This window comes from Panthera onca, chromosome C2 (genome assembly GCF_046562875.1).
Source record: "Panthera onca isolate mPanOnc1 chromosome C2, mPanOnc1 haplotype 2, whole genome shotgun sequence".
Taxonomy (NCBI): Eukaryota; Metazoa; Chordata; class Mammalia; order Carnivora; family Felidae; genus Panthera; species Panthera onca.
The window spans coordinates 38891122-38963210 of NC_138347.1; the positions used below are offsets into that span (position 1 = coordinate 38891122).

At 36.6% G+C, this 72089-nt stretch overlaps 1 pseudogene; it reads right to left on the bottom strand.

Moving 5' to 3' along the window:
• Nucleotides 1-27521: 27521 nt before the first annotated feature.
• On the bottom strand, nucleotides 27522-29448 carry LOC132674663 (heat shock cognate 71 kDa protein pseudogene; annotated as a pseudogene).
• Nucleotides 29449-72089: the final 42641 nt, after the last annotated feature.

Below are 72089 nucleotides of genomic sequence, written 5' to 3' on the forward strand. Positions count from 1 at the left end.
ATTGGAGAATACAATACCTCATATTAGTGATACCTTATGAAAGCAATGAGCATTCCAATGACAGGGATGATGGACTTTAAAAATACCATGTGACTAAATAAATAGTGTAAATCTAGATTTTTTTGACCTGGATATTTGACTGATAGGCTGTAGTTTAAGTAGTATCCAAGGTTTCAGCAAATTATCCATATATAGAGAACATTTTAAAATGTCACCTTACTAGGTGATTATTTTGAAAATATATTTTTCAAATAAGCTAATCATACATGGATTAACTTTCAGTCGAGGTTTATATCTACAGAAAAATTCATATATATTGTAGATATAAAGTTAGCATTTTGGCATTTCAAAAATTGATCATTAAATACTATTTTAATAATCCTTCTATATTTAAAGGGACAAGGAATTATGAATTTCAAGTTTAAGCTTCTATTAAAAATTTGACATTACATTTCTCACTCAGATACTATTTTATTGACTATTTTTGGTGTAAAATATGAGGGTACCTTATTTTAAAAGGCAGATAAATCTGGCAAAAATGTCATTTTCAGAGGTAGTGTTAATGTTGAAGATATTTCTTTTGTCCTCTCATCAGTGAGGTGTTTGATTCTAAAGGGAGACATTTCTCCCTCATCTGAGCACTAACACTTTCATGAACCTTTTATTTAAATATATATTTCAACAGGAAACACTCTTACATAATATACATTGGTGATTTGAAAATGTACTTTCTCCCCTTAGTGCTTACTTACGTATTTTTGACACCATATAGCTAGTGTACAATGCCAGGAAATGAAGTGAATCAGTCTATGCACACTAAGGTTTTCGTGACTGGGTAAGTGAATTAATGAATGAGTGCGCATTCCACTATCAGAAAATCCAGTAACACTAGGAAGATATCATTACATTAGATAACTAAATATAATGAATGTAATGGAGAAGCTAGAAACATAGGCATTGTGAAATGGGTTTTGACACTTAACCCTCTTTGTACATGACCATACTGAGTCCAGTTCAGTACCATAGAGCTTCCATGAGCTTCCACTGTGAGAGCTGCTCCCTGCCACGGAGACAGCAGCGAAAGACTCAGAGCAATAGATGATGTTGTCTGTCGTTCCTATGGCAGCAGGCTCGGGAGCCTCCAGTAGATTTCTCCTTTCCCTAATTTTTTTTTCTTTCCTAACTTTATTATGCTTGAGATTCAAAATGGTGAAAAAGATAAATATAATAAAGGCAGGCTTGATAAGTCATTGCTCAGTTTGACTCTTTTCAGTCTGTGTACCTCTTTAACAAAAGCAGCAAATAACAATCTTCGTGTCATTAAGCAAGGGGTACAAGATTATACTGTTAGAAAGAGGACCTGGGGTTAGAACTTGTGTTTGGCTTTTAAAGTCTGTGATCTCAATTGTTCTATAATACAGATACTAGCTATCGCACCTACCCTAAGTGAAAGTGATGTGAAGGGTTATAGGCAGGGAAGAGGAAATTCCTCTCCCCCCTCCACACACCCATTCTACTGAAACCCATTAAAGTCTCCCTCATTTAACCAGCAAGAGTTTGTGGTCTGAAGCCTGTGGATTGGGAGAAGTCAGATGAGCAACTTAGGATAGCAGCACAATCTTCGGGTTTTGGAAGATGGGGATGATAACTAATCATAGAGTAAGTCTAGGAGACTGGCTGCTTCAAATGGAAGTGGGTGTTTTATAAGTAATTAGCAAGGAAACATTTAGGGGAGTCAGGGACTGCAGTTAAACTGATCACTAGAATCCAGGAAATAGGAGGTTTTCAGGTTTTCCATATAGGTCAGGTGAGGGGAGTAACCAGAATTTCTCAGTCCATGTGCTTAATGGTTTTTGTTTTAATTAACCTTCCTAATAAAACAGACAACATAGCCCATTTATTTCAGAGAGTTCTAAGGTTTCTTGGAGGGAGGACTGTAACATGGATATGACTCCACTCCACTAATTAATGGGGAATGCATGAAAGTTTGCAGGAAATATTGTACTATATAGTCAAAACAACTACTTTGTATTCATTATGAACTTGGTGAAAGATCCTATGCTGGGGGCTATGACAAGATGACACAGAAAATCTCAGTGACCTCAAGAGAGATTTAAATTTACTAGGGAGACTAAGATGTGTGTAAAAATAACAGTGATGCAAAGCATTTAAATGGGTAAATTAGATTACCATTATAGCCAGAATAAATATTTTTAGTAATAAGGGGGAAAAAAGTTAATGAAATGAAAATTCAGTTGTTCAAGGTTAGGGAAGCAAAACTGATTATTAAGGCATTTCAGCAACATTGTGATTAGTAGGATGATTCAGTTTTGCACCAAGACCAATTTGACCTTACAGAAATTAAAATCTCAGTCTCCTCACAAGACAGAAAATATCAGATGAGAAATGAGCAATTATCAGTCGATGCCCAGTCTGTGACAACTCTAATGCTTACATTAAAAGCGCATCCTCTAATGCAGTGTAGGAGCATTTTGTTAGACAATAATGCTTGGACGTATTAAAAAACACTTGCTATTTTAAAAAGTTGTGCCTTAGCAGACAGGCATCAAACTATAAATTATGGATACAAATGTCTATTGTTTGAAAATCTACTTATTAGTGTAGGGTAAAAACAGAGGCTATTTGTGACATCCTGTCTTTGGTGTATAACTCTCTAATATTTGTTTCTTTTACTACATAGATTGTGTTCATGTATATGTATGTGTGTGTATTTGTATTGTTCAAAAATGATTAAAGAAGAAAATTTAATGATACAAACTTTATTTAACAGTTCATGGGTTAAAAAACGTCCATTTGGAGAACTGCAAAATCAGGCAGAAGGCAGCTTTTATAGGATAAAAAGTAAAGAACAAGGAAGAAAAAGACAAACAATAATCTGATTAGCTGAGGCCACATAGTCAACCTTGTTTTGGGTCAGTAGGAACAAAGAAATATAGACCTCACAGCTGGCTTGGTGGTTTGAGATTGGCTGACTGGATATACTGTGTTTCTGGTCAAGCAAAGCATTTATAGGTACACAAAAGTTATCCAAGTTTCAGTCTGCTGATGTGGCATTCTGGGAATAAGTGGCTCCATCTTGGGTTTAGAAAGGTGTTTCAACAGTATATATACTATAGTAGCTTACTGTATGCTGTCTAAAGGAAATCTGTCTAAAAATAATTTTGTGTAAATTCTATAAGTACCAAAAGTCATTTCACCTTTTTCCACCTCTTAGAACACATAGTTTAAGTGTAGTTGTAATCTACAGAATGATTGAATATACAATTTTGATCTCTGGCATTTTATTCGTGTCTTATTGCTGCAAAACAGATTACCACACAGTGGCCTAAAACAACACAAATTTATTATCTCACATTTTGTAGATGGAATTTTTAGTTTCACTGGGTTGAAATGAAGGTTTTGGCCGTGCTCTGTTTCTTTTTGGAGTCTATAGAAAACACTCCATTTCGAATCTCATTGAGGTTGTTGGCAGAATTCAGTTCCATACTGTTTTAGGACTAAAGTCTCTGTTTCCTCATTGTTTGTCAGCCAGGAGTCATTATCTTCTTCTCGAGGCTGCTCACATTTCTTGGTTCAAGGCCCCTTCCCTCCATCCTCAAACTAGTAATGGCTGGTTGAGTCATTCTCTCTTCTGACTCACCTCCCCTCTGCTTCTCCTGCTACATCTCTACTTCCAGCTGAGAAATTACTTTGTTTTTATGTTTCAAGTGATTATATGGGGCCCACCTGGATAATCTAGGATGCTCTCCTTGTTTTAAAGTCAGTTGACTAGTAACCTCCTTCCATCAGCGAATCCCCTTCCTAGCAGTACTTAGATTAGTGTTTGATTGAATAACTAGAGAACAGGAATCTTGCAGGAATCTTTTTTATGATTTTTCCCTCTGCAGTCATTATCACTTATCTGGTGATTTAAAAACTAACTTTAAGGTAAAATTTACATATCACCACTTAATTCATTGTGCTGATACACGGAAAAAACAACTTCCACATAAACTGATTATGAGTATCGTTTTCCCATGAAGAACTAATCATTCCTGAGATTTATCAGTATTTGAAAATCATGGATTTTATGAGTAGTGAAATCACATTTGGACCTATGTACTTGTAAGAAAATAATATATATAAATAATATATATTCCACCTCATGGAAATAGTATTTAAGCAAGCAATATAAAGTCCTTCTTGTTTGTTCACTCCACTATTTTGACTAACACATACACCAACTTTAAGGTTTGTCCAGTTTGAGGAAGTCCTAAGACTTCAGTATGTAAGTAACTTTCACTGTATTTATTGATTTTACCTAAATTCTGTATGCTAAACCTCGAAATGTTAAATGATTTGTCCAAGGTCAAATGACTGCTTATTTAGAATTCAGCTTTTGTATTTACTTATGTGTCAAAATATTTATTGGTGTAGGTCACTTGTTACTAAACATAGAAAATATGATTTTTCCTTTGGTACTTACCCACTCACAGAATTTTTTAAAAAATATTATCTTTTAAAAGCTTTTTAAAAAGTTTTCTAATATTATTATCCTATTTGTTTATAGTTACCTCTTTCCCTGACTTGGATAATGTTCAAGGTTAATTGTATATATATATTTTTTTCAGTTATGAAGTTTACTAAAATGTTCAGCTCTGAACCAGACGAAATTTGACAATGATCAATCAATAACTCTATGAGCACCCTTGTGGCCAGTTATGTAATCTGCTAACATGATACATACCTCTTTAACATTTTACTTTAGCTATTCATGAGTTTAACAAGACCAAAAAAATGAGTCTTGTTAATGCAAAGATTGATCAAATACTCTTTTTTTCCTGAAATTCTAAACTTATTTAAAAACTTACTATAAAGTGATGCATGAGCGGTTCTATGTAACTATACTTGTAATGCTTATCTGCATCTTAAAAAAAATAATTATGGGGGCATCTGGGTCGCTCAATCGGTTAAGCCTTCGGCTTCGGCTCAGGTCACGATCTCACAGTTCTTGTGTTAGAGCCTCACGTCGGGCTGTGTGCCGACAGCTCAGAGCCTGGAGCCTGCTTCAGATTCTGTGTCTCCCTCTCTCTCTGCCCCTCCTCTGTTCACACCCTGTCTCTCTCTTTTTCAAAAATAAGGAAACATTAAAATAATTATGTGATCATGATCATCTCAATATTTTAGACACTTTTAGCTCTTGTATAACACTTGCTTATTTTAGATGTTACAAATTTATGTATTCAATTGTTTATAATCTTAATTTTTAAAGAATAAAAAAGTGTTACTTCACATCCTTTTCTAGTTCACTCATTCATTTATCTGGTATTTACTGGGGAGCTATATTGTACTCTAAATACTGGGGCCACATGATAAAAAAGATTAAATTCCTGCCTTTGTGGCCTTTAATGGCCTTCTAATGGGGAGATAAATATGAAACAGAGTTTCAGTTTTAGAGTGTTTAGGTGGTGTAAACAAAATAAAGCAGAGTGAGTAAACCCCAAGAGAACAAAGGGGCAGGTGTGTGGTTTAAATAAGGTGGCTGGGGGTGGAGGGGGGCAGGAGACTGTGTGGTATGGATACGTGAGCCAGGGAAGATCTTTATGGGCAGAAGTTTAGCAGGTGAAAGTCCTAAAGTGGAAATGAGCTTGCAGGCTCGAAGCAACAAGCAGTCTGAGTTGCTGGGACAGGGAAACTGATAGAATGCTAGGAGATGAGCAGGCCAGCCCCTTAAGTTTCAGGATCAGGTTCGAGTCAAAATGAAGGTTAAAAATCTTATGTCTATGAATTTAACAGTTACAAATCAAACTATACTCATGGCCTGGCCAGCATTTCTACTTCTTGACCTTGAAGTTAAAGGGACATGTTCTTGCTTCTTTGGCCAGGCTGGCATCTACAAGCCTGACTGAGAACACTGATCTGTTGAGGCTGTGTAGGGGAGAAGCTGGGCTTGCATGCATGCAAGACTCCTAAATGATGATGAGATCTACCTGAACCCACTAGAGAGCTTGACCTGGTTCAACTGCCCCAGAGAGCTGAACTGTGGCAGGTGTTCCTCCTCAGGCCTAATTTTGCTAACTCACGATTTCCAGCCTTCCAGCCTTTAAAATGCCTTCCAAAAGTATCCCATCATAGAGAAGACAGCATGGCTACCCAGAAGTTACGGCCTCTTGGAGAACTTGGGAGACCCCAACTTTAAAGGTAGGCTTCCTTTTTCTCAATTGTACACTCTCACTTACCATGTCTTTTCCTCTAATTCCTGTTTAATAGTTACTGAACTTTTAGAAAATATTTTAAAGAAAAAAACAACTTGTGTTTAAGTTTGTGAAATCTATCACTTGCTGATGATGTGCAGGAGGGTCCAAGGGCAGTATTCAAAGTGAGGGTTGAGAGTTCCTCAGGGTCATACCTTGTAGCAGTTTTAAAGATGCTTAAGAAACTTTTGACACTCATCTCTATGTGTTGGGAAGTGTTTTGGAGGGTTAAATCTAGACTTAGATTGAAAGTGAATCCTCTAGCTCCTCCAACCAAAGTGTTTTTTCCCATAATGATTTGGTATATTGCACACTTTCTCTCTAGCAATCTCCACTTTATTCATAGTGAATTGTTACATTATAGGCTGTAGACCCCTCTAAAGTGGTCCTTCGTCAATGGGACTACTGAGGCACCTGTTGTGATATTTTATAATTTGTAGATACGTGTTTTTAAAACTTTGAAACAAGGGGTGCCTGGGTAGTTCAGTTGGTTAAATGTCTGACTTTGGCTCAGGTCATGATCTCACAGTTCATGAGTTTGAGCCCCGTGTCGGTCTTGCTGCTGTCAGCATATCAGTACAGAGCCCATTTGGATCCTCTCTCCCCCTCTCTATCTCTGCCTTTCCCCAACTGGTTCTCTCTCACTCTCTGAAAATAAATAAACTTAAAAAAATAAAAAGAAAACTTTGAAACAATATCAAAATTATGTAAATGTTAAAAATCTAGTAGGCATAAAATCCTTATTTTCTGCCAGCCGTTTGAGATTAGGTAGTCAAAATCAATTTCTATCAGTTCCAAATATTTTCTACAAATAAGAATATTGTCTTATGTAATTGCACAATAGCCATCACAGGAAATTAACATTAACACAGTACCATTTTTAGTTCTCCTAAAGCAAGATACATGAAATCGAGATTATGGAGGGGTTTCAGTTATTTATAAGGATACAGATCATTGATTCCCCATTGGAGTGAATGGCTGAAGTACAGGAGAGTATGAGAGTTGAAGGAGAGACTTGAAGGACAAGCCATAGTATGTAAAGGATTGTCTACACCTGTAATGAAACCACTTAGGACAGGTAATAGAGCTAAACTCATGGAAAAATAAAAAATGACTCAGGGGTTAAGCAGATTAAAGGGAAATTGTAGATTAGTTGGTAACCTAATGTGATAATGTAAGATTGAAAGTTGAATTTGTTGTTAAAGAAAAAGAAGGAACGTTCTGAAGTCTACTAAGGGCCATCATGGAGAACTGTGTTATCTTCACTCCCAGAGGCGCAGAGTTATGGGGAGAAGATCCAGCACTGTTTGACTGGACCACAGGGAAAACAGGCCTTCAGATGAGAGTTGGGAGTATCTTGAACAAAAATGCAAGTAAAATTATTATTTCTTCTTTTGAATTATCTTAAATTACTGCAATCTGAGTTATGTGTTTAATATTCTGTTTTATCCAGATTTTTTTGTCCCTTATATTGAGAGGTTTTTGGGATATCTGATTTCTTCATTTTCAGGAGTCTTCTAAACTTCTTACTCTGTAGACAAACAGAAGGTGGAGGGAGGAGAGGAGAAAAAGCTACAGAATCAGAGTTGAACTAAGTGAATTTTATTCAAAGCTTTTAAAATCACTATGTATTTCAGACATGAAGTCACCTTGATGTTTTTTTTTTTTCCCTTACTTTAACTCCAGATTGTCGATTTGAGTCCTGTATTTCGTATCTTAAAAGTAGCCTACTGCTCTCTAGCGCTCCCCTGCCACCACGCTAGCCTAAGGAGCATCCTCATTTACATCTGAGGATGCTCTTCCTGAATCCAGGTTTAACAGCTTCAATTTATTTTCCACATATTAGCCAGCTTAATAAAAAAATATTAAAATATGTCACTTCTTAGACTTAAACCCTTCAACTGTCTCCCACTCTCTTCAGGATAAAGTCTACCATGGACAGCAGCAAATTATTACATGAAATGTCTGCCCACTTCAATATCCTCTCTCCATTGCCTGCAACAATTCAGCCACATGGATTTCCTGTCAGCTTTTAATATATTCCAAGCTCAGTACTACAAAAATTATCACACATTCTACTTCTCTCTCCAACACAGATACAGATCATATAAAATATACATACATACATACATACATACATACATAAATACATACCTATTCTCATACTACTCATAGCTAATTTCTTTACATACTCCTGGATACCTTCTTAAAGTCCCAGTCTTTGAGAGGCCTTTCCTTATTATTTTCTTTAATTGATACTCAGTTATTCTCCCTCTCTGCATGCAGTGTGTTGTCTTCATAACCTGTATCTCACACCTATATTTGTTAGGTGACTTTATTTTTTTTTTCTATTTGTCTATCTCCCATAGAGGAGTAAGCTGGGAAAAGGCAGAATTCATATGTGTTTCATTAACAAATGCCTGGCGTTACATAATTAGTGCTTAATAAATAGTTAATGATGGAGTGAATTCAGTCACCTGGGTAGAAGGTGATTAGGTAGTAAAAGATAATTTGAAAATTAGCTAATATTAGGCATAATGGAAGCAAAAAAAAGGACTATTTAAGACTTGGTTACTTCTATAAATGGAGAAGAAATAAAAACATACTCATTTACCTACTTACTAAATTTGTAACATTTATTAAACTCTTCTTGACAATTAAAAATCATGTTAGTGAGTAAATTTTGAGTTTGTTAGTATCTCACAAAAACTTTGAGGGTTTGAGCCCTCCACATTAAAATATTTACCAGAAATTAATCCAGATTTATCATTTTTGAGATTTGAAGTTTGACGTCTATAAATGGATAAACTGAGTGATACTAACATGCCATCAGAGAAGGATAAAATCTTATGGATGACTAAGTCATTAGCCAGAAGACTCCATCAAGCAAATTGGGTTAGGATATTCTATACATACATGGTTGCATGTATACCTAGAAACACAGTGTATCCATTATGATTGATTTAAAAGAACAAAGGTGGGCTCTGGTAAACTTCAGAAGAAAATAAATTATTGCAAGGCTATTGAATGACTAGCATAAAGGATGAGAAATCTGGAGAATCCAGCTTAGAAAACTGAAAATAATTGAATGAGACTAAGACCTTGAGAGCAAGCCAAGGTGATGGAGCAGGATATCAGGCTGTCACCATTGGTAAACCTGTTCCTGGACACTAACCTCCTGCAGCACTCTGACATTAGCCTCTAGTTCCAATCCCCTGGGAACATCTCTTTTGCAAGATTTAGTGTCTCAGGCTAGTTCTTTTTTGCAAGGCCTACTTGCCTCCCTTCTAACTATTCAGGTGAAAGAATAGGGTTCTTGACTCTGACCAAGGTGAGAACACAAAGAGTGCTTTCTTCCCAAACACAAAGAGTGTGTAGGCACTGGTAATGATGATGTTTAAGTGACAATTGTTCATTGTACAGATTATATGTCTATATTTTTCCATCAGTAAATTTATAATGACGGAGTAATTTATATGTATTGGAACTGAGTAGTTTCATGTGAGTGTGGAAATTATGTAGACATTATTTACTGGGCAGGAGTTCTCACCATTGTCTTTCCAATACTGCAGCTGTCAATATACCCAATCCTTAGGCTCATATTGATTTCGCCTTATTGGCACCCAGAATGAAATCTCTGTGAATCTTCTGCTTTACTTTCTTCCGTAAACACTGAGAGTGGTTATGACCCACCTAACTATAAAAATTTTCTAATTGATGAAGGTCACTAGTTGATTATCCAGTCGTAATTCCTAATAGTTCCTAGTATAGAAGAGCAAAGGCCCTGTAGAAATAATGGCCTAAGTTGGACACATGGGTCTATCTTTTATGACAGCCAAATGGATAGAAAAGATTATAATAGCACCTAAACATCTGTTAAAACTAATTGTATCAGTGCTCTGTGAACCAACCATGTTTTAGTGATAGAATATTACCTCTTTAGAGACATAATTCTGGGCTATAAGGTCAAACATTTACTTTCTAAAAGAGCACCTAAGTATAAAAATTATACAATGCCCTATAGCATTTTAGGATGTTAACAAGTAGAACCATATCCCCTTTAAATATAAAAATAAATGGAACAAGTATGACTCAAAAGGCATTTACCATGTGTTACTTTTCTGTACATGAAAGAAGTTAAAATTTTCATGAGACTTAGAGTTTGCAAATATTGCTTCTTAATAAAGCATAACCATTATTTGTTTCAGGTCTGAATGAACCACATAATAGGCATAAATCAGATAAATGCTCTTTTACCCTGGAGCCCTCTTTAGGGGATATGTATCAATGGAGATCTGTGACAATGGACACACTCCAGTAGCTCATGAATCTTAGCTGCTAAATATAGTAGGCAACAGTCAAAGATCAATGAAAAGATTAATGGTTTTAATTACCCCTATGTAACCAGTTGTGGGTAAAATTTTACTTGCTACTTTCACTGAGGGTAGCACACCACAGTCAACTTTCCAGTAAAGCTAATTTGACTTTCTGCTTGGTAAATTGCTCATTGACAATCCTGTAATGAGTCTGCTCTGTGTGTGACTGAATACTGAGCATGCTTCTGCTTTCTAAAAACAGGGAGAAAAGGCCATAAAACTGATGAATGACACACAAACAATTTCCTTGTGAAAAATATTAGGAAATAAGACAATTTCCAGGCAATAGTTTCCCTGCTTGAGCTGTATGGAGCAAGCAAAAGAGTACCAAATGAATGTTATATTTATGGAGCTGCATGAACAATCCTAATAAATACTGACAAACATCTTCGGAAGATACATGGGGTAACTGACAAATTATCTTTTTGACAAAAGGAAAAAGACCATTTTAGTCTATATGATTTGCTTAGGATTATTGATTATTAGAGAGAACTATATCCTAGCCCATGTATGAATTTATAAATCCACATTTAAGAATAAGTGGAGGTCTGAAAGGTTTCTAGCAGTTCCTGTTAAATTATGTGCCATATGCCATCAGTTTCATCTCAATTTCTAAGTTAGTACTTCTATACAAGGAATCAAGATACTGCATCAAAATATTAGCTATCCATCAAAGGAAAAGGAGTAGAACCGTAGGTTAGAACATTTTGTTTGTTATTACTTCCATTTTAGTTTTGTGGTGCAAAGGATGGATGTTGCTAAGGTATTAAAAAAATAATCTTTGGGGCACCTGGGTGGTTCAGTTGGTTGAACGACCGACTTCGGGTCAGGTCATGATCTTGTGGTGAGTTTGAGCCCCGCATCGGGCTGTGTGCTGACAGCTCGGAGCTTGGAGCCTACTTTGGATTCTGTCTGTCCCTCTCTCTGCTCCTCCCCTACTCACACTGTCCCTCTCTCAAAAATAAATATTAAAAAAAAAGTAATCTTAAAATTATTCACCTTCCCACACTGGTCTGACTGTATAATTTTTAGCTGTTAATGCTCAGTTAAAATTATTAGAATGTTCTCAGTATAACACTAAATTAGGTGGTGACTGTCAAATGTTAAGCTATTTAATGCAAATGCTCAGGAATGTCTGCTGGCTGGGGGTATGCATTCAGAGGATTGCTTAAGCAAAGAGCAATGAAGGGCAGGGAATACTACTAGGCACGTGCATTAGCATGATTTTTTTAAAAAAATATCCAGTCTTAAAGGAAAATAAAGACCTTTCACAGAGCAATTCAGTTTTTTCCAAACTTAACTATCTTGGTTTATTTGCTCAATAAACCTGTCTACAGCATGAGACACATGTGAATACTGACCACCCTAAAACTGTTCTTTATTTCTGAGGACAATGAAACAAGTACCTGGAGTGTTACCATCTCTGAAAACAAATGTTTATATGGAGTTTGGGGTGTAAGAGTTTACTAGAGTGCAGCTCTCAGGAGGGGAGAAGGATTAGCCAGAGGAAGAAGTCAAATTGTAATACAAGCCCAATAAAACTCAGTAAAACTGGTGGGAAGATTGGGAACAAGTATTTTCTGTCAGTTATTTGACCTTTCCGCCTTGATGATACTCTTCACCAAATGTGTGCTGCCTGGGGAAGTACATGAACTTCGGCTACCTCTGAAACTAAGGCAAACCTTAAAATACTTAACAGCTGACAGTAGTTTTCTGGCTAGACTTTTTACAGTTGGATAGAAGATCCTTACTTGAATGAGGATCTGGGAGTCACATCTCTTTGTCACAACCCACTCCATGTGCTGCCCAGATGGGACAGAGTAGTTAGTCCTCACTGCTGCAGCTGGTTTGGGCTCGACGGTGATTGTCTTGAGTCCTTCCCCACTTTGCATTCTAGACTCCTCGTCCTCTCAGCTACGGCCTCTGCATGGCTCAGTGCCTTACTCGCTGATTTGAGATCTTCTCTCGACTGATACAGACTCCTGGTCACCATGCCTTTCTCAGGCTGGTTTGCTCTGCCTGTTATTCAGAGTCACAGTAGTCAAGAGAACCAAAAACTGCTCCTACATACTCTCCCCACTTTTATTGTGTAAGAGCAGCCCTGTCTTTGACTGGTAATCAAGGTCAACCAGCCTGCAGAAGTTATCCTCTTTGTCTCTTGGTCTCTGAAAACCAAAAATGCCTACACAGCAACAATGGCTTTATTGTAATGGTTACTTGCTGTGTCCCTCTGGAGGACCAGGGCCTTTGACCCCTGAGCCCAGAGTTGTGAGAACCTGAGGCCTAAAGTCCCATAGGGAAATACTGGGAGTGCTAAGTGCAGCAACTCCTGCTTCACTGCTTGGATTCCTGACCCATGTGGTCTTCCTATTGGGAACCTAGTGCCACCTAAAGGACTTTGAGTCCATGAGTATACAGCATCCTAGAGAAGAGTACCCCTTATGCTGTCTTTATGCTGACTCTATAGCTGTGTTGTCAATAGGACAGTTCACTACCCTATCCATTTCTGTACAGCTTCTGTGTGGTACAGTGTGTGATGTGATGGAACCTGTGTTCATGGGCCTTCTCCAAGACTTCCTTTTGCTGTGAAGTGTGTCCCTGGTCTCTTTGATGTTCTGTGGGGTTCTAGAACATTGGAACAAACATGCTATAAGCTGCTGTAAAACAATACTGAGGCCTTCTATGCAGTAAAGGCAAACCCCTACCTGGATTACATGTTTATTTCTGTCACAGCAACTGACGGGCCTTGCAGGATGGGAGCATCCTGAGCTCCATTTAGCATGATTTGATGAGTTGGTCCTATCAAGAAATAGTGTATAGGTAGGTAATAGTAATTTTTGGTACTAAAAAGTCTATGAGAAGTCAAAATTAACACATGTTTCAGTCCCTGTAGTATTAACAAAAGAATTACGATTTCAGACTTTTTTTTTGAATGCATTTTAATATTTATTGGAACTGCTAAAAGAAAACTGAAGTATCAGTTTTCCAAACGGATTGTAAAAATTGGAATAACAAGAGAAGGTAAAATGACACACAAAAGGAGATAAAAGGGACTAATGACATGGGTAAAATAAATACAAGATAAGGTAATGGAAATAATCACAAATATAGCAACTGTAATCTATGTAAATGGAATAGTACCTTCAGTAAAAAGTAAAAAAATGGTAGACTAGGTGAGAACACACAAACGTGCAATGAAACTTTGTACTATTTACAAAACACAAAACCAGGGTCTTGGAAATCTTGAAAGGGAAGAAATGGTAGACTGTACTTCATAGGGATATTAAAAGAAGGCCTATATAACTATTATAAATTAGACTTTAAGAAAACATTAAGCAAAAAATATTTCCTAAGAAATATGTACAATTTTTAACATGTATGTATCCATCAAATACTTAAAAAATCATGAATGAAATATGGAACTAGACTTTTATAATGGAGGAAATCAGCAATACCATGTAAGTTGAAATTAATTTTCTTTCAAACTGAGATAGTTATGCTGAGCATGTAAAGAAAACTATTAGGGAATACAATTAGGCACAAATGTGGAAATAAAAAAATTCAATCTATAAAACCAAAAGTGTAATAAGTGTTCATAAGGGAAATATTTTTAAATGATTAATCCAGATTCTTTGAAATTTAGAAAACCTATTGAATGAACCACTTAAAGAACGATGAAATTTGTTTAAAAAATTCTCTAAAATGAATAACAATGGAAATATCACCTATTACAATATTATGCTAATGTTAGAAAAGATGAGAAAAAAAGTGACAATTAGCGAGCTAAACATTGAATTAAATAGTTACAAGTAGAGTCATAAAATAATCCTAACTGCTATCTTACATATGCATGAATAAATATGAAAGTTAATGAGAAATAAAAGTATATATTACAAACAAAAAAAAACCCTACAAAGCTAAAGTTGGTTCTGAAACTAATACGATCGAAAACCTTGAGAATACTTTATAAAAAGAGAAATGTCAGAAATAAGATTGAGAGGTTGACATAAATATATGCATATGTGTATTTAATAGAGATTATGCAGTTAGTAATTATTAAAAATAATAGTTTAAATTTTAAATTTAGATTAAATTATTTATTAAAATCTACTCACCCTTTCCTCAAAGAATAGAAAATCTCAATAGAAATATAACCATTAAACTATTGAACTGGTAGGTAAAATATTTTTCCCAAAAATATTTAAAAATAATACCAGACCCAGACAAAACTTGGTAGATCTAATTTTAAACTTAATATGATTTTTCTAAATAATGGAGAAAAAGGAACTCTCCCAAGTTTTGTGGCCAACATAGGCTTAATATCAAAACTGACAAAGAGAATATGAAGCAGAAATATTTCAGGTTAATCTCCTGGAGTAGGTATGGAAACACATTTGTAATAATGCAAATAAAAATAGACCATGGATTAAAATGACAAAATAAGGGGTACCTGGATGGCTCAGTTAGTTGAGCATCCACCTCTTGATTTTTTTTTGACTTAGGTCATGATCTCGTCGTTGTTCAGATCAAGTCCCACACTGGACTGTGCTCTGGGTGTGGAGACTGCTTGAGATTATTCTCTCTCTCTCTCTCTCTCCCCCTCTCCCTAACTCTTTCCTCCTCACTCCCTCACACATTCTCTCCAAAATAATAAATAAAAAACAAATAAACAAATAATGACAAAATAGTATGACCAAGTTGGGTTTATCCCTGCTAGTGCCAGACTGATTTAATTTTAAGAAAATCTCTATTGTACTTAACCATGTTAATACATTAAATGAACAAAAAGTGGTGATCCTTTCCATATGTGTAATAAAGGCACTAAATAAAATTTAGTATTCATCTGTAAGTTTGTAACTAAATTAGAAGGAAGTTGATGAACATTAAGTACTACAACATAGAGCAAGCATCATAATAATGGAGGTTCAAATTTTTATTTTCAGATAGATTATACTTGTCATAACTCTTATGGTGGGGGGAGAGATTAGGGAATGACAAATACCATATGATTTTACTCATATATAGAATTTTAAAAAGCAAAACAAGTGAACAAAGGTAAAAAAGCAGACATTTAAATATGGATAGCAGATGGTTTCTAGAGAGGAAGTGGGTGGGGGTTGGGTGAAATCGATAAAGGGGATTGCGAGGTCCAAATGTCCAGTTAAAAGGTATATAAGTCACAGATAAAAAGTACAGCGTAGAGAATATTGTCAATAAGATTGTAAGAATGGTGACAGATCATATGATGATACTTACTGTGGTGAGAACTGAGCAAAAATAGTATTATTGAATCATTTTGTACACTTAAAGTACAATGCTTTATATTGTTTATACTTCATTAAAAATAATTTAAAAAGTTTTGTGAGTTGGGAATTTGACTGGGGCTCTTTGGGATGGCTCATCCCACCTCTACATGCCATTGGTTGGGCTTGATCATGCATTTGTAGGGAGCTGGTAGTTGAGTTTCTCCTTCCACGACTGTTAGTAGGTTGGCTATTGACATGAATGATGGAATTAACCGTGCCACTCCTCAGCCAGCCAGGTAGCCCAGGTTTATTCACATGGTAGTGGTCACAACGTTTCAAGAAGGACCATTTGCACAAAGCGAGGTCAGGCCTTATCATGAAATGATTTCATAAGCCTCTGTGTGCTTCATGTTATTTTTTTTTGAATAGTTTTTAAAATGTTTATTTTGGGAGAAAGAGTGTGAGCAGGGGAGGGCAGAGAGAGGGAGGAAGAGAGAATCCCAAGCAGGTTCAATGCTGTCAGTGCAGAGCCCCACATGGGGCTCAAACTCATAAACTATGAGATCATGACTTGAGCTGACATCAAGAGTCAGATACTCAACCAACTGAGCCACGTAGGACCCCTGTGTGCTTCAAGCTTTTAAAATGACAATGTGCTACTTAGGGTGCTCTATAGAAATTGAACCAGTAGTGTCTGTCTATAGAAGGAGATGTATATTAAGAAATTGGCTTAGGGGCGCCTGGGTGGCGCAGTCGGTTAAGCGTCCGACTTCAGCCAGGTCACGATCTCGCGGTCTGTGAGTTCGAGCCCCGCGTCAGGCTCTGGGCTGATGGCTCGGAGCCTGGAGCCTGTTTCCGATTCTGTGTCTCCCTCTCTCTCTGCCCCTCCCCCGTTCATGCTCTGTCTCTCTCTGTCCCAAAAATAAATAAAAAACGTTGAAAAAAAAAAATTAAAAAAAAAAAAAAAAAAAGAAATTGGCTTATGCAATTATAGAGACTGAGAAGTCCAAATCTGCTGAGTTGGGCCACAGACTGGGGAACCCAGAGGAAGCCCCATGTTGCAGTTCAGGCCTGAAGGCTCTCTGCTGCAGAATTCTCTCTTGCTCAGGGGGAGGGCAGTCTTTTGTTCTATTCAGATTTTCAACTGATTGAATGAGGCCACCTACATTATGGAGGACAGTCTGCTTATTCAAAACCCACTGATTTAAAGATTAATCTTCTCACAAAAAACATTTGCATGGAAACATGTAGAATAATGTTTGACCACATATCTGAGCACCATGCCTGTGCCAATATGACCTAGAAAATTCACTATCACAGTCAGTGTGGCTAAAAAAAACCTGATCTAGCAAAGTCCAGATTGTACTTTTACATGAGTATAATTAAAAGTCACATTGCAAGAGTATGATGTATAGGAATGGGAAAATGTGTGGCCATTTTGGGGGTAATATGGCATAGAATGGTAAATTCTTCAATATTATGGTTATGTGTATGATGTAGGACAGGGATGAACAAAGAAGATGTGTAAGTATACAGGTAATGTTTTATCATATATCTGGGTAGTAAGTACATGAGTGTATATTGTACTTCATACCTTAATTGTTCATAGCTATGAATATTCATACTATAAACACATACAGGGGCACCTGCATGGTTCAGTTTGTTAAGCATCTGACTCTGGATTTTGGCTCAGGTCATAATCTCATGGTTCATGAGTTTGAGCCCCAAATTGGGGTCTGGGCTGTGCTGCTTGGGTTCCTCTCATTTCCTCTTTCTCTGTTGCTCCCCTATTTGTACTTTCTCTTCCTCTCTCTCAAAATAAACACACTTAAAAAAACATAAATATATATACACATATTGTGATATTGTGATTTATAATAAAAAAATGTGTATCTCCAACAGAGCTCCTAAAACCATTGGGATTTCCTAAGTGATGACAGCAATAATGATGTCTTTTGTTAGGTTAAGGAGATGACTTTTGAAAAGTGCCTAGGTAACCTAAGGATGGTGGTTGGTTGCCAAGGTAAACAACAGCAATAAGAAGGTTAGAAATTGCAGTCCTCCCCCACAGTCACCCCTACCACCTCTGGGGAGGGGAGAAGGACTGGAATTTGAATCAGTTACCAATAATCAGTGATTTAATCCGTCATGCTTATGTAATGAGGCTTCCATGAAAACTCAAAGGACAGGGTTCTGAGAGCTTCTGGGTTGATGAACATGTGTAGATGTGGGGAGAGTGGTGTACTTGAACATGGACGCTGTACTTTGCCTTAGGCATCTCTTCTATCTGGTTGTTCTGACTTCTGTTTTCTTATAATAAACTGGTAATCTAGAAATTGTTTCTCTGAGTTTTGGGTGAGCCACTCTGGCAAATTAAACACAAGGAGAGCTGGTTGAAATCTCTGATCTATAACCAGTTGATCAGAAAGCACAGGCAACAAGTTGGACTTGAGATTGGTCTCTGATGTTGGTGGAATACACTTGTGTAGGTCTGAACCCTTAACCGGTGGGATCTGATGCTGTCTTAGGTAGGTAGATAGTGACAGAATTGAATTGATTTGTAGGATGCCAGGCTAGTAATTTTGAAACCCAAAATTGCTTGGTAGTGTGGGGAAATTCCCCTCACACATTAGAACTGGCGACCAGAATTGTACATATGTGCATATGTATACAATTTAAAGTCAGAATATCATGGTCTATATTGTCCTTCCATCATACTGTAGGAAAGTTGGGATCCTAAAGAAAATCATGGTTTTTCACCTATTATAGCTTGACCAGAATTTGTCACTATAAATGTAAATTTTGTATTTGCAGCATCTACTTATTTTTATATTAAAGTTGAACTTATATCCTGTTCAGAGGGCCTTGTTTTCAAGTCACATAATGCAGCCTCAGTACTAAAACTGCTAATTTCAACAAAGATAAAACATATGCATGCACACGTGTTCTTTTTTTTTTTTTAAGTTTCTTTAGTTCATGAAATGTTGAAAGTAATGTCTTCACAAAGACACCATTTTTCCTAATTACATAGCTAGTGCAAACAAAACAGGCACATTTTAAAATAAGAAATAGAGACTTATTACTCAGAAATTCTTGTTTGAATCAGGTGCAAGTGTATAAAAACTAAATTATGTATAGGTAGATTGTGTGAAGTTGATATTAGAATACTTAAGATATAAAGCATTAGTTCTTTTGAGACACTTGATGTGAACCAAAATGTGATTGGATTACCAGAGGCCATGCTTATTTCATCCTTATTTTAATGACTACTGACTATATGCCATTAAGAATGAGACTAACTGGTAGTGGGATGCTTTGTTTCAATCACTGACTTGCAGATCTAAGCAAATTACTTAGCTTACAGGGTCCTGATTCCCCATTTCTAAAATCAAATTTCTGATCTTTATCTCAAAGAGTCTATGGATTATGATTTTCATTCATATGAAAAGATGGACTTTTCTTCTGTGTGATGGGGTGTCCTAGCACTTCTAATCAGGAAAATATTTTCACTGTAAATAGCAATGTATTTTATTTTGAATTTTCTAGCATTTGAAATCCAAATGGTACTTAGGAAATTTTCTGTACTAGTAGATAAGTTACCACTCATTGAGATCTGTCACTGATTTATTTTTCACACTTACTATTTTTATAAAGCAGTGAGAATTTTTCAAAATCATGATTCTTTTCAAGTTATTTAATGGCTGCAGTAAATGAAACCAAGGTGTATGTATACCTATTAGTATTTTTCATATCACTCATAATTTCATGGTATACATTTTTGTTGAATAGATGAATAATTGCATACCTATTTCTTTATCCGATTTGTTTACTGAACAACCAGCCAAAATTGTTTTTTACTATGACACGGTGTTTACCATCAATGTATTCTATCCTAGCTAGAGATTTTTTTTTTTTCCTTTCCAGGAAGGAAATGCATCCTTGTGGGGAGAAAAGCTTAAAATAATCTTTAAAAAGTGGGAAAGCAAAGTCTGCATTGAAATGCTAATATGTTTTGGGATAAAAGCAAGAGTATAAATAATTAAAAATAATAAAGCTTAACAAGGTTTCTGAGCATATAACCTTCCAAAGTGTTTGCAGTGAGACATAGTATTACCCATAGTGTGGGTAAGAACTTGAACACCATAGCCAGAATGAAAATAGCGTCTTATGTATCACAAATACCATGCATGTTTTTGCCAAATTTATGTCCAAATGAACTTCATCATTGGCAGAATGAAGCATTGTGATAATTCTTGCATCTAAAATAGACTTAAGTCGGGGCACCTGGGTGGCTCAGTCGGTTAAGGGTCTGACTTCGGCTCAGGTCATGATCTCACCATGGGAATTTGAGCCCCACATCAGGCTCTGTGCTGATAGCTCAGAGCCTGGAACCTGCTTTGATTCTGTGTCTCCCTCTCTCCTCTCTCTGCCCCTCCCCTACTCACACTCTGTGAGCAAAAAATAAATAAACATTATCTCTCTCTCAGAAATAAACATTAAAAAATTAAAAAAAATAAAATAGACTTTAATATATGAAGCAAAAATATTGAGAGATGAGTAAATGTTTATTGAACTTATGAAAACTGTCTTGATATATTTTGTTTTAATATATTCAATCAAAATACTCTAAGTAACATCTGAAGAATAAATAGAAACGTACCCAGATAGAGGTATAGCCATATAACTACCATAGTTAGGATAGCCAGCCATAGTCTAGAACAAGGCTTCCTTTACCTGATAATGACTGACTTGCCCTCAAAATGTTTTTATGCTCTTTTTTCATTATTTTATATAATCTAGAAAAAAAATAACTTAAATAGACTTGTCTATCAAGTAAAGCATTTTGATAACAGACCTAGTGACAAAGATTAGCATCTACTTGAGACACATTTTGAGAATAATCTCAGGAGTCAGTGCCAAAGCCAAACAGAGAAAGAGATAGTATGTGACCTCTGCACTTGGCCAAATGCATCATATTAAACACTGTAAGCATCAACGGACTAAGCTTTTTAATATTTATTGAAGATGTGCTAAATGCTGTGTAACAATCCAGCATTCTTGAGGAAGACGTTGCCTGTCAGTTTGTGTTTAAGTGAAGGCTGCATAGAGGAGAAAAAGGCTGTATAGAGCTTTAAAGAGTATGATTCTCAGCCCTATATAAATTGTTAATTTTAGGTTACATGGTATCTGAAATACATAATCCTACAATTTTGTGGGGTTACTATGAGTATGATTGTAATTATTGATGATTATGTCCTACCTGTGATATTAATAAAAGTATACAATAATAATTAAATGATAAATTACCTCAATGAGTAGGGTTTAAGGTGAGGTCAGTAGGTATTGATTTTGTATTTATGTTGAGCCATAACTAAAGAATGTCAATATGCCTGTGTTCTGAGGAATCTGTCCTAGAGGGTTAAAAAGAATAACACAAAATAAAGGAAATAGAAGTTTAATCCTCTGCTTATCCAAAAGCACTCCTTATAGAAAGACTAGAATTGTCCTACTATAATAATAATAGTTCTAATAATAGTGGGAAAATGAATTTATAAGATGCTTTGTACCCTAAGGGTAGCTACTTATAAAATAACAGAAATTTCCATCAAGAACTAATATTCTGGACTAGTAAAATAACAGTTTGGACTAGGATATTTTTTGAATTTCTTAAACTTAGACTAATTTTTTATTTTTGGTTCGTTAAGGTACGTGTATAATTTTCTTTGTCAAATAATTTTCCTGCATTTTCAGATTTTTCTACTATACTGTATTATTTTATAAATGAATAAAGTTTAAAATGTATATGTAAAATATCTGTTAATACAACATAAACTTTCCCCTATGCAACGAACACATCAACAGTATATCCAAATTTTGTATCATAGACCCATGGAAAATAACTTTTTGGGAGTTGGCAAAACTACAGTGCAAACTTTTGTTAAGCTCAAGAACCTGTGTAATTATAACCTGAAGGTTTGAATAAATATATTGCCATGTAAGTGTATGTGGGATTTGGGGATGGAAATATGTAAAAGAGAAAGTAAAAATAGGCAAAGGACTGTCTTAAGTTGAGTTCCCTGGAGGCAGAGGTAGAGATAATGAGGGTGAAGGAGATTGAGGGAGGAAGTATTCTCAGGAAGAGGCCAGAGATGGGAGCAGGAGAGGACAGAGGAATAAAACCATAGCAAAGAGGTGTTCTTATCTGGAGACTAGCTTCTACTTCATCCTGTAGGAGACTTTGAAGCAAGAATGACAGTACACAGTTGGTCTCCACTTGAGGCATTCATGTTTCTAGCCTGTATAGGTCTGTCCTGAGCTTCAGGCTACCTCCCATCTGCAGAGGATTTCTTCGGAGAAGGGGACAGCTGGAGCCTTTGGCAGTCAGCACTCAATAGCTAGAGGGTTGGTGCACCTACTCAATTAAGGAGATATAGGTGGGGCACCAGAATTACTCATTATAAGACATTTCATGTTTGGAAAGCCTCACTTTCTGTTTTGTGAAAACCACCACAACAATAATAGGAAAACGGGTAGGAATTTTTAGAGGAAAGGACGTGAACTTTTGAACCGTATCTGGATGATGAATTCCAAATCCATCCCATCGTAGCATTTGTAAGTCACTAAACTTTGCTGAACCTCAGTTTCTTCAATTATGCTATGGCAATGCCAGTTAGATGTCTTTCTAAAATACCTTGGAAAGTGCCTGGAATATCCTAAATGTTGAGTTAATAGTAACTACTTGCTTTGTGACACTAATCACTTGTGTTAAGATTGTTTATTCCTTAAAATTAGCTCCTGTTTGTAGAGTACTTTAGTGTTTGCTACATTTTTCTATACACATTATCATATTTAAACTTTATAAAGACCTCTGAGGTCAGGTTATACATTATTTATCATCTTTTACATATTAGTAAATACATATTCAGAGAAGCAATATGGGAGATAAACTGTATTAGTTACCTACTGCTGGATAACAAATTACTCCTAAGCATAGCAGCTTAAAATATCTCATTTTTATTATCTCACAATTTCTGTGGGTCAGGAATCAGAGCATGGTTTTATTAGGTTCTCTGCTTCAAGGTGTCTCACAGATAGAAATTAGGATGTTGGCCCATATCTCTCTCACAAGGCTATCACAGCATTGGTAAGAGCTGTTGATATCTCAAGGTTCAAGTAGGGCAAAATTCACTAGTGGTTCTTGGCAGGATTTTGTTCCCCAAAGTCTGGTAGTCTGAGAGCTTCAGTTTCTTGTTGTACAGGTCTCTAACATTTGCGTCTTGTTGCATCAAAGTGAGAAAGATGAGGATGTGTATTTGGAGGGACAGAATGCCAGTAAGAAAGTACTGGCAAGAGAGAAACTGTGGTCTTTTACAATCAACAAAGTGACATGCATCATTTTTACTGTACTCTGTTCTTTGAAAGCACATCACTGAGTTCAGCCCACATGCAATGGGAGATTATACAAGGGTGTGAATACCAGGAGATGGGAATTGTGAGCCATGTCAGAGCTGCCTACAACAGAAACCAGTTTTTTGTGGGTGATTTGTTTTGTTTTGTTTCTTTTGGTATATACTGTTCAGAAATTGGGCTAATATAATGGAGAATGTAATCAATATTTTGATTATTTTTCTCTTTCTACCTCTAGCAAAAGGTTACTTTTGTTTAATTTTATAGGGTCATGTTGATAGTAAGTAGCAAATCTGTACTCAGGTTGTAATGATGAAAACCAAATACAAGTGGTCTGACTTCTATCAGACATCAAGAATAGCATCTGATCCTTTATTTTGCTTTGCAGAATGGCTTGTTTTATAAAGTTAGTGCTCAAAAAAGGTTGTTGAATAAACTTAACAAAATGCTAACCAGAAGGATATTATCCTTTATTTTCTTCATTAATCTTGTTGAAATTCCAAATAAATTTTTCCAGACCTGTGCAGAAAGTGAATAAAATAAAGCCAATACTGTTAGATGGTGTCCCCTCTAACTTTTCAGCATGTGGTAGGAAATTTTTCCCTTGCAAAGGCAGACTGCACTGAATTCTGCCAATGTGTCAATGCTTATGATTGCTTTATTATGCAGGCTTATGCCACTCATAACTTACCAGATTTTAAATTACTATATAAATTTCCATAGTTAGACAATATAGGAGACATCAGTTTAAAAAGCATCTAATCTTATTTTCAAAGCTAGATAAGAAACAATCAACACTTTAGAATGAAAGCAATACCCCTAAGCTAGAAAGTAAGAGTCTAACAATATTATCTAGACTAATCACCACTTGGTATCACAATCATAATACTTGCAAAATAGAAACATTGGTTTAATTAATAGTAACACCTGCAGGGTAAGAAGATCCAGAATTTGCTTCTTTTGGGGGACATGGGGGCTGACATAACACATCCCAGTTTTCACTGAACAAATCTATAAATTAACCTAAAATACATGATAAAGGGAATGCAAATACCATCCGAAGTGTGAATTTTAGTCCTATGTTTATTATGGCAAAAAATGTTTTTTTTTTCTTTTTTCCTTTCACCTATCTTTTTTAATAGAACTTTTATATCATTTCAAATTGTCTTTTTATCACCTTACCTTACCATAGGTGGCCAGGTAGGACTCACTAAATCTAAGAAAGCAATAGAACAAAATAAAACTACAAAGTAAAATTTATGGGTTTTTTTTTGTAATTTTGTAGTTGTCTAATTTCAGATTCTACTTTCAGCCTTGATTTGTATGTAACTGCACATGACTTTCTACCCTACCTACTAGATGGTCAACCGCTTGAAAATAAGGACAAAATCACATTCATTTGTTTATCTCACAGCATATGACAAAAAACCTTGTATCTATGTCAGGACTTAATAAGTATCAAAATGTAGCTTGTCATAAATAAAAAAGTTAACAGTGTGAGGGAACTTTCAGCATGGAGTATGTGAATCCAGTTAGTAACAAAGGCATGATAAGAGGAATTTCAAGGTTCAGGAATTACTAGGAAGGATAATCTTAGGAAGTGGTATATACAGAATAAAACAATGCTTAAATAAAAAGACCAATCTACATGCTTGTTCACAAAAAGCATATGATCAGAATTCAGCTAATATTTCTGTAAGAGTTTCTCTGTAGCTTGTGGAATCATTAATTGTTCAGTTTTAATGGCTAATGAACATTTAAAAATATTCACCCTCACCAATAATTAAAGGAATTAAAATTAAGATAATAAAATTTGATTTTTCACTTATAAAATTAACATTTTTAACTGCCACAGTGAAGTGTTAAAGGATACAGAGAAATCACTCGCACATGCACACACACACACCACACATACACACATGCAACTTGAAAATGAACAAATGCACAATACTGCAGGAATGAATAATACTACAGCAGCAATTAACGTAAAAGAACTTTAAAATACTCTATACAACCATGCTTTAAATCAAGTAGAACCAAATTTAATGAAAGACGTTTAAGACAAATGAAACAATATTGAGAGAAGCTAAAAAAAACAACAGAATAAATGGAGAATGTTTTATGATCATGGGTTGAAAAGAGAGAAAAAAAAAGAATGGAGAAAACTTGAAGATCTTATCCTCAAATTGACTGATGGATTCAGTAAAATCCCAGTGAAAAGCCCCACAAATTTGTGTCGCTGTGTATTGTCTGGAAATTGACAAGCTGATTATAAAATTCATAGGGAAATGCAATTGCCAAGGCGTTCTAAAGAAGCACAATGGGCAGGACTTCCTCTATAAGGGATCAAGATTTATTATAAAGCCAAATTGAGTGGTATCAGTGCAAGAATAGACTAGTAAACCATTGGAAAATTAGAGTCCAGACATAGGCCCATGAATATGTGTATTTAGGAGTAGGGGAAAAATTATTATAGATTCTTACGGTGAAATGAAATAATTGAAAGAAAGACTTAATTACATGAGAGAAAATTTCTCCTATGTTGAAAAAAACAAGATAAAAAATTTACTAAAGTGGCTTTTTTAAAATGTAAGAAGAAAAAAGTCACCAAAATATTATCAAAGATCCTCTATAGAAAATAATATGGCAATTTATGAATATATACTATATATATATAAAACATGTATACATTTCATAATCAGAAATAGCCTTAATATTAGAAAACAGAAGTACGAAGTAAGAGAAACTTTTTAGACAGCCTATAATTACATTAAACAAGCTATGCATTTCAAGTTAGTTTAGATATAATCATTCTCAATTATTTTCTTTAAAATCTTAGAGGATGTCAAAATTGGAAGTAAGCGAATATTCAGGTGTTTTAGAGGTGAGTTTGAATCTAGAGGTCCATGCTTATGACTTCAATGAAGGGCACTTGGGAAGTATGACAGAAAGCAAATACTGAATTGTAGGTGACAGAGACTGTATGATTCTGTTTCTAGTTTGAATATCATTCTCCCCAGTGAAAAGAAATACACAGAGCCACGAGTGGCAAAATTCAGCTTCTTCAGTGTCCTTCATATCTTGCAAGATTGTGTGTTAGGAGAGTATAGCCTTTAAAATTTTACAGGAAGTTCATTTAGAAAAAAATTGGGGGGCACTTAGGTGGCTTAGTCGGTTGAGTGTCCAACTTTGGCTCAGGTCATGATCTTGTGGTTCGAGAGTTCAAGCCCCACATCAGCTCTGTGCTGACAGTTCAGAGCCTGGAGCCTTCTTCAGATTTTGTATCTCCTCCTCTCTCTGCCCCTCTTCCCTTGCACTCTGTCTCTCTCTCTCAAAAATAAATAAACATTAAAAAAAATTCAGAAAATATTTCTTTTGACCTAACTTTTTAAATATACATATTTAAAATTTTTATAATGCTATACTTTATTAAATCCTCTAAAAGGCAAATATTAGTGATTTTTTTTTATTAAATGCAATCTTTGGTTTTATCTAATGTGTATAATTGAAGGGGTTCAAGGTATTATTTAAATCAGTTTTTTAAGATTCATATATCTTAATGCTCTAATCTTAGAAATAAGTAGCAAGCATTGAAACATTGGGAAGGAAACAAAAGAATATTAAAGAGAAAGGAAAGGAAACCTAATTATACATTTATAAATACTTGTGTAAGCTCAGAGTTTCTTTAAGGAAACATTCCTCTCTCATACTTTATCAACATTTCTGACTGAGGCTGGCCCCAAGCTCTAGTACCACCTATAGGCATGTAACCTAAGTCTGAAAAATCAGATTTTTCTACCACCTTCCCCTGATCAAGTAATAAGTCCAGGTCTACAGATGGAACAGATAAACCGAACTATTCTGTGTTGTGTGTATGTATTTTCTTTCTTTCCTTTCCCCTTTCATCTTTCCCCTCCCCTTCCCTTCCTTTTTTATGAATTTGTAGGCCCAAGAGGAGAGAAGGTGTTTTATTTTTATAATTTATTTATTTATTTTTTAAAACAATTTTATGATGTCAATTTTAAATAGTTTTATTTAAGACATTGCATTTTCCACTTAACAATACAGTGCTTATAAAGTGCAATGTTATATTTCCTTTCCTTGTGCACGTAGTCCATATTCAAGTATCAAGGATGCCCAGTTTACTAACTATAGCAGCTCAACTTTAAAACTGCCATGGAATTTGCTACAAATTTGGGTCCTTCAAATGTTTTGTGTGGAACATTGCTAGACCTATTCTTAGCTTGGCTTAATCAACCTCTTCAATGGTGGGCCCAGAGGAGGCACCTGCAGATGGGGGAGCTCCACCACCAGGGAAGCCTCCGGGCATGCCTCCTGCACTCTGGTACAGCTTCGTAATGACGGGATTGCAGACCTTCTCCAGCTCTTTCTGCTGATGCTCAAATTCTTCTTTTACTGCAGTCTGGTTCTTACCCAGCCAGTTGATGATTTCATTACACTTGTCCAGAATCTTCTGTTTGTCCTCATCGTTGATTTTACCCTGACGCTTTTTATCTTCAACAGCCGCTTTCATGTTGAATGCTTAAGATTCAACTGAATGCTTGATGGACACCTAGTCTCGCTGCTTCTCATCTTCAGCTTTGTGCTTCTCAGCTTCCTGGACCATGTGCTCAATGTCTTCCTGGCTCATGCGACCTTTGTCATTTGCGATGGTGATCTTGTTCTCTTTTCCTGTACTCTTATCCACAGCAGAGACATTGAGAATGCCATTAGCATCAATATCAAAGGTGACCCCAATCTGAGGAACACCCTGGGGGGCAGGAGGTATGCCTGTGAATTCAGACTTGCCAAGTAGGTTGTTATCCTTGGTCATGGCACGCTCACCTTCATAAACCTGAATGAGCACACCAGGCTGGTTGTCAGAGTAGGTAGTGAAGGTTTGGGTATGTTTGGTAGGAATGGTAGTATTGTGCTTGATGAGAACAGTCATGACTCCACCAGCAGTTTCAATGCGAAGAGAAAGACGGATGACATCCAACAGCAGCAAATCTTGAGTATTTTCAGATTTGTCTCCAGAAAGGATGGCTGCCTGGACAGCTGCACCATAAGCGACAGCCTCATCAGGGCTGATGCTCTTATTCAGTTCCTTGCCATTGAAAAAGTCTTGTAGAAGTTTCTGAATCTTGGGGATACTTGCAGAACCACCCATCAAGACAATATCGTGGATCTGAGACTTGTCAAACTTGGCATCCTGAAGGGCTTTCTCTACAGGGTCCAGGATGCCACGGAACAGGTCAGCATTTAATTCTTCAAACCAGGCATGAGTAATAGAGGTATAAAAGTCCATTCCTTCATATAGAGAATCAACTTCAATACTGGCCTGGGTGCTGGAAGAAAGTGTGCACTTAGTGCGCTTGCAAGCAGTATGGAGGCAACATGCTGCCCGCTTGTTCTCACTGTTGTCCTGCTTATGTTTTCATTTGAACTCTGCAATAAAATGGTTTACCATTCGGTTGTCAAAGTCTTCTCCACCTAAGTGGGTGTCTCCAGCAGACTTGACCTCAAAGATCCCATCTTCAGTAGTGGGGATTGACCCATCAAAAGTGCCACCTCCCAAGTCAAAGATCAGCACATTCCTTTCAGCTCCAACCTTTTTGTCTAAGCCATAAGCAATAGCAGCAGCAGTTGGCTCACTGATGATTCGTAGTACATTAAGACCAGCAATATTTCCAGCATGTTTGGTAGCCTAATGCTGAGAGTTGTTAAAATAGGCAGGTACTGTGACTACAGCATTGGTAACAGTCTTCCCAAGGTAAGCCTCTGTGGTTTCCTTCATCTTTGTCAAAACCATAGAGGACACCTCCTCTGGACAGAAACTTTTGGTCTCTTTCTTGTATTCTACTTGGACCTTGGGCCTGCCAGCATCGTTCACCACCATGAAGGGCCAATGCTTCATATCAGATTGGATGACAGCATTGTCAAATCTACCTCCAATCAGATGTTTGGCATCAAAAACTGTGTTGGGATTCATTGCAACTTGATTCTTTGCAGCATCAATAGTTCAGTGTCAGTAAAGGCGACATAACTTGGGGTGGTTTGGTTTCCCTGATCGTTGGCAATTATTTCCACTTTCCCGTGCTGGAAGACACCCACACAGGAGTAGGTGGTGCCAAGATCAATGCCAACTGCAGGTCTCTTAGACATAGTTACTTCAGTAATGGGACTGGCCCGGCTTGAGAAGGGAACAGCTACCTGGAGAGCTAATGCCGCATTCAATGAGACCCTTTTTAGTTTTATTTTTATAAGTAAATTTTTATTTTAAGCTAGGGACACCTGGGTGGCACAGTCAATTAAGTGTCTGACTTCAGCTCAGGTCATAATCTCATGGCTCAAGAGTTTGAGTCATGGCTCTCGGCTAACAGTTGACATCCTGGAGCCCCTTTTGGATTCAGTGTTTCCCCCTCTCTCTGCCCCTCCCCTGCTCATGCTCTGTCTGTCTGTCTCTCTCAAAAATAAACATTAAAAATTATATGGAACTCCTGATGTTGATTTTTTTTTTTTTTAGCACTGTGTAAGGAATCTTAAGAATCAACCAACACTCAGGAAAGGACATATTAAGAGAGAATCCTGATGACATAGGTAGAAACCTGTATCTAGACATTTCAAAATCCTTAGTTTCATGTACCACTATATTGGCATTAAAGTAGTTTCAAGTGACAAAACTAGTTTAAACAAGCCATCCAGGGGCGCCTGGGTGGCGCAGTCGGTTAAGCGTCCGACTTCAGCCAGGTCACGATCTCGCGGTCCGTGAGTTCGAGCCCCGCGTCGGGCTCTGGGCTGATGGCTCGGAGCCTGGAGCCTGTTTCCGATTCTGTGTCTCCCTCTCTCTCTGCCCCTCCCCCGTTCATGCTCTGTCTCTCTGTGTCCCAAAAATAAATTAAAAACGTTGAAAAAAATAAAAATAAAAAAAATAAACAAGCCATCCATAGGGTGATATTCAGGATTATTTTTTCAACAACAAAATCTGCTTTCCTTTTACCATTAAACCCTCAGAGTGGGCTCAACTCTCCTTGACTTCAGTAAAGGTCAAGTAGAAAAAAATAATAGGTTCTACAGTTGCTGTGTTTCTCAGCCAAGTGTCACAAAGAACAAATCCACAATTTTTAGTCTACCCTAGAGCTTCTTGCAAGTAATGACACCAACACCAACAATAAAATAGGTGGGGAAATTGGATTCACAGGAACCCCTTATTTATGCAAGATATAAATGTCAATGAGTAAAATGTGTAGGGTACCAAAGTTCATGAGCAGGCAGTCTTATTACAGTGCCTTCTATTTATAATCCAAGTCTGAACATTTATCTGTTTTCCACTGCTAAAGTCTCTCTCTAGACCTTTCCCAAAGCTGGAGTTAGCTAAAACACAGCTTACCACCTCTTGTTACTATTTCCTTCCTTTGCATGTGGCTTTTCATATTATAATCTTAGTGGTGTTAAGTAAGTCTTTGTAGCCTGGAAAGCCAAGAGCGGGGCTTGCATAGTATTTTGGCTGTTCTTACTTGTGTGAGAAATTCTTTTTCCTTATTCTGTTTTTACTAGCTGGGTATGAAAGCACCTCCTCCTTACTGTGCTGATTATGAAAATTCAGTATAGCAGCAAAGAACTCCTGTCAACATATTTCTCTTAGCCTTAATTCTTGCTCCTAAATAGCATAACGATGAGGAGCATGGACACTGGGACCAAACTGAAGTTGGAATACTGGCCCCAATTACTGGCTGTGTGATATCGGGGAAATCATTAACTCAGATTGTGCCTCAACCTCCTCATCTCTAAAAAGGGGAGAATAAGAGGAACTAGTTCATACTGATTTTGTCAAGATTAATTATGCTTTTATTATTTGAGCTGTATTAGAGGACCTCAACATATGATATATAAAATATACAATATTTGCAAGCTTATTTATTTAAAAATAAACTTAAGTATATATATGCATATTCCATTCTCTGCTGTAAGGTGAGAGAACTTCCAAATTGGTGAAGAGAATTAAAAAGAAAAATTAATGTTTATTTATTTTTGAGAGAGAGACAGAGCGTGAGGTGGAGAGGGACAGAGAGAGAGGGACACAGAATCAGAAGCAGGCTCCAGGCTCTGAGCCATCAGCACAGAGCCTGATGTAGGGCTCAAACTCACAGACTGTGAGATCATGACCTGAGCTGAAGTTGGATGCTCAACCAACTGAGCCACCCAAGTGCCCCTGGTGAAAAGAATTTTTAATCACAATAAAAAACTTAGTTACCAAATTAATACTATAACTCTTTCTGCAGCACCTTGGTTAGGATGCTTTTCTTGGAACAAAATTATATTTGTTAGCATTAATGAGTTGTCTCTACCTTTTTTTTCTGTTAAAAAAATTTGGACTACTTCATAAATCAAATTTTACGGTCTTTTGATTGTTGGAGAAGAAAGATTGTTCTTTGTCTTTCAAGATTCTTCTGGCTGATCTAAGAATTAAATTGACTTGAGGTAGATTAACAGAAGAAAGATCAAATTTAATTATACATGTAAAGGAAATCCAAATAAACAGAAATTTTGAAAACAGACAAAATGAGTTATTTGTCATTTTGGACTAAGGTAAGGAGGGTAGGAGTCTAGGGCTTCAAAGGGAGGAAAGGAAGTTCCCAGGGAGAAAATTTTCCCAGGGAAAAAGTAAATGTTGGATAAACAAATCTTTGCTTGGTCATCCAAAAACAATGGGTCATGCAAAGAACATTTTAACAAACACTTTGCTTGGTTCCTTCCTGTCTGCAACACATAATTCATATTATACTATAGTTCTCTTTGGTGATAGCTCCCATCTTGAAACAGGTTCTCTACCTAAATTATTTTAGGTAATTAGTGGGGAGGCAAAGAAAAAAGAAACAAAAAACAAAAACAAAATTTCTTGAACCTGTTGATATCTTAAAAATAATCAGCCTAGGGCTGCCTGGGTGGCTCAGTCAGTTGAGCGGCTGACTTCAGCTCAGGTCATGATCTGGCGGTTGGTGGGTTCAGGCCCCTTGTCGGGCTCTGTGCTGACAGCTCAGAACCTGGAGCCTGCTTCAGACTCTGTGTCTCCCTCTCTCTCTGCCCGTCCCCTGCTTATGCTCAGTCTCTCTCTCTCTCTCTCTCTCTCTCTCTCTCTCTCTCTCTCAAAAATAAATATTAAAATTAAAAAAAAAAAATAGGGGCACCTGGGTGGCTCAGTCAGTTAAGCGTCTGACTTCAGCTCAGGTCATGATCTCATGGTTCGAATGTTCCAGTCCTGCGTTGGGCTCTGTGCTGATGGCTCAGAGTCTGGAGCCTGCTTCGGATTCTGTATCCCTCTCTATCCCTCCCCGACTAGTGCTCTGTCTCTCTGTGTGTCTCAAAAATAAATAAATGTAAAAAAAAAAAATTAAATAAAGTAAAATAAATAAAAAATATAATCAACCTGAAATAATCCAAATGCCAAAGGGGTGGCAAATGTTGCTTGTGTATATATCAACTATATGATAAAACCAGGATGGATAGCTCTTCATATATGAAGATGAACTTCTTAAAAATACAGATTAACTTCTTAAATAGTAACTTAAAACTATTCTATTTGATGTCACAAAAATGAGAAAATGATGATTATTTGAGTAAACATAGCTAATTGTTTAATTCTATCAGTTGCTAAGCATGTCTGTTTCAGCTTTGCTTTCTGGAAGTGGGAAGCAGAGACAGACCTAGACCAAAACTCCATTTATCACCTGACATCCAAACCATAGTGTTTTCTGGGTGCCCAGAGATTATCATCATTTCAACCAAGTATCCAGTAACCTTATTTCTTTGCTCTAGTTCAGTTACATGGTAAATGATTTCAGGTCCCTTAGGGCAGGTATCTGGAATTATATACTTGTAGAACTGTCAGTCTTTTCTTAAGGTGACACAGTCCTTTTTAAAAAGAGCCTCCTCATATATAGACTGGGTTAGGTCTGGGCATTGAATGAAAGACCATGACAGTTTGTTGTGTTGATTCATGTCAACTTTTTTTTTTTTTTTTTGTCAGACCTATGATTGTTTTGTTTTTGTTACACGTTTCAAGTAGGGTTTTGAGTCAATTGCCTGTCTGCTTCAGTCCTAGAGGTACAAAATCAATAAGCGACCATAAAAGATGTCTAATGGTCATATGATTTTGATCACTGTTCAGGCCTTGCTTCCTTATGTTAGCTGGGTGTACCATCTCAAGACTCCCCCTGAAATCAAGGAGTCCTTTGAAAATATGCATTGTCTGTTGTGATTCCTGCCTACACAATACAGCATTTCAAGGGTGAAAAGGTCTACAGTGGAGGTACTCAAAGTATCACTCAGTAAAGTAGTGAAGAAGTGACTAAAATTTTAACACCATTTAACAACTGTTTACATCACTTGAAATTCTTGATTTCAACACTATTCATAAATCACTCTCTGTTAGCATTTTGAATTCAGTCAGTATCCATATTAATTTCCTCATAGCATTGATGGCTATAGAGTCCTCTACAGATCACTACAACATAGATGCTAGTCTTTTACATTCCCATAGAATTATCACAGCTAGTGGAATTGTCACTAAAGCATAGCAAATGTTTATTATCCGTGAATTCGTAGATTTGTGTGTGCATATTAAATACAGGTACATAACCCTATTTCTTCAATTCTACAATGTAGTAAACTATGAAAACAAGAAATACTCTTTACCCCTTGGTTTGGCACTGAATCACATTTGGTGGCTAAACTTGACTACACTAATATTACCATTGATGGCCTTCTTTAACCCACTTGGAATGAATATTGAGAAACAATGTGTTAAATTATAGAGTGTGGATGGAAAGTTTACATAATATATGATATGTGCAAAATCCATTAGTTCCGAGGTTTCAGATAAGGGATTGCAGGATTACATTTTCTTTCTGGACTTAATTTGATCATTAGTTTTCAGTTTTCACCAACTCTAAAAGACCTATATATTTATAATTATCTATTATGAATTTTTATGAAATAAAACCTTATTTGTTACTTTTGTTGATGATTTATTCTTATGAGGCTTAATAATAAATTCCTTTTAGAAATTACCTAAACAGGGGCACTGGGGTGGCTCAGTTGGTTAAGCATCTGACTCCAGCTCAGGTCATGATCTCATGGGTCATGAGTTCAAGCCCCGCATGGGACTCTGTGCTACACAGAGCCTGCTTGGTGTTCTGTGTTTCCCTCTCTTCCTGCCTCTTCCCCACTTGCTTGGGCGCATGTGTGTTCTCTCTTGCTCTCTCTCGCTGTCAAAGATAAATAAAAGAAAATTACCTAAATAATATTTTAAACAGTATTATTTGCTGAAATTGAACCATATTGTGTCCTTTCAGAATTTTGGTTATTAAATTTTAAATTTTCAACATTCTGTATTTATCTCATGCTTAACTTTTGAAATGTCTATATGATTTGCTTTAAAACATAAGAATACAGATCATTTCTTTTTTTGTGTGTTTTTTTAAAGTCAATATTCTGACACTATAGAGATCAATTTTTAATTTTTTTTGAATTATTTTTGAGAAGTTGGGGGGAGAGGCAGAGAGAGAGGACAAAAGAGGATGTAAAGCGGGCTCTATGCTGACAGCAGAGAGCCTGATGCAAGTCTCAAAAACTCATGAACTGTGAGATAATGATCTAGGCTGGTTACTTAACAGACTGAGCCACCCAGGCGCCCCTCTATTTTAAATAATTATAGGCTTTATAAATATTTATTTCCCTACTGAAATGGACAATACAGTATTAAAAACAATAAGCTAACAAGACAATTTTAAATATTTTTATATATCTCAGTAATTATTTTCTGCAGGGTAAAGTTCTTATTTTCATTACAAACTGTATCAATTTTCCACATTGGAGCCAAGCCAGGTGTGCCAACATTTATATAAAAATATTCAACAGTTAGCCCTAATATTTTGTCTCTGAGGTATTTGATTCTACAAGGCCACAGTTCATGGAAGTTCATAGATCTGAAATGAAAAAAGAATAGAAATGTATCTCCTCCTTTTTGAAAACAGTATCCTCTTTGATTTTTCTGTCTTCCTGGAGGCTTTATATTTCCCAGTGAACAGTTGCATCCAGCAGTGTCCCTGCTGTGGTCACTTCCAAGCTCTGGGATTGTCCGATCCTCCTAAGGATAATTCTAGTAATGAGTGTGAGTGTCACCTGGTGCTCTACATCACCTCCACCTAGGCTCTCCTCAGCACTGAAATACACTCCTGCCTTGTTCCATCTCTTCATTTGGCTTCCTGCTTCTGCCTGCTGTGATGATGTGAAGTCCCTCCTCTTTCAGGTAGCGCTTCTCAGTCATCTGGGAAAATCTCCCCCAAATTTGTGAAAACTCACACAGGCTGTCTGATGTTTTCTCTTACATCTCTCAGAGAAGAAAATTGCAGAATTGATCCCCTAGTGCGACACCTTGATGTGAAACCCAAGGGAGGTCAATAGTTTCTCATCCATGTCTCAAAGCTTCCCCTCACCTGAAGAGTGTGGACATTGAATCTGAAAATGTAATACTTCCTTCTCTCTTGAAGGAGATTGGAGTGACTTGGAGAAAGTAGTTCAATCTTATGTATAATCTTGAACTTTGGCAACTCCTGCTGTTGCCCATCTGATACTTAGTGGATGATGAGGTGATGGATATCTAGTCCGTACTCATACTGTTTTTTCTCTCAAACTTTCCTAATTAATGTCCAAACTCTGAAAATCACTCATTTTCTCCAGGGAGAGAGAATTTCATCTAGTTCAAGGGCTTGAAATTCATATTCAAGAGTGTCTTATTATGCCCTCTCATTGCCTCGTCCCCCTGTGCTTTGTTACAGAGCAGCCATTTTATTTTAGGCACAGCAGTACTTGAAGGTTTTAAAGGATCCCTGAGTTTTGTTTGTTTTTTAATCCCTGATTTATAATTACTTTGTGTGTGTGTGTGTGTGTGTGTGTGTGTGTGTGTGTGTGTGTGTGTAGTCTATTAAAAAAAAATCTTGTTTTACAGGCTTCATCCAAGCAAACCTACTTCCTGACTACTATTGTTCTTCATCTTTAAGCATCTGTTATCAAGCAAGTAATGCATTCAGAGAGGCATTGAACACACAGCATGTTAAATGTTTATTTGGGTACTCATTTAAAGGCTAGACTGCATGGGGTAGAGTGTAGAGTGGTCACAACTCTTGCTGTCTAACATTCAAGAAGTGTGAGCTGATGTGCTCCCATTGAACTCAATTGTATTAGTCTGCAATATTTCATAGTATTTAGAGATGTGTTAAATATCTTTAGTTCAAAGCGGAGTGGGGCTGTCCCTAGAAACAAACAAAAAAGTGGATGCTGAGCAAGGAGCAATCAGTTTATGACCTAGATTTCAGAGTCAGGGGGCCTTCTAAATACAATCTATTAACAATGCCTACAGGGGAAATTCAAAGGTGAAACACCTGAGGTTCAAACACAGGGAATGAGTTGAAACATTTACATCTCTGGTTTCTTCATTTTAAAATACCTTTTATAGAAAAGAGTTAAAAGTAAGTGTATTAGACTGAGTAGGAGAGGGTCCATTTGTAACATTCAAAGGGACATCAGCCTGGATGGAGAGAAGAAAACTGGAATTAAATTTTCTCACCAGGATTTTCTAATGTGTCACCATCTGTGATGAGACAGCCACAGAGGGAAAATTCACATTTACATTTTCTCACTAATTTGAGAAGCAAAGGAGAGGCAAAAAAGGAAAGAGCTGGTTAATTTTCTAGCTGCAATTGACTTCACTGCTTCTCTGAGAAGAGAATGAGGAAGGCAGGAGGATGTATATATAATAAATCTAGTCCTGCTCTGTTGGCTAGGAGACAATATTGCTATGCTAAGAGTTCTAGGGGCATAATCCCATAATTCAGTGGTTTCACTCCAATGCATGTTCCACTTCTTTTCCCACTGAGCTAATTTACAGTCCCAAACAGTTTCTTCCTGTCACTTTCCATTTGTGTTGCGGATTTCCATGTTTTTTCTTTCCTTTGGAGATCGTCCCTGTCACAACCCATCTTACTTCTGACTTGTTGTCATCTTTCCTTGAGCTATTCCGGCCCCTTTTTTCTGCTGTCTCCCTCAGTTGCCATCACCTAAAGGTTAATGAGGCAGACTGTCTCCTGGGTGAAAATTCTCCGTGTGGACTTTCTTCAGCTTGAGAATCATGACTGTCGTTTTCCTGTGTTTATGGCACACCTCAGTTTTAGGAGTTGTGGGCTGTTTAAAGCTTTTCTTTCAAAATAATATTGATCAAAATCATAAAGTTAGCCTTTGAAAAATCTAAAATATTCAGAGACTTTTGTGACTACTTCTATTTTCTTTTGTTGTTTTACTGTCATGGAATCGGTGGTAGGCAGTGTGTGCTTGTACATGCAGGGTGTGCTTGTGCAGGCTGAGTTTGGAAGGATGGCCAGGGACTATATTTGCTCCTACCATAGTCATTTAACATGTATTAAGAAATTTTTAGAGGGGGGATCCTGGGTGGCTCAGTCGGTTGACTGTCTGACTCTTGATTTCAGCTTAGGTCATGATCTCATGGGTTCCAGCCCCACATCGGGCTCTGTGCTAAAGGCACAGAGCCTGCTTGGGATTCTCTCTCTCCCTCTTCTCTGCTTCTCCCCCCTTCTCATGTTGCCCCCCCCCTCCGGTCTCAAAATAAATGAATAATAAAAATGTTTTAAAAAATTAAAAAAAAGAAATATTTTAGGAAATAGCTTATGTTCAAGATTTTACACAATCGTGCATTTGAGTTTGAATCCAAATTTCTGAAGTTCTGACTTGTTCTCCTTCTACCAGAATTTTAATGAGACCATTCAGTTGTCCTCTCATGACTGTGGACACAAGAGTATAGTTGGTGTTATACACACAGTCTCTACAAGCTTGTTAAGACATATAAAATAATTTCATTCAAGATCATCTTCCCAAATCCAAACTCATCAATTAAATTCATGATTAAAAAAGTGATACATGCATACTCATTAAAACACACACACACACACAGGCACACACGCAGGCATTATAGGTAAATATAAAGAAGAAATTAAAACTATTTAAAAAATTCTATAATGGGTGTTGTTTCTGCATATATATTTCACCACTAATTAAGCATATGAATATGGTACATACACATATGTAAATAAGGTGTCAAAGATATTTTTTTAAATATGTGCTAACATTTTTTTAGAATGCTATGAAGAAGGTATACAATCTTTACTGTGTTTTTTCTCCTATTAAAATTAACATTCTTGGGGCACCTGGGTGGCTCAGTTGGTTAATCTTTCGACTTTGGCTCAGGTCATGATCTCACAGTTTGTGGATTTGGACCCTGCTTCGGGCTCTGTCCTGACAGCTCAGATCCTGTTTCAGATTCTGTGTCTCCCTCTCTCCCTGCCCCTCCCCTGCTTGTGCTATATCTGTCTCAAAAATAAATAAACATTAAAAAAAAATAAATTAGATTTCTTTTGGTAGTTACCTTACTGATAAAATGTTATATTCAAAACTAAGCTGTATATATTTCATTTGTACAGATACCCAGATGTTTTACTTTAAGGGCTACCGAATATATAGATTAAGAGTTTGGATCATGGAACTAGATTTTCTGGGTTCAAATCCTACCTCTTCCACTTATTAGCTGTGTTACCATTGTCAAGTGTCTCACCTTCTTTGTGCCTCAGTTTCCTTATTTGAAAACAATGAGGATAACAATCATAACTATCTCTTAAGGTTGTTATGAAGTTAAAATGTGCTAATGCATATTAAAACACTAAGCTTAGTGTCTAGCAGAGAGAGTGTTGAGTACATATTAACTATTACATTTTTAGGATTACAGCTTCTCTGAGTAAACCTAGTTAATATTTCTTATGGTTTCATTTATTTCTTTTAGCCTTTGCATAAGGCTAGACATTTCCTTTTGTTTCATATTTAAAGGCAAGATTTACTATTGTCATTTGTTATGAAATCAATATCACATATTTAAAAATATCACAACCCTTAGTCTTTCCTTTTCATTTGGGATGTGTAGGTCTTCTATACTCCTCCCATATAGCCCTCCTTCCTCCAGATGTCATGCTACAATGACCTTACTCTGTGTCAGTAAAATTTGAGCAATTAACAAACAGTGATTTACCTGCAAAGAGGAGAATCAGGGTGGGAAGGTGAGGCAGATCCTTAGTTCATTGAAAGGATAGTATCACCTCCAAAGGTGTTTATGAACAAATTCTATGATGTGTTTTTTTTTTTTAAGTAGATGAAACTAATTTTGGAAGGTTGGGTTATGAAATGCCATTGGGGTTTCAGAAAAGTTCTGTAATGGAAAGAGGCTAAGAGGAGAGGAATTTCATTTTCCTGTAATAGCTTTTGTTTATTCACGTCTCTACCCCTGCCTTTTCAAATCTCTTTAAAATAAGCCTTAGAAAAAAAGTTCGAGTCAGATGGAAATAGGCTCTTTAATTCTACCTTTTTATAATTCTGAAGCTACAACTGACCCTCCTCAATATGGTCTTCCTTTTTAACATTAATTACCTTGTTATCTGAGAGATGCAGCAGCTCTCCCCTGTCTGCTTAGGAATAGTGCCAGCAGGGCAACAGTTGGAAGTGAATTACCATGACTGTTTGGGGCTTTAGAAAGCCCTCTCTGCTGTCTATTCTTCTTAGATTGCTGGTAGAGTCACTTGGGTATGTTTTCTAATTCAGTATTCCTGTGTCCACTGTCCAGTAAACGTATGTTTATACTGTATGTATATAACCAATTATACTGTGGCTAGGGGCAATGTCTCTTCTGGATTCTTCACATGCCAATGATTAGAAAACCTGGTGTAGCACTCCTGGGCATGCCCTCAGTCAAGAGGTAGGGGGAAATGTTTATTCCATTTGCCTATATGTTTTGCTCATTCAGATGATTGCTTATGACCACTGGGATGAGCAGGCATCTTGCTTTGTGTTCCCTAATAGTAATGTTTTTTCACTCAGCAGAGACTAGTGCTTATTAGCAAACATGTAAAGATTTGGAACCATAATAAGGATATTGAAGTGAACACACCCAGTCTATTTACTTACTTTGATTATTTTGACTGCATCCATTTGTCACTTCAGCTTAAGGCCAGTTTGGCCAATTTGATTAAATTGACTGGTTCTTTCACTGAAGTGACCAGTCAATGCTAACAAATTGTTTGTGTTTGTAGAAACTCATTAGGTTTTATCTCTTGCATTGTGTCAGCAACAGATATGGAATCAAGAATTTGATACCAACTTGCTTTTAGCTCTTATGGCAAGGGATGCAGAGAAAGAATCATGTCTGGAATTTTATAGATTTGAGATGGGGAAAATAGCCATTATTGATTTAGGCTACAAGCTAGCCCCCAGGCATTAATTATCATCAAGGCAATTGTGTTTGTGATTACTTTGTGCTTTCTTTAAAGGTTCTTTATGTGTGTGTGTGTGTGTGTGTGTGTGTGTGTGTGTGTTTGGGCGGGGTGTTTTTGTTTCTGTGTGTGTGTGTGTGTGTGTGTGTGTGTGTGTGTGTGTGTTTTAAATAAGCACTTGGTGTTACTCTGAGCACCTGGGTAGTCAATTAATGTGTGGCCGGGAGGAAAGTAATGTCTACAGCAAGTGTCATGCAAATTGTTTCTTGGAAGAGAAGAAACTGCTTTCTTGCCAAGAGGAGCAGTGCTGACCATCAACGTGATTCTGGTATTTGAGTTTCATTTATTTCAGACTTCTTGTTTGCTATCCCGAGGGCCACATATCTTCAAGGCTTCTGCCTGTCTGCTGTGTAATTGCTGTAATAATAATCTGGTATAAAAGTCAGTAGCATTTTGTGTGTCCAAGCAACAGTTTTAGCTACTAGCTACATTAATCACAAGGAAAAATTTAGAAGAATAAATGGAAGGATGGGTCTAACACCATCTTTTTGTGCTACTTCATTTTCATTTTAAGTAAAATATACTTGTCTCAGTGCTTGTTGCTGGGTATCATAAGGCATGCTGAGCCCACAGAATGCAGTCAGTGCCCCTGGGAGAATCCATGGTGTATCTGTTAGGCATTTTGGACTGCAAAAAGAGAAACTGAAGCTAACTTAAGCAAAAGAAAATTTCATGGGCTGATTTATGGAACTCACAGAGATAACTGGATGTTGAGAAAGCCAGGAAGGAACCAGGGCAGAACCTGTGTTTCAGGTAGCAAGAAATAATAGTTTCCTTAGATCACCACTGGGGGATGAATCTATGATTAGCTTACCAGTCTTTCTTCAATCTTGAATGACCGTATCATCAATCAAGTAGGGAAAAGATGGTTCTCCAGCACAGCATTGGAATGATTACAAGAAAAATAGGAAATGGATATTGGATACTAAAGGTAATAAATGTTTTTGGGCCCCCCCCCACCCCCATAGGAACAGGGGGATAGTCATTAGCAATGAGTGGAAAGTTTCAGTGTTGTCAGTCTCCAAATGGAGACATCTCTGGCATTATGTCACATAAAAACTTATATTTCTCATAGAAACAAAACTAGTTATTCTTAGGTGGGCCATGGTAACTTTGACATTTTTTTATACTGTGAATTGAATGTTTAAACTACAGAAAAGAATATAGTTTTGCTAAAGAGGGATTTTTATCTTGATTTTTGCTACATCTAGTAAACTTAGTATAGTGCCTAGAATATTGTAAAAAAAAATCAGTATACCTGCAATAAGCAACCTCTTCAGGAATCTTACTTATTTTTTGATATGCTTGGCTGCTTATAAAATTAAAAACAAACTACCTTTGTATATAATAAATTGAAGTTTTACTTGGATTTACCATGGCCCACAATGTTTGTCTCAGGAGAGTAATCTCAGTGCTCAGAACAAGCTTTCTTGGAAGTTCAACCCGTACTGAGTCTGGGCTGTAAAGTGAGAGCAAGACAATCTTGCAGCTGTCTTCAGTAGCCTACTTCAAATAATTGAATATGCCCATGTTTAGAGAAGCCTATATATAATATATGATATTGCCAAAGCATCGCATTTGACAGCTTCTACCTTTTGGAGTCCTGTATGTTCCCTCTTCTTGAGGGGGGTGAAAAAAAGATTCCAGCCCAAAGAAGGATCATATTATTAACTTGTAACTCTCAAACTTACCTAATAGGTTGCCCAACAAAATGTGATCAACACCCATTCTAGGATTAGCATATATAAACAGGAAACTTGCAGGAGTGTGGCACTTTCACTGATCTTGGGCAAGGCTGTGGGGGTATGAATAAGGAGACTGGTGAGAGAAAATGAGGGTGGGGTGTGGCATAGATTACCAGGTGGATGGTGGTGATAATCACTAAGATGAAAACTACTTGAGGAGAAGCAGGGTCAAGGAAGAACCTGACTACCATTCAGGGTGAGTGACTATTCCATACTCTTTGATAAGCTCTTTTAATGACTAATCCTTGTCAAATACTCTGACTTAAAAAAAATTAATGTTTCTTTATTTTTGAGAGAGCATGCAAGCAGGGAAGGGGCAGAGAGAGAGAGGGAGACACAGAATCTGAAGCAGCCTCCAGGCTCTGAGCTGTCAGCACAGAGCCCCACGTGGGGTTTGAACCCTTGAACCATGAGACCAGACCTGAGCCGAAGTCGGATGCTTAACTGAGCTGCCCAGGCACCCTTCCAATACTCTGATTTCTATACTGACTCTGATTTTATATTTTTTTTAAATTTTTTTTTTATTTATTTTTGAGACAGAGACAGAGCATGAATGGGGGAGGGTCAGAGAGAGAGGGAGACACAGAATCGGAAGCAGGCTCCAGGCTCTGAGCCATCAGCCCAGAGCCCGACTCGGGGCTCGAACTCACAGACCGCGAGATCGCGACCTGAGCTGAAGTCGGACACTCAACCGACTGAGCCACCCAGGCACCCCACTGATTTTATATTTTTAAAAAATTTATGTATTTTGAGAGAGAGAGACAGAGAGCGAGTGAGTGAGCCAGCTGGGGAGGGGCAGAGAGAGAGGGAGAGAGGAAATCCCAAGCACGCTCCATGCTTCTAGCACAGAGCCTGACATGGGGTTGAGCAACCCAAACCATGAAATCAGGACCTGAGCCAAAAGCAGGAGTTGGCCACTCAACCTACTGAGCCACCCAGGCACCCCTCAATTCTGATTTTATACTAATTAAATGCCCATTTTAAATACCTTGTGGTGTGGGTTTTTCTTTTCTTTTTTCTTCTTTTTTCTTTCATTTTTCGTTTCTGTTTTTGTTTTGTTTTTTCCTGCTGCTTTATATCTTTAATTTGGATTTCCACTGAGGTTTGTCCTATTTCCTGTTTAGGGTGAGGTGTTGGTTGTGAAACAGATCTCGCCAAAACCCCTGTGCCTCCATAGCACCACAGTTGCTACTTCAGTCACATCAGAATCCAGTGTCCTAGTTTAGAATCCACTGACTTAATGACACATCTTGGCAGTTCTACATCATAATTTTTTCATTTAGGTATGGAAATTACTCACAAATAAATGCTTGGCATAGGTTGGAAAAGTCTGTTCAATATTAAAACTACTGTAATTAGAGAAATTAAAAGTTTACTGAGGAAAAATAGTCTTAATTAGAACCTAAAGCTCATGCTTAAAACGTTCGACCGTGAATGTGGCTATAGAAACAACTTTTTTTTTTTCAGTATAAATACATTCTTACACCAGTCTGTTTCTTGTTTTTATTTTTTCCTTCAAGTCATTTGTCAATGACCATAGAGTATACTTTGCCTCAAAGAACCTCAGAGACCAGTTCATTCTTTACTGTATTTACTAAAAGGAAAGTTTATTCAAAATGAAGTCTAAGTAACCTATTTGAATATGGGTGTTTGTTTCAGAGAGCCATTCCCTAAAATCACCACAAATATATATTTTTCTGATATTGAGTGGTCACTCTCATCTGTCAAACTAAGAATTTAATCTATCTGCTAGTGTTTACTGTTTCTACCTATCCAACACTGAGCTAGACATAGTAGAAGAATCAATGAAGGAATCAGACTTTGACCTTTGAATGATTCACAGGTCTCTGTTTGTTGGATTCTGCACTCAATACCTTTCACTAATAGAGAACTTTTTCACTGTTGGCATGTGCTTATAGGATCTGAGTTTTCCTAATCTCCATCCTGAGTCATTTTTATTATAGTCAAAATTAGCTACTAAAAATTAAAGGATAAGAGAATGAGGCCTTTTGCATTCTTGCAGGTAGAATGGCCGTTGTATTTCTCTTGGAAATGAGAACTCTAAGAGAGTAGAAGCAGACAATAGTAAAAACCATAAAAAACTAGTCAGAAACCAGGATCATCCTAGGCAAACCAGGACCATTGTGGACCTGACTTGTAGGTGCTGTATTTTTGGACAACCTGGCTAAGTATTTTTGACAACCTAATAAAATTGTTGTACTTAACCCTTGTACTGATATTGTTGAATCTAAAATAAGTAGGTCAAGAATTAAGTCCTAGGATTAATATCCAGAAATAATTAAAGCCACGCCTTGCCAAGAGGACAGTGTAAGGCAAAGTCTCTTCAAATATACAGTGTTTTGTCAAACTCTTGTTAATTCATCTACTTAAGTTTCTCCATCTTTTTGGATGTCATGTTGTTACCTCTATGTAAATGTATGCAAAGCAAGAAGGACTTTTTATTTTTGCAATTTTAGTACCTGTGATCTTTGTCCAAATACCTGAGAAATCTTTGCTGCAGAGAAAAATACCCTAAAGCAAGCACCAACTTTCTCACTTGCAATTATATTAATCATTGCCTATCAAAAGCAGGAACAGTGACTGTTATTAGATATTTTTGGTAAACTATGGTTCATGCGCTGGGGTGTTAACCAACCAGTTTTCTGCTGCCTGAATGGTCTCTGATTCTGACAAGGCCACACCAAAGCAGGCTTCCAAACCCCTATCAATAAATTTTAGTTACTTTCAGCCACCCTGAGGCTTTCTCTTGCAAAGCTGATGTTTATTTACCAAGGTTTGACTTCCTTGGATGAGCAGAACTTTATCCCTGAACAGTGTGGAGTTACCAGAATCCTGTAGCTAAGTGCTGAATCTTTAGTCAGGAACTCCAAAATTTACCTCTGCAGAATATATAATGCCAACTAACATATGATTAATGTTTTTCCATGACCTCAATCTGAAACCACAGGGAAAAAAACTTAAGAAATTAAATTGTAATAAAGCCTACAAGAATGTGAAAACTTATTGTAAGTATATTAAAAGCCATGAGATTTTAGGACAACATATTAATGTTTTAGTAAACCTTTTTAGTTTGAAAAGCCTAAGGAAGTATATTTTAATTCCATTAACCAGGAATTAAAAATTTAGGCCTTAAGTTTAAGTCTCAGATATCTACCATGAGTTTAAGGAGGAGGCAGATTTGACTGACACATGTTTTGAAAAGTATGCTTATTGGGGAGCCTGGGTGGCTCAGTCAGTTGAGCATCCCACTTCAGCTCAGGTCATGATCTCATGGTCCATGAGTTCGAGCCCCGCATTGGGCTCTGTGCTGCCAGCTCAGAGCCTGGAGCCTGCTTCAAATTCTGTGTCTCCTTCTCTCTCTGCACCTCCCCTGCTCATACTCTGCCTGTCTCTCTCAAAAATAAATAAACATCAAAAAAATTTAAAAAAGTATGCTTATTATTTCCCTTAAGAGTACCTATAAAGAACTCATTCAACTTTATCAATATAAAGTATTTAAGTTTAACACTGGGAATACTAGCAGTTTCCTTTGAATTCAAATCTTTGGGGTTTCTTTTTAAAAAGTTTTACTTGTAAGGATTTATATTTCATGTCTTTTATTCTTTTTAAAAGATCTCCCAATGAATGCAGAAAAAAAATTACATTTTTAAAGGAATAAAACTCCTTTTATCTTGCTATTTCCCTAAAGGCCCATTGGGCCCTTTTATAAATATAAGATTTATTATGAAAACTTGATCTTCCTTTCCCATATCTTGTGTGCACAAGCATCATTTAGGGAGATTCACAGCATGGAGCAGGGCAGAGGAAGAGTGCAAAGATGGTACCTTCGGGCCTAGTTTCTGGAGAAAATTGCAGTCAGGCAGGAGCTTTGTGTTAAATTAGGAGTCTGACCCTTAGCTGTAGCTTTAAAGATAAGCAAATAGGCCCCTTTCCAGGAAAGAATGTAGGAATGGGCATTTCAATCTGCTGCCTCTGCACTGAGCCCTGGGAGGATAGCCAGGGTGAGTCCTATCCGACTATTTGTTTGTTGTAGTCTTTCAGGTCTTGTGGACACAGGCTCCATTGACTTTCAGAGCTAGGTGTTTTGAGGGCCTATCCCTTAGGTGGACCGCTTAAAAATTGAAGCATTAGATATTGGGTACAGACCCTTCGATTTTCAGAGAGAAGTGGGGAGTTTTAAGTTCCTTCCAACCATATGTTGCCATGCTAGGGATGGGGTTTATGGCAAGATTTTGTCTCTGTCTCTCCCCATTTTGCTGTGGGTTGTTTCTCATTTGTCTAATATGTAGGAGTCACTCAGTTTCTGAATTTCTTTGAGAGGGAATTTCTCCAAGTATTGCTATGAATTCAGTGTGTTGGTGGGAGAAGGTGGGGTCAGGAGTTTCCTATGTTGCAATCTAGAACTGCAATGTGCCAAGTTATTCTAATAAAAACTAAAATGATACGGAAAATGTGCCAAGTTATTCTAATAAAAACTAAATACTATACTAAATACTAAACTAAATACTAATAAAAACTAAAATGATACGGTTCCACCATTGGAAAAATGGTGGAACCACCTGGTGGAACAATGCAGTAGTAAAACAACCAATTGTGAATCATTTGTCAGTTTGTCTTATAGATTGCCTAAAGTATTACCTCATTCTTCACAAATGTTTAAGGGAAATCTGGTACTACCTTCTTTGTAGCATTTTAGTTTGTTTAAGGTTCTCATTGAACAGAACTAAGAAGTATGATTTAAAAAAAAAACAACTTTTCATCTACAATGGGAATGAGTAGGAGACTAACGAAAGAAGACATTTGAAAATTATTAGATAAAAAGTTAAATGCAGAGCAAGATAGCTTCACTCAAGACTATGATGTTAGTAAACCTTAAAATGTTAGTGGAGTTGGAATAGAAGTCTCAGATTATGTGTCTTCAGAATACTGTATGTTACATGAGTTTCCTCAAACTCAAGAATTAGCAATATTGAAGAAAAGGACCATCAGTTCTAAGGACAGAAAAGGAAATATGGTGTTCTTATGCAGTTCATTCAACACAAGGCATTTAATCATGCATATTTTATGACAGAGTGGAGGCATGCTTTCTTTTTCCTTTACAAAATGTGATGATATTTTCTCTTTTTGATGTTCACTGCAATGTACTTGATATATTTCATAAGTGGAAAAAAGCTGAAGGCCAATATAATACAGAGGTGATTGAAAAGAAATTGATCCAATGGAAATGGACAATGATTCACTGGCTTCTTTTCCTGATTAGTGTTCATAAATCTAAAAATAAAAATGTTTATGATAATGAAGCAAAGATGATGGCAATCCTCTTTAAGAAGAAATTAAGAGCAGTCAAAATATTCAAAGTCGTCATGTTTTGGTGATAAAGGTGCAAGAAGAAGAACAACAACAATGACAAATGAGAACCCATTAGATCTGTGTTTGAAATCTGGAATCAGTAATTACGATATGGGTGGTCCCATCTGATGTACACATCAGGTCCATGCATAAAATTTGCTGAGTTCTTGTTAGATGCATTTTAAGGATGTTGTCCTTTTATGGTGTGTACCTTAAAAAAAAAAAAAGAATAAAAATCATGGTGTGCTGTGTGTGTGTGTTTTAATGTTTATTTTGAGAGCAAGAGAGTGCACTAGCGGGAAAGGGGCAGAGAGAGAGAGGGAGAGCAAGAATCCCAAGCAGACTCCATGCTGTCAGTGTGGAGTCCAATGTGGAACTAATCTTAACAACCATGAGATCATGACCTGAGCTGAAATGAAGAGTTGGATGCTTAACTGAATGAGCCACCTGGGTGCGCCTATATGGTGTGCTATGTTTAAGATCTTATTAACATTTCTAATAAAGCTGGTTTTCATTATGCTTTTAAATGTACAATGTATTTACCAAATGACTTAAATGTATTTATTTTTTAAAAAAACAATTTGACTCAGAGTAAATAGTGACTAATTTTTCTGGCATATTGGAATTACTTTTTCTTAACCAGGTTCATAGTATTTGAGCATGTAAGTTTTTCTTTTTATGAAATAAAGTCTCTGTAATCTTTATCCTCCTTTCTTCTCCTCTCACAGATCATATTAAATTGAGAAACATGATAATTAAGGGACTGGATTATGTGTGCTAGTACATTTTGAGAGTTTAGATGGTGTGACAGGGTTTTTACATTATGGATTTCCTAGCCTGAAGTGATGGGTAATCCCTTATTGTTGAATTGATCAATTAATTATTGGAATATTTAAGTTAAGTGAGATTATGTGTATGGCAGTTAATATGCTTAAAATGTTTGGTATTAATATGTATGTACAGTAAAACTTGAGATAGGTGTAAATAACAATATTTGAGTTAACAATCCCCTATAGAAATTTAAACATAACCTACATTATGTAGTATATGGCACTCACTCCTATTACCCTTACAATAAGAATGGCTTTTGAAAGAAGCTGTTAATACAAAAGACCATTAAAACGTTTTGGCACAATTTACTATGCAATGAAGAAAGCACAGGAAACTTCATTTTTACTTTTCACGCTATCAATAAGCTGTGTGAACCAATCAACCCTCCGAGCCACACATTTTTTTTTTGTCACCTATAAAATGAAGGACAGTATTATGATCTCTGAATTCTCTTCTACCCCAGAAGATCTCTATTAATATCTTAGATGACCCTAGGACCATCCATGGATGCAATTCACAATCTCTTCTAACTTAGATTGACTTGGAAGGTACCTAATAAGAACTTGCTGGAATTGGTCTATAACTTGAGGAGTTTCTTCTCTCGTTATTGCTCTATCCCAAACCCTTTAATTTTTCTTTGTATAAATGACAGAATAATGTGAGTCTTTCCGCTTAGGCTTTCCGCTTAGGCTGTATGAAAATAGAACCAAATTAGGATGGTCCACTATTACAACTCTAGTGGCTAGCACAATTTCTAACATCCAGTAGGAGCATAACAACCACTGAGCTAATGAGTACAGAAGTTAATGTATAAATAAATAGAATATTTTACCTTTCAGTTTATTTTCTTCTCTGTCAACAGAAGAGAAAAAAAAACAGAAATTCAGGTAGCACAGTAAAATATCAACTTCTGGGGACTTCTGACAACTTATAAATATTATTCCTTTCCCCTGCAAACTAAATCTATTTCTCATGCTTGCTTGCTTGCTTTCATACCCACACACAAAAAATCGGATTTTCTTGATTTCCGACTCCAATAGAATCAGGTCAGCAGTGAGGATAGAAGCAATAAATCTCTTTATCTCTGTTGACTTTTATGGAACTGACATCTCTTAAAATATTTTTCTTGACTTTGGTGCTCTTTTACTGACTGATTAGGCAGTAGAGCACAGCAGTCAATTGAATCTCCCCAAATCTAATATTAAAAGCGAAGAAAGAAAGACCTGAGGGGCAACGGAATAAGTGAAGAGGACTGAAGAAGGTCCAATAATTCCTTTCCAAAAAAATAGAAAATTGCATTTAAGTGTTAGCCTTTCTGTCTGCCCGAGTTACTGTCTTTGTGGCTCTGACATTCTGTCTTCTATCATCAAGGCAGCATTCCACTGTTTCATGTTAGTAATAGACTCAGCTCCTAAAAAATTGATTGATGATAAACATATTACAAAGTAAAATGTACGTATCTAATGCCAAATAGGAAAGAAAACATTTCTCCATTGTGATGAAATAGACAAGTTATCTAAGATAATGGAATGTGCGGAACAAAACTATAAGCTCTGGGAAATTGTGTTTTAGGGTAAAGCTTTTGATTTGGGCAAACTGGCATTTGCAAGAATAAAAAAAAGTAAAATCTGGAACATTAAACTGCAGACAATTCAAGTATTGTCTCTTTCTAGGAAGTATAGATATGGATGACACCAAGGGCAGTAATTGAATAGTATCCAGATGCTTGAAGACATAATTAAATTTTAAAAAGCCACACAGATTTTTGCTAAAGCATCATGTCACTTAGCCAACTCTTTATAAATAATTTCCAAAGTTGCCTTATTTAAATCCCCTAGACAATATGAGAGGCAAAAACAAACAACAATGAAAATTCTTACATGCTCCTCCCACAAGGAAATAAATATTTTTCCTGAAGAGCTGGTCAATGTTTGTACAATGACCTAAATATTTCATGGTATAAGGAAGTAGGACAACTCCATCTTGGAGGCTGATAGCTAAGAGCTTCTAATTTCTTATCCTTTTCATGCAGTTCTTTTCTCTGCAGCTCACAGAAGGCTTAAGTTGCAGGCTGTCACAGAACTTAATAGTTTCTTGTTTATTTGCTTTGAAAGGCCCAAGAAAAGTTGGGAAAGAACCATTCAGTTTTACTTTTTGTATTTTTCAATGGAATAGCTTTCCAAATATATACAGCAGTATGAAGAAAGGTAATCAAGAAACATGGTTGCGGATGAAAAAATTAGTCTATATCCTTGATTTTCATAATACAAAGGTTTTCAATATTGGGAAATTTGCCCACCTTCAAATTCAACCTGAGAACTGGAAAACCAGTTTTAAGCCTTTCAAAAGATTGCATATAGCCATAGTCAAAACAAAATATAACCATGAGTCACTAGGTTTGTCGATCTATTTATGCTTAGGTGGTCATAGGAGTAGGTTTAGCCAATAGAATATTTCTCCTCTGAGATCTTTTGATAGAAGAGAAAAAATATTTAATATTTGTAATTCCATCCCTAAAGAGAACTTAATGATAAAAATTATGAGTTCCTTCTTTAGGTTTGAGCCACCTAACTCTGGACCAATTTTGTGAAATGGCTCTGTGATTCATATAGAAATCCCCTAGAGAATAATTCACCTAGAAGACTTAGGATGACAGTGGTCCAGCAAGACCTATCTAGGTTTATGGTCGTACTGCCTCCTGCTTAGTGACGCTTTAGGGTGGAACTTAATTTCTATCAGATTCCAACATATAACTTGCCTTGGCATAGATTCAATTCTGTACTTACACCAGTAACCTAGAGCCAAATTTGGGATCTCATAGACCTTGTTTAACTCACCAATAAAAGGAGAGATTAGGAAAGGAGAAACTGCACTGACCCTTCTTGTTCCTCAAATCATTAGATTGTTTGACTCTATACATGTGACCTAGAAGTTGCAGCACTGAAACAGCAGTTAAACACAGAACTATGGTTAAAAAGCTATGTGTGCTTTTACTGCCTTGTTTCTGTCCCATATCCTCACTTTCAACTTGTGATAAAGAAATGGATTTGAACGAGGGAATATGCAAGATTTGAACTAATCAATATGTGGTTGCAGGAATCTAGCAGCTGAAACAAATTATTTGAAATCTAGACAATTATCCAAAATCAATTTCTAAAACAAAAACTCCTGTTTACTTCATCTTTTTTCTTTCCTTGAAAGTATATGTTACTACCCTAAATTTTAAATTATTTGCACAGAATGACTTATAATAAAATATTAAATGTATCCAGAAATCATACTGTATCCTCCATCATTATTTCTTTAAAGTTTTTTTTTTCTTAACATTTATTTATTTCTGAGAGACAGAGCAGGAGCAGGGGAGGGGCAGAGAGAGAGGGAGACACAGAATCCGAAACAGGCTCCAGGCTCTGAGCTGTCAGCACAGAGCCCGATGTGGGGCTTAAACTCATGAACCGTGAGATCATGACCTGAGCCGAAGTCAGATGCTTAACGGACTGAGCCACCCAGGCGCCTCTTTCTTTCTTTTTTTTAATAAAATTTTTTAATGTTTATTTTTGAGAGAGACAGAGTGCAAGCAGGGAAGGGCAGAGGGAGAAGGAGGGACCCACAGATTTTGAAGCAGGCTGTAGGCTCTGAGCTGTCAGCACAGAGCCGGACATGGGATTCAAACTCACAAACCGTGAGATCATGACCTGAGCTGAAGTTGGATGCTTAACCAACTGAGCCACCCAGGTGCCCCTCCATCATCATTTCCTTACATTTATTTGCACATGTGTCATTGTTTCAGAAACTGGAAGCTCATATGAGAAATAATTGAACTCTAATCTTGAGAGAGGAAGCTATGTACTGTTTAAATTGCTAATGGCAACTTAAGTTACTTAACTTCATATTACAGATGTTAATGTTGAGATACAGATAAGCAATATATTCCTTCAAGGTAGTTTTGAGGATTGGCTAATCGATATAAATAGAAAAGCATATTTAAGAAACCTTAATTCAAGGAATAAAATAATATAAAATTATAACTTTATATTAATACTTGCTCTTAGAAATTTTACACAAGAAAACTTTGTCTCTACCCTTCAGAGGTTCTTCTGGCTGGTCTAAGAATTAAATAAACATAAGAAAAATTAACAGGAGAAAATGAAATTTAATTTTGTACAGACAGGAACCCCACCTACATGAGAGGAACAATGAGGTATATATGTCATCCTGAGGGACACAATGGGATGGGGGCCTGAGGCTTCAAAGGGCAGGAGGGCAACAGCAGGGAAATCAGAAAAAGAGCAGATGTTTGGTAATTAGGTATTTGCCCTGCCATACTGATGGGTCACTCTGATAAAATTTCTCTGTTAATAACCTTGATTCTGGGAAAGATCCCCAATTTAGATTCTTCTAGGTAGTTAAGGGAGAGGCAGAAGTCTCTCTTGAGCCCTCAGAGTCTCAATTGCCTTCAGCTCAAAATAGCCCAGCATGCCAGAGTGGCACATTTTGGGGAGACTTGTTCTGAACCCCTTCAGAAGTAATAGAATTTGATTGAGTTTCCTAATGTTAAAATGATCCTTACCACCCATTTTATAGTACACATCATCAAAGTTTATATTGAGCTTCCTTTTCTTAATAGATGAACTATTTTATACCAGGTCCTTCTCCTAGCATTGCTCATGACTGTTGTTAATTTTAGCCTGGTGGCAATTAAGAATCCTGGTTTTCTCACCATCTGCAGAAGAGTTATTCATTAGGTAGGGCACCATGAGGAACAGATAAGTGTCTAAGGATAGATAATTGAAAGTCACTGCAATTCCCCTCAAACATTTTACCCACCTGTCAGGCTCTTTGGCATAACAAAATTATTTTTGTGTCAATTTTCAGTTTTCCAACAGCTCAGGAGATTCTGAGAGAATATCAGCTTATTTAATGGTTGAAAAAGAAGTCTCTGAACATCAGAGCTTTCTGTTTCTCAGGGAAAATGATTAGTTTGCTAAATATAAATAAAAATCCAATTTGCCTGACACTTTGGAATATCTTAAAGTAAGTATGCAAATTTGAAAATCTTCTTTACCAGAGTTGCATTATCACTTGGAATTAAAAAGAAAAAAAAGGGGGGGGGAGTGAAGCAGTGAATTTAAAATCATTTTAATAAGTTCCTTTTGCTACTGCCCCCCCAACCATATCAACCCTTTGCTTTCCTTTCTCCAAACTTTCTCCCTTTGAAGTTTACAGCTTTGAAATGCACTATTATTATCTTGTCGCTTATCTTTCCTTTCCTGCAGCTCCTTTCTATTACCTTTTTGTTAGATATATAGGGGAAGTTGTATTTGTAGCTGACCTCTCAGTGGTTTTTGGCTTCAGGGATATACTTTTGTTTTTTTTAGCCTGGTGATCTGGGATGAGGGCTTGAAATGTTGGTAAGTGAATATTGATCAACTTCGGGTTGGTAGTAATTTTTGTCAGACTCACTTTTAATGTATATGCAAGTATATATGCATTCTACTCCAGCCTCTTGGAACTGAGAATGATGTCTCCATTCTTCAGGTTAGAATTAAGTACAAAATCAATGCACAGAAACTTTAAACTGGTATTTTCAAATTACAGCCGAGCATTTTCCTCAAAGATTATACTGTGCCTGTCCTCTCTACTATCTTCTCTCACCTTAAATTGGATCTTTTCGCTGGTCATCATGTACCTCTAGCATGTTGTCCCCTGCACAGTCAGAACAGAGAAGAGTCTAGATGTGTGTAAAGCCACAGTGTGCAGGTGGGCCTATTCAACCTGCCCTGTCAGTCTAGACCCTAGAGATTATCATCATAACATGGACATTTCAAAATTAACCTTGTGGCTAACTGTATTTCCAGATTTACCCATTCTATAACTTCCACAGCCAATTTAAGTTAAATGTAAGACTTTATTTGTAATATTACCTTTAAATTTAATCTTGTTATTTTGGACTAAACAGTCCAGCTTGTTGAGATAATTTCAGCCATTCCCATAACCTTAGGGCAAGAATCCCTCCGTCACCAATAGGGCCAATAGAAAGTATTTAAAACAGTAAGGCCGATCTTGAAGAATACAGGCATTAGCCTAAACAGAAAACTAAGAAGGCTTTCTGAGTTGGTGGGGGCAGGGGAGATGGAGGTAGTTATAACCATGGTGTTTTGAGGCCCAAGGTGAAGGCTGTCCTGGCTAGAAGGGAAGATACTTGAAGAGTATATACATTTAAATAGAGATGATGGGTCATGAGAATCTTTCAAAGGAACTTGATTCATTATGGTTTAACTTAATGAGCTTCTAAAGCAGGTGCCAGACTAAAGTATTTGAGAGAGATTAGAATTATGGACACCAGAAAGTCATAAAATTTCAGGGTTCGTAGAAATTCTAGCTCTGTAGTCTTTGCAGTGTTAGGGTGTCCTCTCCCATATCCTGCCATTTAATAAGTATAAGCTTAAGCTTAAATATATATGTGCCTGCTTCCCATGCCATCTTTAGGTAACTCTGACTTGTAGAAACTTTGGTATTAAATTATATGCTTGTACATATTAGTCCTATTATAACTACTGAGATAAAAATAAGTTTAATTACCTTCTCATGGGACAATTTTTTAAAGAAACTTTTTGTACTCCAACTAGCTTCCAGAAGAAGCTAACTGAATTGCCTACCATTCTTTGTGCAGTGAGCTGTAAAGTAGAATTAAAAATCCCAGTTTTTTTCAATTAGGAGTCTTTCCATTACACTGTGGTAATCATTGACACAGGGAAGTTTAAACATGTATCTATGGATTACTTTATCTTTTTTAATTGAAAAAAAGACAAAATTTTATGGTGGGAAGCTTAAAATGACTATACATATTTTTATTTTATATATGTGCATTCAAATTATTTCCTTGTCTATAAGGATCACTGGATTTTAACATCCTAGATGTTTATAAAATTAATTACCACTTGTTTATTCAGTGTAATTGGTTATAGTTTCTATTGTTTTGTTTTGAAATAATTATAGAAAGTCCTTTGAAAAGATGGGTATTCATCTACAAAGGGAATTTACCAGTAATAATGACTCTCAATTTCCTGTGCATTTGTCAAATTCCCACATGGAAAATATGCATTCAAAGGCTTTCGAATATTTTAGATCCCCAAATTATAAAAACTGATACTTTATAGTTGTTTTTTTATTTAGTGTCCAGCATAATTATATAAAAAAATTACAGGTGAAACTTACTAGTGGTAGTTTTCTCATGTGAGAAGAGCCAATGGCTCTACGTTTTGTAATATATTTTGTGTTAGTGTTACTTTGGTGTTGAGAAACATAGACATTGCCATGACTGGTGTACCCTGGCATATGAAAACAGATTAGTTTTCATTTGAAAGATTATTTTACAGGTATATTTTGGTATGTAGTCAAGTGTAATTCATCTGTTTTCTTTCTGTGGAAACTGGAATCATAAAGTTGAATATCAGTCACATTAAGGTATGTATTAGTTATTCAGGTGATCTTACTTTTTTAACATGGGAACGCCCTGGAGCATTAATTTTTTTTTATTCATCTTGATAACTAGAAAAAGGACTTTGTAGTGGTTGCTTGAAAATGCAAACTGCTGGGAACTGAGGGAGAGTAGATGTGTGCAATTTTTTGTCTGGCATCTCAGCTTGTGGGGCATACAATTCTACCATGAAGAATGAGTTCTTTGGGATTTTTATGCCTTTATTATAGAAAATAGAAGTTTGAACTTGGGGATATTTTTCCCTTTTTTATGACATTGTAATGTCCTGGACAGATAAATTCCAAACTCTAAGGAACAATCTAAAACCTTTGAAACATAAAGATAGAAAGTAACAATAAGTTACAAACAATAGGAGCTTTATAAACTCTACAGTAGGACTTGAGTTCATCATCACATTACTTTTCATATTTCTCTTCGAAGCAGGCAAACATCCCCAGTCTGAATATATTGTTAATAATATATAGCATAAATTCTCATGAGCATTTATTGATTTATTCTCACCTTCTGTTATTAGCAGTAAAACTTTTCAGGAATTCTCAAGCCCAGGTGCAACATGTCTGTGGGTCTGGGGGCATGAGAATTGGAATAAAGGGAAATATGTGGGCACTCAAGGAAACCTCTGACCAAGGACATGACGTCTCATTCATAAGTTCATATTGCCCAACTGAGCAAATCATAAATCTAACAGAACATATTGAGGTAACTGCTCCATCCACATATGAACCATTCTTATGATTGTTTTCCTCCATTGATATTTAAGGGCGTTTTCCTATTTCTTTTCGGGGTTAAGACGAATAACAGGCGTAGGCATAAACATCTTCTTCTGGAGGTAACAGACAAATATTATCACAGGTTGAGAAGGAGGGCATTTTCAGAGATACTCTAACCCTTCAACTATTGATAACTCAAGGAATGGCTAGAAAGCATCTTTGGCAACGCACCTGATAGTTAAACAATGCTTACTATCATTATGGTGAAGATAAAACTTACTAGAGTGGTTTGGCTGCTAATGGATTCCAGCAATGCAGCTGGAACAGGAACGGATACCAGAGATGACATCTGCAGGTGACAGGTTCTTGGCATGGTTACTTAGGCATACAAAACATCCTTTTTGGAATTACTAGATTCAACATAATCAGACTTCCGTGTAAAGGATCAAAATGGCTTTAGACTAAAGTGTAAGATTCAAAACAGGGTGACTAGTCAGGAGGCTACTGAAATATCTGCTTTAAAAAGTGTAGTGGCGCCTGGGTGGCTCAGTCGGTTAAGCGGCCGACTTGGGCTCAGGTCATGATCTCGCGGTCCGTGAGTTCGAGCCCCGTGTCAGGCTCTGTGCTGATAGCTCAGAGCCTGGAGCCTGTTTCAGATTCTGTGTCTCCCTCTCTCGGACCCTCCCCCGTTCATGCTCTGTCTCTCTCTGTCTCAAAAATAAATAAATGTTAAAAAAAAAAAAAAAAATTAAAAAAAAAAAATAAATAAAAAAAATAAAAAGTGTAGTGGCACGACTTAACATGACTGTCTGCTGGATCAATGCACAATGTGAGAAAAAGAGGGGACCAAAAATGACTCCAGCTTTTTCTCATTGAGTAACTAGGTGAATGGATGAATCGCACACCATGGGAGGAGTAGATTTGGGAGAAAGAAAAACTCAAATATTTAGCTTCAGACATGTCAAGTTTCAGATGCCAATTAGACATCTGAGATATGAGGTAGATGTAAGGAATTTGGTATCTGGGTGACAGGTGGAGAACAGAGAGAAACATATGAGTGTCATCAGCAAAATGATATTTAAAGTCATGAGACTGGATGACAGTAGGAGTCAGTGTAGATTGTGACAGGGGTTCCAGGACTGAGTCGTATGAGAAAGAGAAAGTCTGTGGTGAAAACTCTTCTGTGAGTCCAAAAATTGCCATGAAAACTTCTACCACAGCCATGAAACATTGCTACATTTCCCCAGTACCTGGCTGTTAATCCTACTGCTCCTATCTTCTAACCTTCAGTGAGGCATTTTGTTTTTCTTAACTGAATAAAATTTTGCTCAAGATTTAGTCCAAACTTTCTGTAAATACCAGGCAGCTTTCCAGGTGCTTGGGTGGCTCAGTCGGTTAAGCCTCCAACTTTGCTCAGGTCATGATCTCACGGTTTGTGAGTTCGAGCCCTGTGTCAGGCTCTGTGCTGACTGCTCAGAGCCCGGAGCCTGCTTCAGATTCTGTGTCTCCCTCTCTCTGCTCCCCCCCCCCCCCCACTCACACTCTGTCTCTCTCTCTCTCAAAAATAAAAACATTAAATAAATAAATAAATAAATAAATAAATAAATAAATAAATAAATATTAGGCAGCTTTTGCTCTGGTAAAGTCTCATAAGAACTCAACCTTTTGTTGGTTTCAGACTTGGGAACCTAGCCTTGTACTTTCTGAAGCACAACCATATGGGCCACATTCACTTACCTTCAGATGTCTACGCAGTCAGTGTTTTTCCTAAACTATGAAATGAAATAGCTATGAAATGAGACAGGGGTTTCAGTAATCTTTAGGGCCCTGGCATTGACTTTCTGAACAAGAGCTGCTTGATGTTATTTATTTGTTCCCTTCTCTACCTGAGAAGGTTGGGGAGGAATGTGCAATAAGAAACAATGAGTCTCCCACCACATCTTAATGTGTGCAGAAATAATGCATTTCATTTGAGTGCTATAGAGAAACTGTAATTTTCTTTCTACCCTTTTGAGTTATTGGCTGAGACCCCTATAATATAAGATTAATAAAAGAAAAAGTGAACAAATGTTTCTGAACATGTGCACTTCATGTCAACATGAAGATGCCATGGCCAAAGGGAGTAACTCTCCAGTGTGGTTTAGAATTCAGGATTGAATACCATCTGAATAGGGAAAGGGAAGAGGATATGAGTATCTTAGGGAAAGTGACTTTTAGGAAAGATGAATGGGCTCTCAGAAGAATAGATGGGTGGTCTGACAGTTTGTGATGGTTTGTGTGGGCGTGGTAGGCTCTCTTGATAAGAGTCCACCTTCCCTGACTGATCAAACTCCAAGGGAGAGGATTAGTGATAATTGAGTTCCTTTTGGAGGATCTATCTTTAGGCAGATAAGGGGAATTTAGAGAAAACCTCTTCCTAAATTTGCTATTTTTCAAGTGCCTGCAGCATAACATAATATACCAGCACAACATATTTTGGGATGGCATATCCTGCTACCCTTTAGTGGTTACCAGAGTTAGCCCTTTATTTATATAGCTTCTGAATGGTGCCTGTGTGCCCCATATAGAAAAGCCCTCTGTGAACATCAAGGTCAGTGCTAACACCCACCCTGTGTCCTGTACTGTAGCTGTTTGGCCTTCAATGTCTACTTTCCCAGAGGATTGTGCTCTGAGCATCTGATCATGAAACAAAAGGATGCTTTGCTTCAAGACTTTTGACACGCTCCTTTTGCAGTGTAAGTTTTACGGTCCTGCACTTCTGTTGTTTGGGGAAATGGGACTCCTTGCAAGTTTTTCTTTTACTGTATAACAAAATGCCACAAGATCTGTCTTCTTAAAATTGTAACCATTTTATTACATCCTGCAAATATATGGCTGAGGATTTGGGAAGCTTGGCTAAGTGATTCTTTTGCTCCACATGATGTCAATACGTGTCACAAGTCACATATTGAGAAGTCCTGAACAAGGAGTTAGGACTGATTTTAATGAGGAAGAGTCAGGACTTTGAGCTGATATTATAATGACATGAGATTTCTGGGGACCTTAAGAGGATATATTCTGCATCTGGGATGGAAATTAATTACTGGAACCAGAGGATAGATTGTGGTAGGGAGTCATTTACTATTGCTTCCAGTAATCTCTACCTGTTGGTATTTCTTCCGTGTCATCTCCTTTTGAAAATGGCTGCATCTAAAAGTTTGATTTTTAACAAATAGAATATGGCAAAAATTATGTCATAATTTTATGACACTACATTTCCCCAGTACCAGACTGATAATCCTGGCCTCTAGTACCATGGCCACTTCCATAATTAGCTTTTATCTTATTTTTATTTTTTTTTCAAAATTCTTTTAATGTTTATTTATATATTGAGAGAGAGAGAGTGAGCACAAGTGGGGGAGGGGCAGAGAGAGATGGAGACAGAATGTGAAGCAGGCTCCAGATTCTGAGCTGTCAGCATAGAGCCTGACATGAGACTCAAGCCCAGAGTGATGAGATCATAACCTGAGCCAAAGTTGGATGCTTAACTGAGTGAACCACCCAGGTGCCCCATGATTAACTTTTAAAATACTATGACTTTTGTCTTTCTACCCCTCTCTCTCTCTCTCTCTCTCTCTCTCTCTCTCTCTCTCTGTCTCTCGCCTTTTCAGCATGTATGTTTTTACAAAGCAAGATGCATTGCTGGAGATGCCCACATGGCAAGGAATAAGGGCAACCTGCAGCCAGTAGTCAGTAACTGAGGCTGCTGTTTTGACAATCTTTTGGCAATGGAATCTTGCCATCAATCACATGATCTTGGAAGCAAATCTTTACCCAGTGATATTTGAGATATCTGAAGCCTAGTTGTCATCTCATTGGTAGCCTGTGAGAGACCCTGAAGTAGAGGTCCAGAATAAGTTGTGCCAGATTCCTCACCCATGGAAACCATAAGATAATATATGTTGTAATAAGCTTCTAAGATTTGAGGTGATTTGTTATGAATCAAGAGACAACTAACATGGAGCCTTTACTGTCTTCTCTTTATTTTTGCTCCTCTTTGATTTTTGGTTTGATTTTTACTGTGGTTGGGTTTCTCCACAAGGTGGGGACAGAGCCTCAAACTACTTTTGAGTTTTATATCTCCTAAGTTTTTCCACCAGAGAAGGACGAACACTTTCTCTCTGACTAATGAGGATTAACATTTAGATATATAAGCCAAGTAGTACCGTTGACCTTAAACCCCTCACTCCCAGTGGCTTCCCATTACACTTAGAATAAAATCAAATTTTCTATGGACGAGAACTTTACGTAATTGGGCTGTTGCTTCTCTCACTCCCCACCCCAACTTCATCTTTTTTTATTTGCCTCCCCCTACACACATACTCTGAACTCTCCACTGTCCATTTCCTGTTCACTCTTGTCCTTTTTCCCCCTCAAACATGCACACTGCCTCGGCTCTCTCCCACACCATTAAGCCATCTAAACTACACCCTCACCTCAATTGTTCTTCTCTCTGATGTTTGTTCTCATGGATCTTTCCATTCTTTTGGTTTTTCTAAAAATGTTTCCTTCCTAAAGAGCTGTCCTCACATTCAAGCTAAATTACCAAACAGGGGCACTTGAGTGGCTCAGTCAGTTGAGTGTCTGACTCCTGATTTCAGCTCAGGTCATGATCCTGCAGTCATGGGATTGAGCCCCATGTTGAGCTTCGTGCTGAGCAAAGATTGTCTCTCCCCCCCCACTACCGCTTGTGCCTTCTCCCTCTCTCTAAAATAAAAATGTGTGTGTGTATAAAATTTAAAAAGTACCATCCAAATCTAAGACAACCTGTACACATTTTCCCATTTAACTATCTAGATAATATTTAATTGCTCTCTGAAATCATCTTATTTGCATACATATTTATTTCTTGTCTTCCTCTTGTTAGATTGTAAGTTCCTTGAGACCAGGGGCCAAGTCTTCTGTATTTCATTGCTATAAGTTCAAAATTTGTTAAATGGTGAGTAAATGGCATAACTGTAAGAATATAGGACTTAAAATATTATACTTAAAACTCAGAGAATGATGATTTTTTTTTTTTTTTTTTTTTTTTTTTTTACAGAAGAAGAGGCTATTGGAGAAGTTAGTATAAGATTGGCAATGGCCTGTCATGGAGGTTTGTAAAAAGGAATTTGATAGAGAAGAATACTGTCTGAAATATACTGTCTGTGGAATAGAAGGAATTCTTTTTGTGTTGGGTACAGTTAATGGTAAAGAAATGCCAACTTAGGGGCACCTGGGTGGCTCAGTCAATTAAGCGTCTGACTTCGGCTCAGGTCATGATCTGGTGGTTTGTGAGTTCGATCCCTGCATTGGGCTCTGTGCTAACAGCTCAGAGCCTGGAGCCTGCTCCCAATGCCCCCATGCTCCTGCTCTGTCTCTCTCTGTGCCTCTCAATAATAAGTAAACAAAAAAAAAAAAAAAAAAGAAAGAAAAAAGAAATGCCAACTTGAACATCACGTTGTAATTCATTTTCAGAGAAGAAGATCATGAGTTTGCTTTTGGGCATGTTAGTTTCAAAAGGTTGTGGACATCTTGTATACAACAAATGAAGGTTGGATACTAGGTTTCTCATATACAGAAGACTAGGTTAGGATTAGGATAGACATTTGTGTGTTCTGTGTACAGAATGAAACTGAGGCCATGAAATGTATGAGCTCTCCTAAGGGGAGAGTGTAGGGAAAGCGTAGGGAAAAATAGATTAGGGCCAGACTTTGATGCACTCCATTATTTAAAGGTCTGGAGGAGGGAGAGCAGTCAGAAAAGACGACTAAAGAGAGTACAGAGATTTTAGCAAAAAGTCATAAATAGAAGCTGGGGGATAATATTTCAAGTAGAAAGTAACAGCAACATATATCCAAAGTTAAGATGTCATATGAGGTAAGAAATTGGTCATTCACTTTAAAGTTGTAATCGTGGCTGTAACCGTAATGAAAGAAATTTCTGTGAAATGGGAGCTAAAGCCAGACTGAAGTGAATTGAAGACAGAATTGAAGAGTTCAAACTAAAATTTTAAGTCTGAAAAAAATTGAGAAGAACAGAGCAATTTGTTGGTGGTGACAATGTTATTGACATGAAACAGTAACTTGAACTTTCTATATCTCTCCTTCAGGAGAAAGTCTGGCCATTTTATTTAATTTCCATGTGGTGAAAGCAAATGCAGCCTTTGATGTATATTTTTATCTGAATTCTTTTCTTGGGTTGCATTTATTGCTCTTTGTTTCCCAACATCTGTTTTCCTTTCTTTATTCTTTAATAATATACTGAGAATAATGGAATTCATCCAGGAACTGACACTGAATTGAAGTAAACCTGGAAGTGAGACTCCAAATTCAGCTTTAATATGTTCTAAATGTTTCTCTTTGAAGAAGTTACTTACCTGTAAGATAAGTAGGTTTTACAAACTCTGTTTGCATCCTTCAATTCCCTCAATTCCATATGAATATTTGAAGACTCACATTTTACTTACAGCCACTGTGAGTAATTTACATTTTTAGTTGTGAAATATGGGCATAGATAAACAATTATCCAACGTTCTAGGGAGCTTTTTTAATTATTAGAAATCTACCCACTTATTATTTATCTTCAACAGAAAAATAATTAACAGATGTTATATTTTCCACATAGATTTTAATTTTCTGCAAATAAGTTGACATTCTATCTAGGTAAACATCACAGGCATACCAAAATGGATTATTCAAATAAAACCAGATGAGAGTGTATTCTCTTTTTAAATAAATAATATATAGTTAATATTTTATTTTAACATAAGATTCACACTTCCTACATCCAGAACACTATAAAAGCAGCTCCATTTTAGTTTCCACATAAAAGTAAAACCACAAAGTTACCTTTATGTTCAACTAAGGAATTTATCAATAATTAAGAGTTTCATAACAAAAATGATTTTCTCTTGTAAGGAACAGAGACAGAGACTTTTGTGAAATTACTATTATTATTATTATTATTATTATTATTATTATTATGTTTGGCAGACTGTAATTGTATTTTTCCATCAGCATTTCAAAATTTGTCAGTGAGAGAAGGAAGACAATGCAGCTGCCCACTTTTCACGATGGCCTGCTATGTTTTGCAAATTATGATTTTGGCACTTATGCTTTGTTAGAGCAAAGAAATGATATAAAAGTAAGATTTAGATACATTCCAGTTCTATGATATTATATGTAACCTCTAAATGACTAAAATGCTGAAATGTGTCCACACTAATATATTTGCACCCAACTCTATAGTTTCTCCCCTAGACCCAATGGTGCTATGTCAACGGTACACTTTAGAATCAAGTATTTGTAGTGCATTTATTTATGAACACCCATAGAAATTTGCTTCTGTAAATTGTTAAGGAAATGTTTAGATGCATCAAAAACCAAAATCTTGATTCCAGAGTAAACGTGGATAATGTTACCTTTATGGCAAATTTAGAAAATCATTTTTTTTACATACTGGTGCCATAACAGGCTTATTATAGTTCAATTACTTACTATGAAAAAGGTGAAATGTATCTTTGGTGAATATCCACTCACACTATCTAACTTCACCAATGTAGAAGTAAAGCCTACGTAGTTTTAATAACTTTCCTGGGGATAGACATGGTTTTCTTGGTGCACGTCCAGGACTAGTATGAAATCTGATTCTTCACTTGGCCATGTCATGTACTACCAATTGTCCATCAGAATCTCATGTTACTCTTAAAAATATAAATGTCAGGACACTAGTAACCTGCAAGTTAATTCAGTAGGTCTAGGGAGTGACAGGATCATCTGAGTATGTGTAGAGAGCTTGGGGAATGACTACTTTAATACTCAAAACTTGCTGGTCACTAGTAGTCACAGTATGTTAATCTTTCTTGATGGATTGGATATTTATTTAGAAGTGTTAAATCCACATTGGGATGAGTAGCATGCTTAGGACATGTTATACATGGTAGGGAATGCTTATATTATCACTTGGGAATCAGTAATTTGCTGTTCCTATAGTTTTGACTCGGCATATATATTGCTGCTAAGGAGTCAAAACCTCAATAGAAAATCTTACTGTGTCAAAAGATATATTTTGTGTGTGTGTGTGTGTGTGTGTGTGTGTGTTTACCTTTTTCTGAATAACAGTTTTCCACGGAGAAAAATATTTAATATGTTAGATTTAACTTTTCCTATCAACCAAAACTACAGGTATTTAAGCCTTTTTTTCATACAAACTAGAAGGTACCAATTTCCTTCTTCTTATTCTGTTATTAGGTGATTGAATGAACGACTCCTGGTCGAGTAATTTTTATTCTCCCAGATTTAAGCCTTTTTTTCATACAAACTAGAAGGTACCAATTTCCCTCTTCTTATTCTGTTATTAGGTGATTGAATGAACGACTCCTGGTCGAATAATTTTTATTCTCCCAGATTCTGGGTGAAAAAGATATCAGGCATGAAAATAAAGCATTGGTTCTACTGAATTGAACCATACTCTGGAAGCTGGTACAACCAACCAGCAAACTTTATTTCCTCAATGGTCTTGTAACGAGGTTTTTGGATATGACCTAATTTTCACTGATGGCTACATTTGTGTGGCTTGCCAAATTTGTGTGAAGTTTGGAAGGTGCAAGTGAGGTGGAGAATGATTCTCTGCTGCTTCTATCTGTAGGGCTCACCCCAGTCATAGAGATGCTGGATTTCTGGTGCCAACATACAAGGGTGAAGGGTTGTGTGTTTTGTGTGTTCCTTGATTGATTGTCCATTCAGGTTAAGCAGTAGACATGGCTGTAGGACCAAGAGTTGCACGAGTAGTAGAAGTTTCTGTTTCTCTAAATTGAAGTAAAGGCACCTATGTTCCCTAAAGGTAGCCATCTCAAATGTTGTTTCTTGGTTTCCTCACCTTCCGTATTATGACAGAGAGAACAGCCAGCGTTATAAACCAGGTCTGTAGTAGTAGTTTTGCTCTTTCACTAATGGGTGATCCACGTTTTCTTTTTTGAGTGATTGGAAGTCTTGACAATCCCTCCAGTCTTCCTTTGTAGTAATCGAACCATAATTTTGGACATAGTACAGAAAAACATGTGTCCAATCACCTGAGTTCCCACTATACTTTTCTAGGCTCCTGTGTTATAGTGGTTATCTTATTGTTTCTTATTACTCTATTACTGTGGAATACTCCATCCAACACTGAAATACCCTGTTTTCCCTTATTTTTTAAGTGGCATGAATAGCCCTTAATGACCAGCTCTTAGATTCCAAATCATTGGAACTCTTCAGTCCTGTAATAGAAAGCATTTATGCCTCTGGTAATAAAACCTTAAATTTTATAGAACCTGAAGTCTTGGGGAAAAAGGAGTTTAGTATATTATAAAGGTGCATATTTGGTTATAAATAAGAAGAAACCACCAACTTCATCTATTGGTTCTGGGACCCATGCATTTTATTTATAGGAGAAACTGCACCATTAATTGGCATATGGTTCTAATCACATTCTACAAGTCAGTAGGTCATTGCACCATTCAATAAAACTGTTTCTGGATGATAAAATAGATAATCCCGAAGGATTCCTCTAGTTTTTCTGTTGAATGAGCTCTATGTATGAGTCAATATTATGCAAAAGAACACGACAATATATGATGCTTTAAAAATTATATTTTTAAAAGTGTCAGCACAGTTATGTGGAAGAAGAGGTACACCCATGTCCAAAATAAGGTTTATTCTAGAGAACACAGCTAACTTCAACTTATACCATGAAAGGAGCTCAGTATAATAACTTGCCTCTAGGTTGGTCTCTTAAAGACCAATGTCCTGTCTGGACCATGAGTTTCACTTGTTTGTTTTTTGTTGCTTATTTTCATTGCTAAAAACATACGTTGTAGATCAGAGTAGTCAAGTCTGTCCTAGTTAGAAGTTCAGTAACAGCCATCATCTGAGTCCATAAAATGTCTGAAGATCATCCATGGCCTGGACTGGATGCCAAGGTTACTGATTTTTCATCCATGGAGTGAATCATTCTATCTGGTTAAGAACCTCTGATGTATAGAGAATTTTCTGATGGGCTTTGATAATTTTCTGATTCCACTTCAAAGGGATCCATTTAACGTCCATCCCTTCCTCCAGCAGGCAAATCAAAGTCCAATGAATTAACTTGTTTATACTCTGTTTTAGCTTATCTGGTTACTCCAGGTAAATCAAATACTTTAGTTTCTACTTTTAGGAGTACAGTTTCTTGTAGGTTTAATTTTTTTTCTCAAAATAGTACAGTATAAATTTTAATTCTTTCAGTACATACTTTTTATCTTCCTTTTTTTCTTTTCTATTACGGTGTTATTTAACATTTAGGACAGTTCTGGGACTTGCTGTTTTAAATTCCTATTTATATACAAGACATTTAGGAGACTGAGCTTCTGTAACTAGGAGGTAGGTTGGCAGAGTATGAATTATTAGCCAAGAGGGTTTTGAGGTTCTGTCTCACCTGACACTTAAGTTTACAGGAATCATTAACTGGAGATTCTAACTTTGTGAGTGAAGGTGAGATTGTAACATAATCTCAACCATTTATACTTCACTTACTTATGTGGTAAGAATTTTTCTGATGGCTTCCCCCTTTATATTATTCATAGTTGCACTAAACTTCTTAAAGAGAGATTTCCTTTGTAAGCCAGACAATGATTCCAAGGGGAGGAAAGAGAAAAAAGCTATTCTATTGAAGTTTTTCTTGTAGGTATAAAAATAAGACAATCACACACAAAAATAACTCATAAAAATACAAGACATGAATGTTTACACACTATGATATGTGGTTAAAAGCACAATAAGATCTATTTCAAGATCTAATATAGTTTATTTTTTAAATTATTTTTTAAGGTTTATTTATTTATTTTGAGAGAGAGGGAGGGAGAAGAGAAGAGAGAGAATCCCAAGCAGGTTCTGTGCTGTCAGCAAAGAGTTGGGCACGGAGCTCAAATTCACCAACCGTGAGATCATGACCTGAGCGGACATTATAACCTGGGCTGACATCAAGCATCAGAAGCTTAACTGACTGAATCACCCAGATGCCCCTCCATAGAATTGATTTTTAATGTATTTTAATAAAATGTCAATAGAATTGATATGACTTTTGAGGAGATTTCTACTTTATTTGGAAAATGTAAAAAAACATGGGGTGAAATTCTTACAGATTTAATAACTCTACATTTGAACTTAGTCCACATTCTTGGTTCTTACATTTCAAAATCATTGGGTATGGAATTTTAGATGTAGCATCTAGAGTCTTCCTTTATCCTTAAAAGTGAAAATCTGTTTATCCCCTTCAGAGGAGAAATTTTTTTGCCACCTAACCTATGAAAGAAAGATTTTATAAGCCAGTGTATGTTTTGTTATCTCTTGAAGAAGCATTTCCACAGGCTCCATTACACCTTTAGTGGGAGAGGATTCTATAACCATCACGTATGGATATTTGTAGTTCAGGGTTCTATAACTTGAAGCATAACAAATCTCTTGAGGTCTTTGTCTGAAGCCAAATACTGTGACTTTGTTTTCCACAGCCATACAAAGTGCGTTTTTGATGGTCCAATGTGTCCTTGATGGACAATAAGATAATGTTTTCTGTCACTCCAATCAAGATTCCTAGAGTTAACAGGGAAGGGGAAAGCTAAATATGAACACTGACCTTTCTGAACTTTGATCCTTCAAGCTTACTTTTTTCATTCTCTACAAAAATTCTCTGCTGTTGTCTTACTTGATGAGGAGTAAGGTAATTTCCAATTAGTAAGGTATTACTTGTCACCATAAATTAACTGGCTGGAATTAATCATTAAAATACACCAAGTATATTGTATATACTTCTTTCTTATGAATGGTTTTAAGATGGAAATTTAGCACATACAAAACACTGCAAACTCCTCAACTTCTAGTTGAGGGGACTTTGAGTTTGGGACTGAGTAAATTCGGGAAACATTCCCAACTCTACCAAACTTCTTACCTTAAGTTTGAAACACATAGCAATAAAAGGCTTAAAAATACATGATTGTCAATGAAAAGGCATAGCTGAGAAGAGAAAAAGAGAAAGAAATCTTCAGTTACTAAAGGGGACTTCCTAGCGGTGGCAGTAAGTGGAAGTTGAAGCTATACATGACTCATAGAGGTGCTGGGACCAGGGCAGATTTGAGAGCCTGGGATATTGATGTACTTGAGGGATCCAGAGTTGCAATTTTAAACCCCTGTATGGCAGAGCTGTATGCAGTTTCCCTTAATAAAGCCAGTAGCTCGGAAAGTAGTGCATACTCACTGAAACTTCCAACTTCTGGTTAAATTGTACATGTAAGAATAATTGGACCTGAGCTGTAGCCATTTAAGGGAGGTGAGTCCCAGTTTTATAATACCTGAGATTCTTGGGGTTAGATGACAAGGTTTCCTAAGTCATGCATGTGAAAGGAGAGATTTTTTTAAGCTCCATTTTTGTTTTTATTTTTTCTTTAACCAAAATTGACACTGATAAACAATGTGAAAGGACTATCCTAGAAAATGGTATTACTCAAGATACAATAAGAACAGTGACCCACACTGAGTAGAGTAGGAATTGTATCTGCTCGGAAATCATCTGAGATTTTCCTGGTTATTCCATATAACAACACAATGCCACATCATTCTAGTATTTTCCACCATGTGTTATTTTTGTGTTCATTACGTATCTCTACCTGACATATGTTTGTCTTCCCTAATTAGAATATAAGCTCTATACATCAGTGTTGTTGCTGGTTTTGTGTGTTCCTACATATTGAAAGCCCCCCAGAAACTATGCCTATAGCATCCAGTATGCATAAATAGTTGCTTAAAGTATTGAAAGTTTGAGCATGATTAGACAATAAATATGACAAACGTCCAGTTTAAGCAAGAGTTTTGGAATAATTTGAACTAAAGAACAAGATAATACTGAAAACTTACAACTTTTTATGTTTTCCTAAATAGAACTTATTTTGTATTATTTGGTAACCAGAAAGTGGCAACATGTGGAGAACAGGCAGAGAAAGGAACTGGAAAATTACATAAATTAAAAATTATACTGGCTTTTTACTGGCCATTTTCAATTATTAGCTATCAAGTATGAGTTCCTGTGTCACACTGAGAGATGAGAATAGTCGAAAGAAACATGTGAGAAACTTTTGCTAAGGAAAAAAAAATCAAGGTGCTAATATCCAAAATCACATCATACCTTGTTAAAGACAGAACACATACATCTGTTGGTGATACCAAATTTGAAGACCACCTACTTGTCGATGGAATCCACTTCTGAAATTACTTTATTAAGCACATATCTGAGTAGAGGTCCATCAGCCTCACCTTAGGGATAGATTTAAAAAGTATGTGAAATTACTCAAAATGGTATCATACAGCAAGAAAATCTCAAAATTGAAATAACCAAGATCTTTTCCTATTAGGATATTATAATTTACAGTAGGAAGTGAGAACATCAGCAGAAACAACATGGCATCAGAATACCAAGAAGAACAAACATTCACCGAAGTAATTATCATTATGATCTGTGTCCATGTTGTCAAAACTCTGTAAGAACACAAATGACAGGTCAGGATACTTATGACCCCTTTTCCCTTTCTGCCACAAGTCTTGCTGGTATGTATATTGCTTTGTTATAATCTTCTAAATTATACCCATTGAGAATATCGTGTCACAAGATATTTTAATAGTGTCTAGTATTTTTCATGAATGTATATGCTCAGTTTAAGTGTGAAAGCAGTGCAGTTAATCACAATGCATGTAATCTTATAAGCTTAGTCAAGCCTAGGATATAGGACTAAAAAATTTTCTGTAAGATATTTTTTCACCCCAAGATGAATTTTTAATCATAATTTGAACAGTGTTTGCATTTATAATGGTCATATACCCAATTTACTAATTTAATTTTTTTTTATGCTGACTTTCCATTGCCCCTCCTTTTGTTGTTTAATTCTGAGATCTATTTGATGTCATTGTCCATTGTGGTGATTTCTATGGCTGTGTTCACATCTAATGATTCTCTTCTTCGTCTCCCTTTTTCTTCGTCACTTAAAAACATCTTCATTATTAAAATGCCTAACCTACTTACTTTTTGCTAGTCATCCCTTCATATAACTCCTATTTGGAATATCTGCATTTTTATTTAGCTCAATTTAAGGATCCCAATCAATTTAACCTTAATTGCCTTCATACAAAATGTTATAAAAGACTGAAAGATATTGGGGGGGGGGCGGGGAATAGTCAACATATCATCCTCAGATTTCTCCTAATTTTCCATCAATTGTGAACCTAGAATTTCATGTCCTAGAATGGTGTTTCTCAGCATGTGATCCAAGTACCAGAATCATCCAGTGAACTTGTTGACAGTGTTGTTCTGGGTCTCACCATTGGCCTACTGCTTTGGAATTTCTGGATGTAGGGCTGATAGTGATCTTAATGTACACTATGTTTTAAGAACCTATGGATCCAAGAGCTCTAAAAGCTATATACAGATAGCTATATACAGAAGAATCTATATACAGAAGGATCTATATACAGAAGAATAGGAACACCTGGGTGGCTCAGTCGGTTAAGCATCTGACTTAAGCTCAGGTCACGATCTCACAGTTGGTGAGCTCAAGCCCCACAGTGGGCTCTCTGCTATCAGTACAGAGCCCACTTCAGATCCTCTGTCTCCCTCTCTCTCTGCTCCTGCTCCACTCATGCTGTCTCTTTCTCTCAAATATAAAACAAATAAACTTAAAAAAATATAGAAAAGAATGACTGTTTGAATTATATATATTTTTCTTTTTAAAGATCTTTATAGAGGTAAAATTGAGCAAAGAGGTACACGTTTGTCTTCATACTCTACCATAGCAGGATAGTGATTCCAGTCCCAACTACATGTGTAGATGTCACTCAATGTAAGCTGAAGTTCATTAGGTCTTATGACAAGGAAATTGTTATTTTAAGGTAAATCTATAAATTCATTCAGTAGGGGAACTGAATATCGTATGTTATATAAGCCTGGCATAATAGGGTTGCATGAGGATTTCACAGATACAATAATTCTAATATTACAAGTAATATTACTGAGAATAGGAAACATTGTTAAATTACAGATGGTAATTAATGATCAGTAGATATTTACTTGGTAAATAACTATCAAAATATTTGAACCTCACAAGAAAACTTAAATATGTATGAAAAAC